The sequence below is a fragment of the Pseudophryne corroboree genome, chromosome 2, assembly GCF_028390025.1.
Source record: "Pseudophryne corroboree isolate aPseCor3 chromosome 2, aPseCor3.hap2, whole genome shotgun sequence".
Taxonomy (NCBI): Eukaryota; Metazoa; Chordata; class Amphibia; order Anura; family Myobatrachidae; genus Pseudophryne; species Pseudophryne corroboree.
Window position 1 is genome coordinate 330,160,682 of NC_086445.1, and position 72,089 is coordinate 330,232,770.

Sequence of the window (72,089 nt, forward strand, 5' to 3'; positions counted from 1 at the left end):
GATGGTGGTTTGCACGCTGTGTGTGCGTGATGGTGGTTTGCACGCTGTGTGTGTAATGGTGGTATGCACGCTGTGTGTGTAATGGTGGTATGCACGCTGTGTGTGTGATGGTGGTATGCACGCTGTGTGTGTGATGGTGGTATGCACGCTGTGTGTGTGTTGGTGGTATACACGCTTTTTGTGTGATGGTGATATGAACGCTGTGTGTGTGTGATGGTGGTATGCATGCTGTGTGTGTGTGATGGTGGTATGCACGTAGTGTATGTGTGATGGTGGTATGCACGCTGTGTGTGTGTGTGATGGTATGCACGCAGTGTGTGATGGTGGTATGCACGCAGTGTGTGTGTGATGGTGGTATGCACGCTGTGTGTGTGTGATGGTGGTATGCACGCTGTGTGTGTGTGTGATGGTGGTATGCACGCTGTGTGTGTGATGGTGGTATGCATGCTGTGTGTGTGATGGTGGTATGCACGCTGTGCGTGTGATGGTGGTATGCACGCTGTGTGTGTGATGGTGGTATGCACGCTGTGTGTGATGGTGGTATACACACTTTTTGTGTGATGGTGATATGAACGCTGTGTGTGTGTGATGGTGGTATGCATGCTGCATGTGTAATGGTGGTATGGATGCTGTGTGTGATGGTGGTATGCACGCTGTGTGTGTGTGATGGTGGTATGCACGCTGTGTGTGTGTGATGGTGGTATGCACGCAGTGTATGTGTGATGGTGGTATGCACGTAGTGTATGTGTGATGGTGGTATGCACGCTGTGTGTGTGTGATGGTATGCACGCAGTGTGTGATGGTGGTATGCACGCAGTGTGTGTGTGATGGTGGTATGCACGCAGTGTGTGTGTGATGGTGGTATGCACGCTGTGTGTGTGTGATGGTGGTATGCACGCAGTGTGTGTGATGGTGGTATGCACGCTGTGTGTGTGATGGTGGTATGCATGCTGTGTTTTTGATGGTGGTATGCATGCTGTGTGTGTGATGGTGGTATGCACGCTGTGTGTGCGTGATGGTGGTTTGCATGCTGTGTTTTTGATGGTGGTATGCATGCTGTGTGTGTGATGGTGGTAATGACGCTGTGTGTGTGATGGTGGTATGCACGCTGTGTGTGTGATGGTGGTATGCACGCTGTGTGTGTGTGTGTGTGTGTGTGTGTGTGTGTGTGATGGTGGTATTCACGCTGTGTGTGTGATGGTGGTATGCACGCTGTGTGTGTGATAGTGGTATGCACGCTGTGTGTGTGATAGTGGTATGCACACTGTGTGTGTGTGATGGTGGTATGCACGCTGTGTGTGTGTGATGGTGGTATGCACGCTGTGTGTGTGATGGTGGTATGCATGCTGTGTGTGTGATGGTGGTATGCATGCTGTGTGTGTGTGATGGTGGTATGCACGCTGTGTGTGCGTGATGGTGGTTTACACGCTGTGTGTGTGATGGTGGTATGCACGCTGTGTGTGTGATGGTGGTATGCACGCCGTGTGTGTGTGATGGTGGTATTCACGCTGTGTGTGTGATGGTGGTATGCACGCTGTGTGTGTGATAGTGGTATGCACGCTGTGTGTGTGTGATGGTGGTATGCACGCTGTGTGTGTGTGATGGTGGTATGCACGCTGTGTGTGTGTGTGTGATGGTGGTATGCACGCTGTGTGTGTGTGATGGTGGTATGCACGCTGTGTGTGATAGTGGTATGCACGCTGTGTGTGTGTGTGTGATGGTGGTATGCACGCTGTGTGTTTGATGTGGTATGCACGCTGTGTGTGTGAGATGGAGGTATGCACGCTGTGTGTGTGATGGTGGTATGCACGCTGTGTGTGTGATAGTGGTATGCACGCTGTGTGTGTGATAGTGGTATGCACACTGTGTGTGTGTGATGGTGGTATGCACGCTGTGTGTGTGTGATGGTGGTATGCACGCTGTGTGTGTGATGGTGGAATGCATGCTGTGTGTGTGATGGTGGTATGCATGCTGTGTGTGTGTGATGGTGGTATGCACGCTGTGTGTGCGTGATGGTGGTTTACACGCTGTGTGTGTGATGGTGGTATGCACGCTGTGTGTGTGATGGTGGTATGCACGCTGTGTGTGTGTGATGGTGGTATTCACGCTGTGTGTGTGATGGTGGTATGCACGCTGTGTGTGTGATAGTGGTATGCACGCTGTGTGTGTGTGATGGTGGTATGCACGCTGTGTGTGTGTGATGGTGGTATGCACGCTGTGTGTGTGTGATGGTGGTATGCACGCTGTGTGTGTGTGATGGTGGTATGCACGCTGTGTGTGATAGTGGTATGCACGCTGTGTGTGTGTGTGTGATGGTGGTATGCACGCTGTGTGTTTGATGTGGTATGCACGCTGTGTGTGTGAGATGGAGGTATGCACGCTGTGTGTGTGATGGTGGTATGCATGCTGCATGTGTAATGGTGGTATGGATGCTGTGTGTGTGTGTAATGGTGGTATGCACGCTGTGTGTGTGTGATGGTGGCATGCATGCTACGTGTGTGATGGTGCTATGCATGTTGTCTTTGTGTGTAATGGTGATATGTACGCTGTGTGTGACGGTGGTATGCATGCTGTGTTTATGTGTAATGGTGTTATGCATGCTGCATGTGTGTGATGGTGGTTTGCACGCTGTCTGTGTGTGATGGTGGTTTGCACGCTGTGTGTGTGACCCATTATAGAGATAGGGAATTTCAATTTGTTGCACCAGTTACAGTGTAGTGGCCGCCAGCAGGGGGTGTACAGAGGCTTTACTTGGAATTTAGCTGTTTGCTGTCTTTGCCCCCTCACGCTCTGCTTTTTGCCCTGCTCCCCTCGCTATGCTCTCTTTGCCCCCCCCCCCTCCCTCTCTCTGTCCCCCCATATTCTCTTACTCACTCTTTTATTTATATTTATTTATAATAATTTATATTATTAGCATTTAACCCATCGGCTTGCCGGGCTGTTATCCTCTTCCTTCCGAGCAGCAGCAGTTGCCACCTGATGCACTAGATGTCCAGCAGCGAGATGCAGTACATTGCGCACAGCATCACAAGGTACAGAACAGCTTGAGGGCTCAGTGTCTCACTGAGCAGCCAGGTGAGTACCCACACCTCCAACCCCTCCCTCCGCTCTATTCTCTGCCATCTTTATCTTCCCTTGCCCCTCGCTTTGCTCCTCTTTCCCCCCCTCCCCTTGCTCTGCTTTTTGCAACCCGACCCCCCCTCCCATTCACAAGCTCTTTTATTTTTATTTATTATAATGGCACGGTCGTGCCTTTATATTAAGGCTGCATCGAACAAACGGAATTCTCCCATAGGGAACTTCTGAGATGGGGGCATGGTGTTTGAGGGGCTACACCTCAAAAGTGATTGGACGTACTGAGCATGGACGCGTAGAATCGTCACCCGCTGCTGCATGCCAAATTTCAGGGCAAAATAATAAAAAAATGAGGAATTGGGAGTAACCTAAAGTTCCAACTGTCAGTTTTTTGCTGCGACTTCCTGTGTGGCTTTTGAGCATGGTTTTCCCATATAGTCAATGGAAAGATTTTTGGGAAGGCATAACTCAGGATAGAGGACGAATTAAGACTTGGGGTTTGTTTTATTAGATAGAGTATGTCCCAGTGTAGTGCCTTTTGGGGTTGTGGTTTTTCAGAAAGTTATAGGTTTTTTTTAATTAAGAGAAATATGCCCCATTATAGATAGGGCATTTCAATATGTTGCGCCTGCGCAGTGGGCGCCAGCAGGGGGTGTACAGAGAGTAGCTGTAGTAGCCTATACACTGGCAGTTGGGCACGAGGAGACAGCGAGGGAAGGAGTCACGTGGAGCTGCAGGAGGACAGCCAGCGGTTCCCGGGGTGTGGGGCTGTCACTGAGGTCCATGAAGCGGGAGGAGATAGCCGGAGCTGCGCAGCGCTGGGTGAGGTCTGTCAGGCAGCCCCCCACTGTGTACCCAGCTTCCACTTCCACTGTGTGCCCAGTTTCTTTTACCCCCCCCCCCAGCGTGTCCGGCCACCCTCCCCTCCCGCTGTGTGCCCGGCCACCCGCCGGACCGCCCCTGGCGGCTGCCTGCGTCTCCTCCTTGAGTCTGTGGTGCCGTGGGCTGCCCGCTGCTTTCGTTCCTGATGGGGTGCGATTGGCAGTAGTAGGCATCTCGGACAGCCGCTGACCGCCGGGCTCCGTTCCTCTCCTCACGGCCCAACTGGGAGCTTCCGCAGTACTGTCTATGTCTCCTGCTGTGGACGCCGCCCGCCATCTTGGCCCCCCCCTGCTGTGTGTCCGGCCACTCCTCCCGCTGTGTCTGGCCACTCCTTCCGCTGTGTCCGGCCACCCCCGCTCCTCCTCCCGCTGTGTCCGGCCACCCCCCCTCCTCCTCCCGCTGTGTCCGGCCACCCCCCCTCCCTGCTGTGTGTCCGGCCACTACCCCCCTCCCTGCTGTGTGACCGGCCTCCCTCCCCTCCCCTGCTGTGTGTCTGGCCACCCCCGCCTCCTCCCGCTGTGTCCGGCCACCCCCCCTCCTCCGCTGTGTCCGCCCCCCCCCCTCCCTGCTGTGTGTCCGGCTTCCCTCCTCTCCACTACCATTGTGTGTCCGGCCACACACTCCTGCTGCTGTGTGTTCTGCCACCACTCCCTCATCTCGCTCCTGACGGGGTGCGGCTGGGAGTAGGAGGTGTCTCGGGCAGCCGCTGGCCGCCGGGCTCCGTTCCTCTCCTCACGGCCCGAGCGGGAGCTCCCGCAGTACCGTCTATGTCTCCTGCTGTGGACGCCGCCAGCCATCTTGGCCTTCCCCACTGTTTGTCCGGCCACTGCTCCCGCTGTGTGTACCCTGCCTGTCGCCCCCGTACAGTCCCCTGCATGTCGCTTTCACCCAGTCCTGTGCCCTGCGTGTCCCTTTTCCCTGGTACAGTCCATTGCGCCCTATGTGTGTCACTTCCACCGTACAGTCCCCTGCGCCCTTCATGTTGTCCACCCCTGTACAGTCAGCACCCTGCGTGTCAACCCCTTCAGTACAGTCCCTTGCGCTCTGTGTCACCCCCTTCAGTACAGTCCCCTTCACACTGCGTGTTCCTTTCCTCCTGTACAGTACTCTGAGCCATGCGTGTCACCTCCCATACAGTCCCCTGTGCTCTGCGTGTCACCTCCCCCGTATAGTCCCCATGTGCCCTGCATTTCCCCCCTCCCTGTAAAATCCCCTGCGTCCTCCGTGTTGCCCCATGTACAGTCCCATGCACCCTGCGTGTCAGCCCCCGCACAGTCCCCTGCGCCCTGCATGCCACTCCCCCGTACAATCCCCCCTTCAGTACAGTCCCGTGCACCCTGAGTGTCGCTTTTCCCCGGTACTGTCCCCTGCACCCTGCATTTCGCCCCCCCTTCAGTACGGTCCCCTGCGTGTTGCTTTACCCGGTACTGTCCCCTGCGCCCTTCAAGTCACACATACCTGGCACACACGCGTACGTACACACGCGACACCTGGCATACACACACGTACGTACACACGCGACACCTGGCACACACGCACGCGTACGTACACGCGCGACACCTGGCACACACGCACGCGTACGTACACGTTCGACACCTGGCACAAACACACGCGCGACACCTGGCACACACACGCGTACGTACACACGCGACACCTGGCACACACACGCGTATGTACACGCGCGACACCTGAAAGTGCGTCTGTGTCAGGTGTTGCACGTGTACGTACGCGTGTAAGGTGTCACGTGTGTACGTACGCGTGTAAGGTGTCACGCGTGTACGTACGTGTGTGTCAGGTGTCGCGCGCCAGGTGTCGTGCGTGTCTGTACACATGTGTATCAGGTGCCGCGCGCATAACTACACGTGTGTTTCAGGTGCCGCACGCGTACCTACACGTGTGACACCTGGCGCACACATACACGCGTACGTACACGCACAACACCTGGAAAACACACGCGCGACCCTGACACACACACACACACGCGCGAGAGACACCTGACACACACACACACACACACACACACACACGCACACGTACACACACGCGCGCACGAGAGACACCTGACACACGGACACGCGCGCGCGAGAGACACCTGACACACGCGCGCGTGACACCTGACACACGTGTAGGTACGTGCGCGACACCTGACACACACGTGTTGGTACACACTCGACACACACGTGTTGGTACATGCGCGACACCTGACACACGTGTTGGTACATGCGCGACACCGTGTGTGTCAGGTACGTACACGCGTGACAACTAACACGCGTACGTACACGTGCAACATCTGACAAACACACACTTGTGTACGTACACGTGCGACACCTGACACGCGTACGTACACGTGCGACATCTGACACACACTTGTGTACGTACACGCACAACACCTTACACACACACACACACGTGTACGTACACGCGTGACACTAGACACACACACCCGCGTGTACGTACACGTGTGTCCCTAGACACACACACACACGTGTACGCGCGACACCTGACACACACGTGTACGTTCACGCGCGACACCTTACACACGCACACACACAAGTGTGTGTGTCAGGTGTCACGCGGGTACGTACACGTGTGTGTCAGGTGTCGTGCTCGTACGTACACGTGTGTGTCAGGTGTCGTGCACGTACGTACACGTGTGTCAGGTGCCTGAAACACACACATATAAACGCGCGGCACCTGAAACACACACATATAAACGCGCGGCACCTGACAAACACACGTGTATAATATATATATATATTATACACAAGCACGGCACCTGACACACACACGTACACACACAGCACCTCACACGTACACGCAATGCATTTCACACATGCCTCCAGCCTCAGTCACGGGCTGCTGCCGCCTACCCCCTCCCTGTATCATCCACAAAGGCAGTAAAGTATTTTGACCAAAGTTAAAAGTATATCAATTCTGTTTGGTAAATAAAATTATTTTTGCATTTTGCACAGAACAGTAATGTTATACGAACATTTTCATTAAACATTTAAAAAATTAAATGTTTATTCTTACAGTGAAATTTTTACATTTCTGAATTTAAAAAAATAAATTTAAAAAAAGCTATGAAATTCCATAGACAAAAAACCTTACGGTTTCACATGTCCCATTAAGGCTTCTAAGACATGATCGTAATTTCAGAAATCTGTTGTAACTCTTCCACTCAAACTCCAAAAAGCAATGAAATTCCGATCATTAAGGCTGTCACCTTAATGGACGTGTTCCTTTCACAATACAGATATGGTATGCCATCACAGCCTGTTGGTAAGTGCAGATTCATCACTCTCACAGAGTGAGATTGCTGTCACTCACACAATGGTGGAGCTGCTAATTCACAGATTTGTGTGCTCATTGGAATGCACACATGCAGTCTATGCAACTGAAGGTCTGAGCGGAAGACAAAGCTGCTCGGATGAGGTAAGAGTGTTGTTGATTGGAGGGAGAAGACAGAGCATTGTGGATGGGGGTGTGTGGATAGAGGGAAAACTAAGCTGCATTGATGGGGGGGTGACAAAGAAACACGGGATAATTCAGACTGCAGCAATCGCAGTCTGAATTAGTTTGTGGGGTGCGAATGCGCAATGGCCGCACTGTGCGTGCGTACCCGGGAGCCCAGTGGGGGAAGGGGGAGGGCCTGACATGCGGTGCGGACTATCCCTGTGCTGGACACCCCCCCGCATGTCAGAGTAAATGATTGTAGATGTGCTAAATTTGGCACATCTACAATCAACTCTGAATTACCCCCACAGATGGGGGGGAGGTAAGACAGATGGGGGAAAGACAGTGGCACAGATGGTGGGGAGACAGCTGCGTGGATGGGTGGACAGTGCCGTGTGGATGAGGGGGAAAAAGCAGCACAGATGTGGGAGGGGTAAGTGCAGTACAGATGGAAAGAAACGGCACGGATGAGGAAGGCAGAGCAGCATGGATGAGGGGAATACAGTCCCAACATCGGAGGGGATAAGTATTTTTACCTCCCCTTGGGGGGTGGCAGCTAGGCCTAATCCTTGGGTTGGTTGGATAGGGCAACCCCCCTCCCCCCCCAATAGTGACCCACGAAACTTACCTTCAGGATGACAGCTATATGAATAGGGTAAGAGTGGTGTGGTTAGGGGGTAGATTAAGCAGCAAGTATGGGAAGGGAGACATCGGTGCAGATGGGTTGAAAACACCGGCACGGGTGGGTAGAAAACTGGTTCAGATGGGAGAGAAGACAGTGTGCTATGTATTGGAGGAGGCAAAGTGACGTTGAAGAGGAAATACTGAGCAGCACAGAGAGAAGGAAATGGTGGTACAGACAAGGCACAGGTGGGGAAAGGCAGATGGTACAGATAAGTTAGTACAGACTAGCACAGATGGGAGAATACAGCAGTAGGGATTGGGGAAGACAGAGCAGCATGGGGGTGTATAGGGGAAGTAAGTGTAGATGCATAGACCGTAGATGGGGCATTATAGTTTTAGCAATTAACCAAGATGTTTGAGGGAGCTAAATGTGTATACTAAGTGAGATGAATGTATGAAGTGAGAAGGATGTTGTAACAAGGTGGGATTGTTGTGGTGACCGAATGGGATGGTTGTGGACACTGTGTGGGATGGGAGCTCCACAAAACTGCTCAGACCTTCAGTTGCATAGACTGCATGTGTGTATTCCAATGAGCACACAAATCTGTGAATTAGCAGCTCCACCATTGTGTGAGTGACAGCAATCTCACTCTGTGAGAGTGCTGAATCTGCACTTACCCACAGGCTGTGATGGCATACCATATCTGTATTGTGCAAGGAACACGTCCATTAAGGCGTCAGCCTTAATGATCGTAATTTCATTGCTTTTTGGAGTTTGAGTGGAAGAGTTACAACAGATTTTTGAAATTACGATCATGTCTAAGAAGCCTTAATGGGACATGTGAAACCGTAAGGTTTTTTGTCTATGGAATATATATATATAGATATATATATATAGTACTGTATATATATTTTTCCACATCTGTCTAAAACTTTTTTAGATTGATAAAACTGGCGCCAGAGTTTTACTTCCTCAATGTGGTACTAAATTATAAAGTGTTTATATTAGGCACTCCTCAATTCTCTGGGTGGCAGCCAGGTGACCGTAAAATGCAGTGGTAAATTACACAGGAAAAAATAGATAAAAACAATAAAGTGACCAGCGCCTATAAAGTGATTATGGTGAAGTTTGTGTACTTAGTGTTTCAATAGTGAATAGAAGGACATAAAAAAAAGCTTATTTATGTTTTTCTCTTTGTACGTTTGATACCTACTATTTGCCTGCTAATCTTAACTACTTTTTTACTTGTATCTGTGCTTCTTGGTGTAAATGTGAAATTGGGGATAGTATCTCCTAATTATAACACCAAAACATGTATATATATATATATATATATATATACATATATATATATATACGGGGATAGCCGGCACTCTCTCCTATATATATATATACTGATGCCTAGGTGCCTCCCCAGCTGGTTAAACAACCAAATACAAAGTGGGAAGTGGTGGCACTCACAGGACTTATTCCAATAGTAAATGACACAGCGGTCAAGAATCAAGAGTCAACGTTTCGTTAATTTAATAACGTCATCAGGATACAGACAGAACACAAAGACAAACAATTTATAGCCACTTACCCCACCTCGTGTGTCCCTGCCATCACCGTCGGCGCCGGGTCATGTGACAACACCCTCCGGCGCTGCGCACTTCCTGTGCGCCCGGCCGCGTCTGGCGGTTGCTAGGGAACAGAAAAACAATAACAGTGACAGCATGAATGAAAACAACGCATCCGGGCTCGTACCTATTCATCTCCCTTTCTCCAGGACAATAAAACATTCTACATATAGTACATTACACAAACAAGGGGAAACAATGTCCCCGAGGAATGAGACACACTATATCAGCCAGGATATAGCACAGTGTCATGACTATAATGATATGATACATAGGGGCATAGCGGGTAAACTGAGCTCCATATAGATGGTTTGGAACAATAAACACAACTCAAACGAATTTTGTAAAAAGGGCAAAAACATTCAGCCTTATAAAAAGCAATTCAGGGGAAGGTGCTCGTTGAGACCTTTTGGAGTGATGGTACTGAGACGGTGTATCCACTGAGCCTCTTTCTGCAGCAAGGCCTTACCCCTATAGCCCCCACGGAGATTTTTCGGGACAGTATCTATAATCTTGTACCTCAGAGTGGCGAGACCATGATTGAGTGCCTTAAAGTGTCTCGCAACAGGCTGATTCATACCACTCTTACCACCCTCTAATGCTTGGCGTATGGCAGATCGATGTAACGCCATTCGTTCTTTAAATTGTCTCGTGGTTTTCCCTACATAGAGAAAACCACACGGACAACGAATGATGTATATGACATGTGTACTACTGCATGTCAGAATATGGCGTATGGCGATCCGTTCCCCTGAGTGTGGGTGGGCGAACGAATCCCCATATTCCATAAAACTGCAGGTGGTACAGCCCGTGCAGCGGTAACACCCTGGTTTTCTAGACAAAAAGGTGTGTGGACCACCCACTGGTACAGAGGAGACATCATTTTTTACTAGCCAGTCTTTGAGATTTCTGTTTCTGGTGTAACTCGGCAACAGTCTAGTTTTATTCAGCATCTTTAACTCCGGGTCCGAAGTCACGACAGGCCACAAGTTCTTCGCCACCTTCGAAATCATCGAGCTGGCATTGTTGTATTGTTGGACAAAGGGAATGATGTCCGTATTGTTGACGTTCTTCTTGGACTTTGTGGATATTAGAGTATTAGATCGTGGTATCTCTAAAACCTTCCTCTTTGCCTCCATTAGGTCATCCATGTTATATCCTCTAATCAGGAATTGCCGTATCATCATATCTATCTCCTTAACGGTATTGATTGGATCATCCGAGATCCTATGTATCCGCAAGAACTGAGAGAATGGAAGTCCCTTCTTAGTGGAGGCCGGATGTTGGCTACTCGCGTGCAATATGGTATTGCGGTCTGTGTTCTTCTTAAATAATGAGGTATGAATATGACCCTCCTTTAGGGAAATCTGTACATCAAGGTAGTTGACATGTTGGGTACTTGTGCAGTAGGTGAATTTAATGGTATTGTCCATTGAATTAACCCTAGTCATCAGGTCAATGAACTCAGCTTCTGTCCCTAACCAGATCAGGAACAGGTCGTCGATGTAGCGGACAAAGAATAGTATCTTGTCTGCAACCTCTGTGTCATCAAAGAAAGCCTATAAATTGTTTGTCTTTGTGTTCTGTCTGTATCCTGATGACGTTATTAAATTAACAAAACGTTGACTCTTGATTATTGACCGCTGTGTCATTTACTATTGGAATAAGTCCTGTGAGTGCCACCACTTCCCACTTTGTATTTGGTTGTTTAACCAGCTGGGGAGGCACCTAGGCATCAGTATATATATAGGAGAGAGTGCCGGCTATCCCCGTATAGATACTTGGTATGGGATTTTCACAAGACGTTTCCTGGAACTGACAGTGGCTTCCCCACACCTGCTTGGCAAGGCATCATCCACCATTATTTGAAGTGTACATCATCAGCTGCTTTTACCTAAGGACCTGATCCCTGGTTTGTTTTTAACCTTTATGTTTGGAGCATGCAAGAGAATTCAGGCATCAGGAATATTGCTCTGCCCGTGGGGGAAACATGGAGCTTCTCAGATGTAGATGCGGACACCATTCGCTTTAAAGAACACTTTGAGCAATCGGAGGGGGGTGAATCTGCAGAACAACTCTACGTGCAATTATTGAGACTGTCTAAAAAGGAGGTGGTTTTTTTCTTGCACGGGGTAACACTCTCGGACTATCATCGCAGTGGTCAGATTCCCAGGGGATTTCGAGTTAGAAATTCCCCCACCATAGAGAAATATAATGCAGAGTTCTGCCGCAAGTGGGCTGCAATTTTAAATAAATGCAGTTTAGACCGGATCTTACTAGTAATTGCAGAGTCAGCAAGAGAACTTAAAGAAATCAAGAGGAAAAAGGAAGAATTTGAGATTAAACATCTTCCTACCATTCAATTAGACCAGAGCACGGATTGGCTGGGTAAACTAGCCACACAAGTGGAGAATTACCGCAGAGACCTGGTGAAGTTCAAACGCAACAAGTTGAGTTTGGTACAAAAGGATTACGCTGAAGGGAGAGTTTACCCCTGGGCATTAAATCCTAGTTACAAAAGGGCGTACAATCCGCGACAGAGGAAGTTTAGGAGATTTGCGGGTGACACTGAAACATCTAGTGGCGGTCAGTCTTCTCAAAGCGAAACTGAGATAAGCAGCAGATCCACCACAGGTAAACCCCCTTTAGGGGTCAGTACTCGCGCTCAGCGAGAAACAAGAGGAGACCTTTTACCCGAAGAGGAGGACAGTGGCAAAGGATCCTCAAAGCGCAAGAACAAGGCTGCAAAGAAGAAATAGTGTTTAATCTCTCCAGCAGAATTCTATCTCCTGAGGAGAGAAAACTATTAAATAAAGGACTTTCCTTTGTACCGTCGTGTCAGTTCAATGACTTCCAATGGAAGCTAGATGCATATAGGTTTAATAGAAAATTGAGATTGCGTGAACATTTTGGGGAAGCTGAATCATCTGACTTAGACACTGCTAACCCATTAAAGAAGATCAAAGGGACATCGAGCTTTGATCCAGTTAGTATGAATACTTCCCTGAGATGTTTTAATCGGTCCTTGGATAAACAGGTTATGGGTTCAGTCCGGTCTCTGAAGTCGAGTAGTCCCAACATGTCCAAATCAGAATGGGACACCTTAAAAACCCTCAGTCAGGACACCAGTATTGTCATACGCCCCGCCGATAAGGGGGGTGGTATTGTCATACAGGACCTCTCTCAATACAAACAAGAGATTTACCGACAACTAGAAGACCCACAAGTTTACCTGCAACTACCGACCGATCCCACCTCTAGGTTTGAAACCGAACTAAAATCAGTATTGGAGGATGCTTCAGTTAATGGCATCATTACAGTGGCAACAATGAAGTCCTTAATTCAACAGCACCCAGTGGCTCCTGTGCTGTATACGCTGCCAAAAATCCACAAACATCCAACTGCTCCTCCTGGCCGCCCGATCATAGCAGCCAGGGAATCTATATATTACAAAATTTCCCAATATTTAGATTTTTTCCTCCAACCCGTGGTTCAATCTCAAAAAACCTACCTGAAGGACACCACCTCACTGATAATACGGTTACAAAGCTTACCTGCTCTTCCACCCAATGCACTTCTCTGTACTTTAGATATAGTGAGTTTATACACAAATATACCACACTCAGGTGGTTTATCAGCTGTTGCGGCTCTACTGTCATCTAGTCCACTATATACCGGACCAGAACTGTCATTTTTCATTAAACTACTGGAACTCACCCTGAAAAGGAATTATTTTCTTTTTGATTCACACTGGTATGTCCAGCAACAAGGTTGTGCGATGGGGTCCTGTGTGGCCCCGGCATTCGCAAACAGTTATATGTTTGAAGTGGAGCAACAGGCTTTCTTTGATGACACAGAGGTTGCAGACAAGATACTATTCTTTGTCCGCTACATCGACGACCTGTTCCTGATCTGGTTAGGGACAGAAGCTGAGTTCATTGACCTGATGACTAGGGTTAATTCAATGGACAATACCATTAAATTCACCTACTGCACAAGTACCCAACATGTCAACTACCTTGATGTACAGATTTCCCTAAAGGAGGGTCATATTCATACCTCATTATTTAAGAAGAACACAGACCGCAATACCATATTGCACGCGAGTAGCCAACATCCGGCCTCCACTAAGAAGGGACTTCCATTCTCTCAGTTCTTGCGGATACATAGGATCTCGGATGATCCAATCAATACCGTTAAGGAGATAGATATGATGATACGGCAATTCCTGATTAGAGGATATAACATGGATGACCTAATGGAGGCAAAGAGGAAGGTTTTAGAGATACCACGATCTAATACTCTAATATCCACAAAGTCCAAGAAGAACGTCAACAATACGGACATCATTCCCTTTGTCCAACAATACAACAATGCCAGCTCGATGATTTCGAAGGTGGCGAAGAACTTGTGGCCTGTCGTGACTTCGGACCCGGAGTTAAAGATGCTGAATAAAACTAGACTGTTGCCGAGTTACACCAGAAACAGAAATCTCAAAGACTGGCTAGTAAAAAATGATGTCTCCTCTGTACCAGTGGGTGGTCCACACACCTTTTTGTCTAGAAAACCAGGGTGTTACCGCTGCATGGGCTGTACCACCTGCAGTTTTATGGAATATGGGGATTCGTTCGCCCACCCACACTCAGGGGAACGGATCGCCATACGCCATATTCTGACATGCAGTAGTACACATGTCATATACATTATTCGTTGTCCGTGTGGTTTTCTCTATGTAGGGAAAACCACGAGACAATTTAAAGAACGAATGGCGTTACATCGATCTGCCATACGCCAAGCATTAGAGGGTGGTAAGAGTGGTATGAATCAGCCTGTTGCGAGACACTTTAAGTCACTCAATCATGGTCTCGCCACTCTGAGGTACAAGATTATAGATACTGTCCCGAAAAATCTCCGTGGGGGCGATAGGGGTAAGGCCTTGCTGCAGAAAGAGGCTCGGTGGATACACCGTCTCAGTACCATCACTCCAAAAGGTCTCAACGAGCACCTTCCCCTGAATTGCTGAATGTTTTTGCCCTTTTTACAAAATTCGTTTGAGTTGTGTTTATTGTTCCAAACCATCTATATGGAGCTCAGTTTACCCGCTATGCCCCTATGTATCATATCATTATAGTCATGACACTGTGCTATATCCTGGCTGATATAGTGTGTCTCATTCCTCGGGGACATTGTTTCCCCTTGTTTGTGTAATGTACTATATGTAGAATGTTTTATTGTCCTGGAGAAGGGGAGATGAGTAGGTACGAGCCCGGATGCGTTGTTTTCATTCATGCTGTCACTGTTATTGTTTTTCTGTTCCCTAGCAACCGCCAGACGCGGCCGGGCGCACAGGAAGTGCGCAGCGCCGGAGGGTGTTGTCACATGACCCGGCGCCGACGGTGATGGCAGGGACACACGAGGTGGGGTAAGTGGCTATAAATTGTTTGTCTTTGTGTTCTGTCTGTATCCTGATGACGTTATTAAATTAACGAAACGTTGACTCTTGATTCTTGACCGCTGTGTCATTTACTGTTGGAATAAGTCCTGTGAGTGCCACCACTTCCCACTTTATATATATATATATATATATATATATATACAGCCCAAAATGACCCGGCACTCCTCACGCTCCCCAGCGTTGTTAGAAACTGCTCCCGTGCCTTTCCTCCTGGAACTGCATCCCACATACAACTGCTGGCAATGAGGACGGCACTTGAAGACTTGTTAAGAATGGTGAAAAAATGTGCTATTTATTAAGACTCTTAATAAATAGCACGTTTTTTCACCATTCTTAACAAGTCTTCAAGTGCCGTCCTCATTGCCAGCAGTTTTATATATATATATATATATATATATATATATATAGCAAGGTACCAGTTTTATAAGAAATACGCACAACGATCTATTGTCTAGTTTTGTTTTCTCTTATGTCCTTGGGGATACTGGGAATTCATTTAGTACCATGGGGTATAGACGGGTCCACTAGGAGCCTTCGGCACTTTAAGAATTTGATAGTGTGCACTGGCTCCTCCCTCTATGCCCCTCCTACCAGACTCAGTTTAAAAAATGTGCCCGGAGGAGCCGGTCACGTCTCTGGAAGCTCCTGAAGAGTTTTCTGCAATTATTTTATGTTTGTTATTTTCAGGCAGGACTGGATGGCACCAGCCTGCCTGCTTCGTGGGAATTAGGGGGAGGAACAGCCCAACCTCTTGAAGAGTTAATGGTCTTGTTCCCCGCTAACAGGACACTAGCTCCTGAGGGAACAATTTGGAAACCCCTTCGCGGCGAGAGAACATTCCCACAGCACGCCGCCACCCCTAACAGAGCCATAAGATAGAAGAGTGGTGAATACTAAGCCGGAGTCCTGGTTAGTGGGTCGTCGGCCATTATGGCGGCATAAGGGTATGGAGACGCACGGCTTCTACATGGGGTGGCTGGGTCTTCAGACTCAGTACACAGTGCAGACGCACGGCTTCTGAGGCAGCGAACTGAGTCTCAGTACACTATATGTGTACACAATACCCAGACTGGCATTACAGACTTAAAAGGGGGCTGACTCCATTTTAGGCACAAAATTACCTCAGCCAGTATAAAAAAGTGTGTGAAGACTACGCGCCATTGAAGGGGCGGGGCTTCACTATGAGCAGATCCAGCAACTCCCCAGTGCCATTTTTCCTCTGCAGTGGACACATAGACACTGACTGACAGGGATGCACAGCTCCTCCGGAGAGACTCAAGATTACCTCAGCGGTACCAGGGGGTCAAAGCAGTGGGAACACTTACTAGTGTACTAAGTCCCCAATCTGGGAACTTAGTCTGCGACCCGACTAAGCTTGGCATTAGCAGTAAGGGCGCTGTGTGCTGGCTCCATACAATTTCTGTGTCTCCCTGGAAGGGCTCTTTGTGGGTTAATTCTGAATTTAACCTGTTCCTGTGTGTGTGTGTGTGTGTGTGTGTGTGTGTGTGTGTGTGTGTGTGTGTGTGTGTGTGCTTTCACAGTATGTCAGACACAGAGTGTTTCATATTTAAGTCACAGTGTTCCTCTTCTCCAGGGGGTTAACTACAGTGTACTCTGGGCAGTGTACCTTCCCAGGCTAACGGGGCAGAGCCAACATGGCTGGACTCCATTAGGGGAATGATTTCCAATATTTCTACTAAATTGTCCCGCAATGAGGAAGAGACGCAACACTTAAGACAATCAATGACTGAGTTTATGAAAAGAGACTCAGTACCCCAACCAGCATCTCATTCTCTTGTCATTTGTCCGCAATAACGTCATTTGGTCCATATCCTGCAGTCTGACTCTGATGATGAAGGGTCAGACATGGAGGATGGGGAGGTGGACTCAGAGGTAGGGAAGGCTACTCTGTCACAGGGAATAGAGGCTCTGATAGAAGCTATCAGAGAAGTTCTGCATATTACTGATAAGGTGACAGAGGAGACTGAGGAATCTTATTTTAATATAAATAAGAAATCCTCAGCCACTTTTCCTGTGTCAAAGGAACTAAATACCCGGTTTGAAGAACCGTGGTTTAATCCTGATAGGAAATTTCAAATCCCTAAAAGGTTGATATCATCTTTTCCTTTTCTTCCTGAGGATAGGGAAAAATAGAAAAATCCAGCGATAGTGAATGCATCAGTATCCAGGCTGTCACGGAAAATTGTATTGCCTCTCCTGGGTGCAGCCTCCCTAAAAGACATAGCTGATCGTAGAATTGAGACTACTCTCAAATCTTAGTATACAGCTTCTGGGGTGGCCCAGAGACCCACTATGGCATGTCAGTGGATTACTAAGGCCATCGCCAAATGGTCGAGTAACCTACTTGAGGGGTTAAATTCCTTGCCTCAGGGGGGAGATTATTTTACTTCTGCAACATATACAGGACTCTGCAAATTTTATGGTGGAATCCATAAAAGAAATAGGCTTGCTTAATGCACACACCACTGCTATGGCAGTGTCAGCATGCAGAGGCTTATGGCTATGCCAGTGGACTGCTGATGCGGACTCCAGGAAAGGCGTGGAAGGCCTACCCTTCACAGGAGAGGCCTTATTTGGAGACAAATGGATCTCCAAATCTACTGCGGGTAAGTCCAGATATCTTCCTTCTGCAGCTCCCCCAGCCAGGAAGGCCTACTCAGGTCCTAATCTACAGTCCTTGCGGACTGCCAAGTTTAAGTGCAAAACCAGAGGTTCTCCTACAGCCATCAGAGGAGCTAGAGGTAAACCATGCAAACCAGCAACTGCCGGTTCACAGGAACAGAGTTCAAGCTCTGCTTCCTCAAAGCCTTCAGCATGACGGTGGACCGCGATGCCTGGAGGACTGGTGGGTGGGAGCCCGACTAATATTTTTCAGTCACATCTGGACAGGTTCGTGCCAGGATCCCTGGGTCATATATCTTATTTCCCAGTGCTACAGACTGGAGTTTCAGGAGCTCCCACCTCACAGATTCTTCAAATCAGGCTTACCAGTTTCACAAGAGGCAAGTATAACCTTACAGGATGCCATTCAAAAACTGGTACAGACTCAGGTCATTGTTCCAGTTCCACCTCATCTGCAAAACAAGGGATATTATGCCAACTTGTTTGTAGTACCGAAACCGGAGGGTTCGTTAAGACCAATTTTGAACCTCAAGTCATTGAATCCATACTTACGAATGTTCAAATTCAAGATGGAGTCTCTGAGAGCGGTGATCTCAGGACTGGAGGAGGGGAAATTCCTAGTGTCTCTGGATATTTAGGATGCATACCTTCACATTCCGCTCTGACATCCTCATCAGGTTTATCAACAGTTTGCACTGCAGGACTGCCACTACCAGTTCCAGGCCCAGCCATTTGGTCTCTCCACGGCACCGAGAGTGTTCACCAAAGTGATGGCAGATATGATGTTTCTACTCCGCAAACATGGAGTGAACATAATTCCATACTTGGATGATCTTCTGATAAAGGCACCGTTCAGGGAGCGGTTGTTGGACAGCATTGGCCTATCAACCAGAGTACTCCTGGATCACGGGTGGATTCTGATCTTACCAAAATCTCACCTGGAACCGATGCAGAGCCTTCCATTCCTGGGAATGATACTGGACACAGAGTCTCAGAGAGTGTTCCTTCCCTTGGAGAAGGCTATGGTAATCCAGTCGATGGTTCGGGCTGTCCTGAAGCCAACCTGGATCTCTGTGCATCTGTGCATTCGCCTTCTGGGGAAAATGGTGGCCTCTTATGAGGCGCTTCAGTATAGAAGGTTTCATGTGAGGCCCTTCCAGCTGGATCTGTTGGACAAATGGTCCAGATCGCATCTTCACATGCACCAGAGGATCTGTCTGTCACCAAGACCCAGAATCTCCCTTCTGTGGTGGCTGCAGATGTCTCACCTTATCGAGGGTCAGAGGTTCGGGATTCAGAATTGGATTCTGCTAACCACAGATGCAAGCCTCAGAGGTTGGGGAGCAGTCACCCAGATGGTGCAGTTTCAAGGAAGATGGTCAAGTTGGGAAGTCGTCCTTCCAATAAACATCCTGGAACTCAGGGCAATCTACAACGCCCTTCTGCAGGCCTCATCTCTACTTCGGATTCAGGTCAAGTCGGAAAATGTAACAGCAGTAACGTACATAAACCGACAGGGTGGAACTAAAAGCAGAGCAACAATGTCATAGGTGTCAAGAACTCTCCTCTCGGCGGAAAAAAAGGCCGTGGCGTTGTCGGCAGTTTTCATTCCGGGAGTAGACAACTGGGAAGCAGACTTCCTCAGCAGACATGACCTGCACCCAGGGTAGTGGGGCCTCCACCTGGAGGTGTTCCGGTGGTTGACACATCGGTGGGGTTATCCACAGATCGAAAAATGGAAATTACCCTAGGGTAATTACCTCCTGGCGCTTGATGCGGAGATTCAACACAGCAGCTAAACAAATAGAGGTTGGTCAGACCTCAAAAATAGAGATACACAAAAAACAGAACATAATGCGCTTAATGGTCACGTATGAAATGAGTAGGTCTAAGCAATCCACATATTAAAGGATTAAGAATTTAATACAACAAAAAAATGTTTAAAAGACAAAATATTCCACATTTAAAATGTAAATGAAAATACAGTAAAATTGCTGCTTAAAGTCCTGCTCCCAAGTGGAAATATTATTCTGAATCAGATAGACTTCAAGTGACCTGTTCCTTTTGAATAGTCCCCTTTTGATCCCATATGGACCTAGATAGTAGTATGCAACCGTGAATAATTACCACTGATGTATTCAAGGTGTTTTAAGCGGTTCAGCGTCCCGCAGAGTGGCAGTCAAGTCCCCACATTTCATCACCCTTGGACCGTGCTGGAGGGATCTCCACGAAGCCGTGGTAACTTTTTCCACATTTTACATCAAGGGACTGCCACTCTGCGGGAAATTTTTGTTGTTGTATTCAATTCTTAATCCTTTAATATGTGGATTGCTTAGACCTACTCATTTCATACGTGACCATTAAGCGCTTTATGTTCTGTTTTTTGGTTATCCACAGATCGACATGATGGCCTCTCGACTCAACAGGAAGCTCAAGCAGTACTGTTCCAGGTCAAGGGACCCACAAGTTGTGGTGGTAGACGCTCTGACAACTCCATGGGTCTACCAGCTGGTGTACGTGTTTCCTCCACTTCCCCTGATCCTAAGAATTCTAAAGAGAATAAAAAGGGAAAAGGTTCAAGCAATCCTCATTGCACTGGACTGGCCTCGAAGGGCCTGGTAGGCGGATCTTCTCGAGATGCTGATTGAAGATCCGTGGCCTCTACCTCTTCGCGAGGATCTTCTGCAACAGGGCCCGTTCGTCTATCAATATTTACAGTGGCTACATTTAACAGCATGGAAGTTGAACGGCTGATTCTAGCCAGGAGAGGGATTCCTAACAAGGTCATCCTGACTATGATCCAAGCCAGGAAGGGAGTAACGTCTAAACATTACCACCATAAATGGAAGAAGTATGTCTCGGTGTGAGAGCAGACAATATTCTGTGGTGGAATTTCATCTGGGACATCTCCTGCTTTTTCTGCAGTTGGGAGTGGACGTGGGCCTACTCCTAGGCTCCATTAAAGTCCAGATTTTGACCTTGTCTATTTACTTTCAGAAACAATTGACTTCTCTCCCTAAGGTCCATACATTCTTGTAAGGTGTTCTGCACATCCAGCCTCCCTTTGTGCCTCCATGGCACCTTGGGATCTAAATTTGGTACTGCAGTTCCTCCAATCCAACTGGTTTGAACTGTTACAGGAGGTTGACGTAAAGTACCTTACGTGGAAGACCGTCACACTGTTGGCCTTGGCTTCAGCAAGGCGTGTGTCGGAACTAGGGGCATAGCCTCACTAGAGTCCCTTCTTAATTTTCCAGGAGGACAGAGCTGAACTCAGAACTCATCAGCAATTTCTTCCTAAGGTGGTGTCCACTTTTCATATCAACCAAGCTATTGTGGTTCCGGCTGTTACGGCCACCTCTGCTACTTCAAAGTCTTTGGCTGTTGTGAGGGCTTTGTAGGTGTATGTAAAGAGAACAGCTTGGCACAGGAAATCCAACTTACTATTCGTTCTCTATGATCCCAATAAAGTTGGGTGTCCTGCTTCAAAGCAGTCTATTGCACGCTGGATCAGGCTCACTATCCAGCATGCTTATTCCATGGCAGGTTTGCCGGTTCCAAAATCTGTACAGGCCTCGTCTACTAGGTCGGTGGGTTCTTCTTGGGTGGCTGCCCAGGGTGTCTCGGATTTACAGCTCTGCCGAGCAGCTACTTGGTCAGGTTCGAGTACGTTTGCAAAGTTTTACAAGTTCATATCTTTGGCCTCTGAGGACCTTCAGTTTGGTCAGTCAGTACTGCAGGAACCTCAGAACTCTCCCACCCAGTTTGGGAGCTTTGGTACTTCCCCATGTTACTAAATGGATTTCCAGTATCCCCAAGGACGTAAGAGAAAATAGGATTTTAATTACCTACCGGTAAATCCTTTTCTTGTAGTCCATAGGGGATACTGGGCACCCGCCCGTTGCTTCGTTCTTCCTGCACTGATACTTGGTTAACTATTCTGGTTGTTTCAGCTGTTGCTGTTCATGTTTCAAGTTTTGTTAGCATGGTTTCCATGTTGTTCTGTTTGTGCTGGTTCGTAATCTCACCACTTTCCTTATCTACACTTCTCTCACAGTATGTCCGTCTCCTCGGGCACAGTTTCCTAGACTGAGTCTGGTAGGAGGGGCATAGAGGGAGGAGCCAGCACACACTATCAAATTCTTAAAGTGCCCAAGGCTCCTAGTGGACCTGTCTATACCCCATGCTACTAAATGGATTCACAGTTTTCCCTATGGACTACGAGAAAAGGAATTTCCGGTAGGTAATTCAAATCCTATTTTTTTAATCCTTCTTTCTGCTATATCACATGATTTTGGGCCCAAAGAATGGTCTGAAGATGGAGTTTTAAAAGATAAGCTTTTTTTTATGTGCTTCTATTCACTATTTTAGCACTAAGTGCACAAACTTCACCATAAGCACTTTATAGGCGCTGGTCACTTTATTGTATATAAATATATATATATATATATATATATATATATATATATAATATATATTAGAGATGAGCAGGCTTGGTTCCCTAAGAACTGAACCCCTGCTAACTTCACGCTCCAAGTCCAGATTCTAATCTGGCTTGGGTTTTCACACCAGACTCGGAAACCAGAATGAGGAAAAACATCATCATCCCGCTGTCAGATTTTCACGGGTCTTGGATTCTATATATGGAGCCGCGCATCGCCGCCATTTTTACTCCAGTCATAGAGATTGTAGTGAGAGGATGTGGTGATGTCTTGTGCTGCATCAGTCCAGACACAGTGGTGGTGTCCTTTACTGCCATACGTCCAGTGCTGCTGTGTAAGTCCAGTCCAGTGGTGTTGTCTTGTGCTGCATCAGTCCAGTGGTGGTGTCTTGTGCTGCCATAAGTTTAGTGGTGGTATCCTGTGCTGCCATAAGTCCAGTGCTGCTGTATAAATCCAGTCCAGTGGTGCTGTCTTGTGCTGCATAAGTCCAGTGGTGGTGTCCTGTGCTGCCATAAGTCTAGTGGTGTGCCGTATAAGTCCAGTCCAGTGGTGCTGCCATATAAATCCAGTCCAATGGCGCTACCGTATAAGTCCAGTCCAGGGGTGCTGCCGTATAAGTCCATATGTACTGCCGTATATGTCCATGGGTACTGCCGTATAAGTGCAGGGGTATTGCCATATAAATCCAGGAGTACTGCAGTATGAGCGCAGGGGTACTGCCGTATAAGTCCAGGGGTACTGCCATATAATTCCAGTCCAGTAGTACTGCCATATAAGTCCAGTCCAGTGGTGCTGCCATATAAGTCCAGTCCAGTGGTGCTACCATATAAGTCCAGGGGTACTGCCGTATAAGTACAGAGGTACTGCTGTATAAGTCCAGTCCATGGGTACTGCCATATAAGTCCAGCAGTACTGCCGTATAAGTCCAGTCCAGTGGTGCTGCAATATAAGTCCAGGGGTGCTGTATTTGTCCAGTCCAGTGGTGCTGTCTTGTGCTGCATCAGTCCAGTCACTCCAGTGGTGGTGTCCTGTGCTGCCATAAGTCCAGTGGTGCTGCCGTATAAGTGCAGTCCAGTCGTGCTGCCATATAAGTCCTGGGGTACTGCCGTATAAGTCCAGTCCAGTGGTGCTGCCATATAAGTCCAGGGGTTCTACCATATAAGTCCAGTCCAGATGTGCTGCAGTATAAGTTCAATGATGCTGTCTTTTGCTGTATATTATTTACTCCAAATAAAGGGATTTATTGTTTATTTAATCCAAATCATTTTTACAAGGTCTGCCCTGTGTGGTGTAGGGGTATGCTCTCCTGTGCCACATATTGTTATATAACTCCAGAAAAATAATGGAGAACAAAAAATTTGGAGGATAAAATAGTGAAAGATCAAGAACCACTTCCTCCTAGTGCTGAAGCTCCTGCCACTAGTCATGATGCTATAGACAATGAAATGCCAACAACGTTGTCTGCCAAGGCCAATGCCCAATGTCATAGTAAAGGGCATGTAAAATCAAAAATCTAAAGTTCAGTAAAATGACCCCCAAAAATTAATTTAAATGGTCTGAGGAGAAATGTAAACTTGCCAATATGCCATTTACGACACAGAGTGGCAAGGAACGGCTAAGGCCCAGGGCTATGTTCATGACTAGTGGTTCAGCTTCACATGACGATGGAAGCCCTCATCCTCCCACAAAACAAATTAAAAGAGTTAAGCTGTCGAAAGCACAGCAAAACTCTGTGCATTCTAAGATGGTATCACAAATCCCTAAGAAGAGCCCAAGTGTGTCAGCGGTTGTGATGCCTTCCCAACACTGGACGGGAAGAGGTGCTCCGTCCACCATTTGCACACCCTCTGCAAGTGCTGGAAGGAGCACCCACAGTCCAGTTTCTGATATTCAAACTGAAGATGTCTCTCTTGAAGTACACCAGGATGAGGCTATGGGTGTAGCTGGCACTGCGGAAGAAGTTGGTGATGAGGATTCTGATGGTTCTGTGGTTTGTTTGAATAAGGCACCAGTGGAGACAGTTGTTGGCCATGGGATGAAAAAGTCCATTGTCATGCCTGGGCAAAATACCAAAAAAGCCACCTCTTCGGTGTGGAATTTCTCCATAAATCCGGACAACAGGTGTTAAGCCATCTGTTTCCTTTATCAATCCATAATAAGTATGGCTAAGGATGTTAGCCACCTTGGAACATCCTCCCTTATATGTCACCTGCAGCGCATTCATCAGAATTCATTGTCAAGTGTCAATTAAATTAAATTGATGTACATTGGTGGTCATTCCGAGTTGTTCGCTAGTTGCCGATTTTCGCTATGCTGCGATTTGTTGCTAAATGCGCATGCGCATGGTACGCAGAGCGCATACGCTAAGTTATTTTACACAAAACTTAGTAGATTTGCTGGTGTTCGTGCAGCGTTTTTCAGTCGCACCGCTGATCGGTGAGTGATTGACAGGAAAGGGACGTTTCTGGGTGGTAACTGAGCGTTTTCCGGGAGTGTGCTAAAAAATGCAGGCGTGTCAGGGAAAAACGCAGGAGTGTCTGGAGAAACGGGGGAGTGGCTGGCTGAACGCAGGGCGTGTTTGTGACATCAAACCAGGAACTAAACTGACCCAGCTGATCGCAATCTAGGAGTAGGTCTGGAGCTACTCAGAAACTGAAAGAAAATATTTATTAGCAGTTCTGCTAATCTTTCGTTCGCTATTCTGCTAAGCTAAGATACACTCCCAGAGGGCGGCGGCCTAGCGGTTGCAATGCTGCTAAAAGCAGCTAGCGAGCGAACAACTCGGAATGAGGGCCATTGTCAAGTATGTGCTGTTTGGGACCTAGTTTTTAAAACTGCCATTCTGTCTGCCACTGCAGTGCCACTCCTAGATGGGCCAGGTGTTTGTGCTGCACACTTGTGTTGCTTAGCTTAGTCACCCAGCGATCTCTGTGCACCACTCTTTTTTATTTGCATTATGTGCGCTTTGGGTCCTATTTTTTAAAACTGCCATCCTGTCTGACACTGCAGTGCCACTCCTAGATGGGCCAGATGTTTGTGCCGCCCACTTGTGTCGCTTAGCTTAGTCATCAAGTGACCTTGGTGCAACCTTTTGGCCTAAAAACAATATTGTGAGGTGTTCAGAATAGTCTTGAAATGAGTGGAAATTAATGTTATTGAGGTTATTTATACTGTAGGATCAAAATGACCCCCAAATTCTGTGATTTTAGCAGTTTTTATGTTTTTTTCAAAAATCATCCAGATCCAAAACCCAAAAGGGTGGTTTTGGCAAAACCAATACAGATACAAAACACAAGCGGGGATCTAGATCCAAAACACAAAACACGAAAAGTGCCCGCCGCACATCTCTAATATATATTGATTATGAAATGATAATGTATTATGCATGTGTGTGTAGATGTGTGAGGGAGAGTGATGGGGAGATATACAGTGATCTATAGCTAGTGGGGGGATGTCAGGGGTGGCACAGTTGTGTTCAGACCACATGGCCTCCTTTAAACCACTTTGAAATGTAGAAAACATTACCCCGTCCTGTTGGCATTCAAAAAGTCAAGATCTTGCGGACGGTCATGTGACTGCCAGCTTCCTGACCATCGGGATTTACTATCACACCCGATTCTACTATTCCCTTTTCATTTCACTTTTACATTTCTTACATCAAATATGTTTACAATTAAACACCAATACCTACATCACCACTTTTGCCATAACCACAAAACAATTACAACAAACAGCACATATTCTCTCATGTGCTTATCCTTTGTCTTACTTTAATAATCTTCAACTGTACCACATCCAGCAGTCTTCTGCCACCTGATACTTATTCCAGTGTTATCTGCTGATGTAACTATGTTTTTTTATCCTGTACTTGTCCTATATTGCCATCAACTGTAAGTTGCTGTTTTCCTGTTTGATTATTTATGTACTCTGTAATTGGGCGCTGCGGAACCCTTGTGGTACCATATAAATAAAGGATAATAAATAATAATAATATTGCTTGTTGTCTATATAACACAAAACTACCACAGTATTAGAATATATAATTATACTACGTGCTTACCAAATCTACAATACCTGTTTCTCACATTAAACTACATGAAGATAATCCAAGGTCCTCCATCTAGCCATAAGTGTGTATACTTAACCTTCGCAGAGAGAAGATACAGTGTGATCCATGTGTATCCACTTCCATTGTATGTGATCTGTGTGTGGGAGAATTATGAGTAAGCCATGTCTAGCTGCGTCTTCTGTATGTACAGTAGCAGAGTGACCTGCGCGCTTTTTGTGAATTTATCCAAGTGACCTATCCATGTGTGTGTGACTAAGCACAGGAATAGTCAGAAACTATTGTGCTATATAAGGTACAGGTTGAGTATCCCTTATCCAAAATGCTTGGGACCAGAGGTATTTTGGATATCGGATTTTTCCGTATTTTGGAATAATTGCAGACCATAAAGAGATATCATGGAGATGGGACCTAAATATAAGCACAGAATGCATTTATGTTACATATACACCTTATACACACAGCCTAAAGGTAATTTTAGCCAATATTTTTTATAACTTTGTGCATTAAACAAAGTGTGTCTACATTCACACAATTAATTTATGTTTCATATACACCTTATACACACAGCCTAAAGGTCATTTGATACAATATTTTTAATAACTTTGTGTATTAAACAAAGTTTGTGTACATTGAGCCATCAAAAAACAAAGGTTTCACTATTTCAATCTCACTCAAAAAAGTCCGCATTTCGGAATATTCCGTATTTCGGAATATTTGGATATGGGATACTCAACCTGTATTGTGTGTGAGCTGGTCATCTCTTTACATATGCAGGCCAGCTGCTTTTTCTACTGACAAAAGGCCATAATACAGTATCTGTGAGAGCTCTTACTCTGTTTCAGTAATAACGATAGTTACATTTATACATATAAGAGACAATAAATATATATACAAGCTGTTAGAGATCACTGTGGTGGCCAGTTCCGCCCACAGGGCTTATGCACCACCCTAGTTATGGCTCTGGTAGGTACTTTATCTCTCTCCACTTTATCTCTCTGAGGTTTTATACATCTACCCCTTAGCCTTTAATTTTGTTTTTTTTTATTAATACCATCAAGTCTGTGAGCAATGCTGTTATTTCCTGGAGTGTCTTTTAGTATTGTCATTTAGGGCTTTTGTAGTTAGGAAGTCACAGGCTGTTGTTATGAAGGGATTGCAAGTTTGACGTCATTCTTTCATGTCTGCATCAGTTACTGATGTGCATCACCTGGTGATATCATCTAGGATACTATAAGCTGATTTTGTTGAAACATGATGAGAGAAGCAAATAGAGTGCTGAAACATTGGATAATAATTTTGTCCTCTTTTTTTCTGCCACCATTATTCCTGAGGAATAAGGGAATAAAATGTGAACTACATCAGTCTATAAATGGTGCATGAATATGTACATAATGGTGAAAATATGATTGCATGTCCTTAAGTTGCAGATTTGGGTTCCTCTTGATCACGTGTTTCAAAACATAGCTGCATCAATATCTATTTTTGGGTGGTTGGGATCCCGACGGTCAGCATATCAATGCCGGGATCTCGACCATCAGGATGCCGGCAGGGGTGCAATCACAACAATGCCCCTTGCGGGCTCGCTGCGCTCGCCACAGGTTCTATTCCCCCTGTATGGGTTTCCTGGACACCTATCAGTGGGAATTTCCCTGGGTCTCCTGCAGGCGTCCTGGTGGCCTTAGATGCCGGCATCGGTATGCTGACCGCCAGGATCCTGACCACCGGTCTCCTGACTACATAGCTTTTGGGGATTGGATATGATCTATTTCCTTTCACTAGGAAACAATTTGGTTACAATTTGGTAAACTGCATAAATATGCTCATTGTCATGAAAGCTGACATATTTCCTTTCCTGCTGTATGAACTACTTTGTTAGTGAAAATATTTCCCATTTTGCACTTGTAGTATGGATACAGAAGGGTTACAATTAGTCGTCTTCTTTTTTTGATCAATTGAATGCAGATCTGCTTGTCAGTTTGAATACATATCAGCATACTGTGCACCATGACTGCTAATTTTTCTCCACTAACGTCATCTTTCTGTGCTCTATCCTAATGACTTATCAATTACTGACTCATATCATCAATTCATATCTGACCAGAACCATTTTCATCACAATCATCTTTTGTCTGTTCAGTGCTGCTTGAAGATATTGTGATTGCGGGTTTGGAGAGGAAAGCAGTTTGTCACTCATCATCCTGCTGTAAAAACGTAATAAATGCTCTAGGATGAAAAAAAATTATAATGCCGCAATCATCCCTACTAACAGACTTGCTGACTTTATCAGAGAAGCATAGCATTTAGCAATCATCCTTCAACACTCACCATTGGTCTGGTGAAAAGAATAAAAAATACAAAAATTTGTTGCTGTCTCATAATGAAGTTAGGCACATAAACAAAACAAAAATGGAATAACTTGATTATTCAGAAGCAGTTTTACCTATATTATATATACTATAGTAAAAGCTGCACAGCAACAATGCAATACATAAATATCAAACAGAACAAGCAAACAGATGTACAGATAGAGGCTAATTTTTATTATCTATTTATTTTTTTTAGAGTCCACTACAAAATACTGTTCGGAACAATAAATGTATGTTTCCTTTTTAATACCGATACATCAGTTGACTTTTTAGAGGGTAGCATACTATTGCAAGCATATTTCATTTTAAATACTTTCCCACAAGAAGTAATTCTCAACTGTGGAGTACAATTTGTTTAAAAATTTTAGAATGGCAAAACCTAACAGTGCCAGGACCTGGAGACATTTCATAGAATCCACATTTCAGCATTTCACATTTCAGCATCCTAAGGCACTGTTCACCTGTTCTAGCTGACAATAATGTGGCTCTGAATTTTTGCAGCATCCGGAGTTATGTGGACAACAGAAGAATTTGAATTGAAACAAATCCTGAACTCTGGAATCTCTAGAGGATTTTTTTTATAGTTCGCAGTTGACTGAAAAAGGATTTGGTTGCTTAAGAAAGATACTACATTATGTGAGGGCCTCTGATGTTCACACTCCTTAACTCCTAGGTCTGTTTCATAATAATTTCCCTTACAAGCCGTATAAGGAGTGTTCTGTGTCTGCACATAAAAGGGGATAGCGATATCATACAGAACTTGGGGGAACATTTGCTAAGCAGTGATAAGAGCGGAGAAGTGAGCCAGTGGAGAAGTTGCAGATGGCAACCAATCAGCACTGAAGTAACATCTATAATTTGCATACTATAAACTAATACAGAGCTGCTGATTGGTTGATGGGGCAACTTCTCCACTGGCTCACTTCTCCACTCTTATCAATTGATAATGCTGATTATCTTTACAGGAGTAAAAGCTATACCTTAAACACACCGTAAAATACACTTTAAACCTTTAGCCGCTGCGGCCGCTATACTTAATTCACACTCTACGCACCTTTTACGCTATTAGCGTACAGAGTCCCATACAGTGTACGGACTTTGCGTACACACGCCGCGTTGACGGTACAAAGTACTCACAGCGCGTACACACCCAGAGAAACACTTTAAACCTTCTACAGCAATGCAATGCAATAATAATAATACACTTTAAACCTTAGCAGGGCAATGAGCACACAACACCAATTGTGATTTTACTGCTGGGTTCCGACACCACAGTGGATTATTTCTTAAAGGGGGTTTACAATACAAATTATACACTACAATACAAGACAATATATAACAGAATAATGGCTACAGTCAATGTACATACGTGAGAATATTCGCTTGCGCTTCCTGGTCCAGTCCTCCGTAATCAAATAGATAACGTTGTGAGTCTTGTGTCTGGCCGGCCTGCAGCAGGCTTTATTTATACAAGTCTTCCAAAAGCAATACAATGGAAACTGTAATCCCTTTGTCCATTGGACACAGGGATGCACTTTTACAGTACAAGAGAGGTCATAGGTTGATTTGAATAGGTAGGCGATGTCTTTCTCAACTGCTCTTGTGGGTGGTCTCCTCTGGATTCCCGCCGCATACATAATATACAGTAAATACAGTTTATATCTATATTCTGCTTCTGCACATAACTATCCGCAGGAACATGCGATCTTCCGCAGACCAACACCGGAATGTTACCCTTAAAATACCCTACAGCTGGATACCAAATACCACCTTATAACCTTAGTCTGTCCCCTCTTATCCTGTAAAGGTGAATCCCTTTGTTCTGCAACCATTTAAACAGCTATAACTTTCTGATGTGGTGCAAGGAGACTATGTGTACATTGTGCACTATTTGGATTAAATATGTAATGTGTTCTGATGGCCTTCCATGCGTATACAAACTCTGCCGTAAATACCCATACCGCGCGCCGATGCGCAGGACCGCGGGAGCGACCATACGCAAAGTGCATACATGTGCACGCACTGCAGAACAAGTGCACGCGCAGTGGGCATGTGTTTGCAGTTTGTACGTGATGTGTGTTCTGTAATATTTTTCGACTTTGGCAGTCACCAATAACTGCCACTATCTAATCACTAAACAGAAAAATATCAATACAATATCTACAGACGATTGGATGGTCGGAGGGAGAGTTGTAGGTGGGAAATGTATGACCTAGTGGGATAGTAAAAAGCATGTATGTATGAATCCATGTCTGAGGGGCACGTATCATCGTGCCGTATATGTTTTAGATAAGCTTTGAGGTATTGCGAAGTATACATTAAATCCTTCTTATCCCGTATTAAGGGTCTGTAAGTGGGCCAACAAACACTACCGAGCTCTTTTCGGCTTCTTGTTCCAACATATGGGGTGCACATTTAGTTGATGATACATGGAGGGGGAACAAATGTGAGTGCTAGTATATGTGGATATCACCTGTCGACTATGTGTGTCATTAACTGAAGGTTGTAGAGATGAAGATAAGACACATATCTAAAATACATTCACATAACATTTACATAAACATTCTTGGGTAGGGCTGATGTCTTTTCCGGATGGGTGTATCTGGGCAGAGGGGGAGACAAAGGAAAAACGGGTGAAAGAAACAGGCCATGGAATTCATTTGCAATCCTTATCATAACACTGTCTCTATGGATGGGTCGTAAATTAAATCTGCTGCTATAACAATGCCCTCACTCCTTAAACTCATCAAATTTGTGCCGTGCTTGCGCCGCATCAGAATTCGAACACACCTAAATATCAAGCCAATAATTATGACGACTCCCAGGATACAAAGGAGAAACTTTCCTAGACTCATAATAACATTTTGAGCCCATTCTCCTAATCCTGAGAACCAATTTCGTGGGTTCAACCATGAGACCCAGCCGGTCAGCTCATTACCCACAGCGGTTAGGGTAAGGTTGTGTCTCCTCCGGAACTCCCACTTCAACTGCAAGATATCGTCTATCTTTTGATCGATGATCTCCGTGGGGTCGTCAGTGCTGTTTGTAATATACGTACCGCACTTCACACCATACTGAGTTGCCAAAGTGACACAGTACCCACCCGTCACGGCTGTGATATAATTAAGGACCATCCTGTACTGGATCAGTTCCGTCTTGTAAGGTTGTAACTACCTTCCCGTATACCTGAAGGTGTCGTCATACATCTCAGTGATATTATCTATCAAGTTCGCTAGCGCATGGATATACCTATAATTTATAATTCCTCTGGCAGTAAGGGTGATGTCTAATGCGAGGAGGCATTGAATCCCACTGGATTCGTGGATCAAATCAGAGGCTACGTGCTCTGTCCTCTCTATGAGGTGTCTCTTGACGATGTGTTCATAGTGAGTATGAGTATAAGGAGCCTGAGCACTGCGGTGAACATCTTTCATCTTATCATGGGTTATGGTCATGACCTCTAGCAACACTCTTCCAACATAACACAATCCCTCTGAGTTCTGGTCAAGCCACTTATACTCCTTCCTCCCACATATGAAAGAGGCATCATCAGGGAGAACATAGGGGACAGAATATGACATTTCCATATTACAAACTTTCCAAGTGAAAAACCCAATCCCTAGTTCTCCCATCTGCTCAGTACAAGTATCAGGCTGGATTATATGAGCACAGTACCCTGGTGAGACTTCTCCAACCCACATGATCTTTCTTCCTCGAGTATACTTATACCGAAAATACCTTCCACTGTTGGCTATTTGGCGTACAAGTTCAGAGTCTATGGGTATCCTATCAGCTCAGTGCGAAAAGGTCATTGTCTGGTTATTCCACGTCACTTCCCAATTTCCCGGTTTTCGGTAATTGGAAATATTGAAACATAATAAGGATCTATCTACATGATACTGGTGGAGCTTCAAACTAGGGGGCCTAGAAATATTAAATTTCTTGTCCACCGGTCTCCCACCCCGTAATTCGAGTACCTCATCTATTGCTAAAGGGTACGGTACTAATCCTGACTTGCTCTGACCTTGAGGTACTTGTGAGCACACCCAGCATTCTGTCTGGTTTAAGACTTTACCCACTAGTGAGTGGTAGTCACTCAATGGATGACTGTCCATGTTGATATTAAGACTGGACTGACATCTCTGGATGCACCCATCCTCGACTATGTTCTCACAATTCCTACAAAGGCAATTTTCCTCAGCCAATAACCCTTCACAGTGCCTCCGAGCTCCCTGACTACCAGAGCGCTTTCTGAAACTCGCCTTTGCTCGAGTAATGTGTTGCTCTTGAGATTCTACAAATCCATCCTTGCCATCAGAACCCATTCCAGATCCTTTCTCGACCTCTCTGGGACCCTCACCGAAACAGACTGTCCTGGTCAACAACAGGATTAACAGGAAAACCCGGAACGCAGTCTCTTGGGGTAAGTCCATCTTGTTAAGGGAAGAGAAGGAAAACAAGAAGGGGGAGAAAGAGAAGGAGAGGAGGGTAGTGGGGGATGGAGAAAATAAAAAACTGGTGGGACAACCGCCTCTGGTCTTGTTGTTCTCCGCGCTCAGGTGCCGTCTCAACAGTACTGCCTCTCAACCTTCCCGGAACAGACACTCCAGTGATACGATGTTCTCTATACTCTGCGCTTTGTCACGGGTTCTCTCTGGGTCAGCGACCATTCTGTGGGGAACATAAATCTTGCATTTCAATGTGTTTAACTGTTGTGTATTATCAGTTGTGTGAAGTAAACCATCTGTGGAAAGTGAAAAGAGAGGGGAAATAATAAAAAGAAAATTTGTCAGATTTGCGTTCACCATCAGGCTGTCACACCATCATGTATATCGGTATCTATGCACAGTCTCCCTTCTCCAGTATTCCCATTCTCCACCCTTTGTGCATGACCAGGCACACTGATACTGGTGTCCCTATGCTGGTGAGATGTACTGGGTTTGGGCAGAGCTCTGAAAGACCGAGTAGGGATGTGGCGTTTGAACTATAATCCTGTCAGTGAACGTAAGAAATGAAGGGGAGCTTTGAAGACAAATCACATAGAGTTTAGTAACAGATAAGTTTGTAAAGGCAAAGAAGATTTTACAAAGTTTGACATCTGGATTGGGCACTAAGGGGAATGATTCCCTAATCGGTCTGTTCCCCTAAAAAAAAATTCTATGTGTGTTATATCTCTACTGGGACTATCCCAGCCATCAATCCAGTGTGTTGTCCATAGGAAACCCGGTATCTTTGAGATAATTTCCTCTACCTGTGATGGACATGCATCTAAAACAGTGAAATGCAACATTAGTCTTCGTGGGTATCTAACATATTTTGTGCTTCCTGGGTGGGAGCACTCTATATGTATACCATCTCTAACAAAACTCCTGTTAAGTTACTTAGAGGTCACTTCTGCTAGAGAGAGAAGCAGAAGTTTAGAGGCCTCCTCCTAACCCCAATAAGTTCTGTCAAAAGGGTAAAGTTGCATTTATTCTGTTCTTCCCATTAACCGAATCTGTGTTTTTCTATACTGTATCGTGATTCCTTGATCCCGTCTATGTGTTTAATAATGTGGCTTGTTTTCTCTGTCTAGTGGTCTATATTGGCAATGTGTTCTACTATACCTATAATCTCTGGCAAAATGCCCTTCCTTTCTACAAATGTAGCATGTTCTCGGTCTTTTCCAAACAGCTGGGGTCTGGGGTTTAGGCTGATGAGACTTTGGTGTAAGAGCCTGTATACTTTCAATCCTCAGCCTCTCCTCCTGTTGTTTTCTACGCCTAACAATATTCTTGTGGCGTACAATTGCGCACTCTCTAAGGCAAGCTACTGTGACTCCTCTCCAATTAGGCAAAGATATTTGTACTCTGTCCCTTACTGTCTTATCGAGTCCATCCATTAGCACAGAGACAGCCACCTCCCTGTAATTCGTATCGTTCCCTGTATCCGATACCCCTATGTATCTATCCATTATTTGCAGGGCCCAATGGAAATATTCAGATGTCATTTAATTTTCCCTCTGCTTTATGGAGAAAATTCTTCTCTACTTAACAGTTGTGGGGAAATACAACTCTAGTTGCCTGTTAATTTGCTCTAAGTTCTCCTGATTGTGTTTGTCAGTCATAAGACTATCCAACTCTAATCTACAATCAGTGATACATTTTTGGGTGTCAATATTAAGGGATAGGCACGCTTTCAAAAGTATCCGGCAGTGTTTGTTTGTCGGTTCATACGCATTACCCAGATCTCTGATAAATTTCTGACATCTAGCTAAATCCTTCCGAGGGTCGGGGAATTCTGAAATGATTGATCGCAGCTCATCTCTGGGCCACGGGTAATACATTGCATTATTCCTAGTGAGGACTACTCCCTGACTATCGGTTTACCCCATTGGGAGTTACTGTTCCAAAGACAGGGTGTAATTCTACCATTCCGTTCCTGATTTGGTTTCTGTGAGGTGTTGTTGTCTCTGTGCAATGAGCTGTCTCACACTTACCAGTAGCTGTGACCTCACCAGTTCTTTCATTGGGGATTATTGTTACTGCACTTCCTCGTTGGACAGACCCCTCCTGATTGTCCTGCAAAGTGACTGCTTGGAGGAGAGCTGCGATTTGGCTGGATCCTTCATTTTCCTGTGACCTATAACCTGGAAAAGACTTCAAAACAGGATACATCTTGCAAAAATTAGGGTTAATACATTGTTTTTGCATACTACTATCGTTTACGGATATATCATTGACTGTAGCCATCTCTTCCCCTTCGACCTGTGTCGACACTGGTGTGTTTGTGTTCTCATTCCCGCTAGGTTTTGAACCTGTTTTGCGAATTTGTTCTCTTTGCATATCCCCCTCCTGTTGCCATAATTTTAAACAATCATTATGTCTAATTCTTTGTTTTCTGGATTTTTGAAGACATATTTTACTGCTTACATTCTGCAGTACCTCTGGTTCAAAGCTGCCCACCTTAGGGAATGGTTCCCTATCTTTGTCAGTCACACGTTCCCATTCAGACAAAAAGTCTTCAATACTTTTTCCTTTAAACTCCGCTGACCCCATGGGCCGCGGCTCTACAACCTGAACCCTGGTTAAACGTCCCTTACTTGAGCAACTGTCTCCCATAATTGTGGGCCTTTTCCCACAAACACTAAAATACTCAATATAAGGTAACGGTGAAAGCTCTCTGAGCGCTCTTCACCCGCTCACCGCCCACATTGGCCAGTACTACCATACACTGTCGATAGCGAAAGCAATGTACCCAACTTAGGGCCCTATGTGACCTATATTTTCTGGAAGTTTTTAGGAATAACTTACCCTTTCCAGTAAAGTATCGTCTGTTGGAGACTTTCCTGAGAGAGACCAGCGAAAACTCCCTATGCACTTTATTATACACAAATCACGCTTGCGTATGTTCTATACAGCGCTGATGATACCGCGATTTTACGCAAAAGCTCGTAAAAAGGATATCACGTTGCGCTACATATCGCACCCACAAACGAGCAGTCCAATCGCACAACGTATAGGTACTTGTTACTTATCTGCCGTACGACCACTGGAATCGATTTTCAGGCTGCGAAACCTCAGTCGGAGCGTATAAAAAAAAAACTATATGGGTCACAACACTTCACAATTCCCTACCACGCTCCTGTGTAAGTCTCCTCACGACTTACGTATTAAACCTTATATTAACATGAGTCAGCCGCCTCACGCCACCAAGTCTCCACTCACTTGATGTACCACACAACGAGATTCCAAATTCCGGGGTTCAAATTTCCACTCGCTCCTGCGTTCGCTCACTCAATTACACTTTGTTTTTTCTGTACAGAAAATTATCATTCATTCAGACAAGCAGCTTTACTCCCAGAGGCAATACAGTACATAAGGGTTTTATACTAAACTTTGGAAACTGGGCAATTTTGTGTTATTGTAGCGTGGCTACTGTCTCACCTTTAAACTAAACAAACTATTGTGTAATTTGTACTTAGCGACCGTATTCTTACGCAATTTGCGTAAACACGCGACCGTGCTTACGCTGCATGTGCAGTTCCGTACTTTGTCCGAGACACGTGTACAAAACCGTACGTCCGCAATAGCACAAATCATACAATTTCTATAAATGTGAGCAATATTAACTATAATTGCTCACTTAACACGCCACACAGTTTCTTTTCTGTATAAACCTTTATAACTAGGCCAGACTGCGTTTGTGTTTTACACTTACTTACTTAATATTTATATTATGAATCTAGTAATCTGAGTGTTATGGCAACAATGAGGGAGAGTATGCACAGAGTATGGGTGTACGCTTTGGTTGTGTACTCATTTGGCGCCAAAAATAAATTCACAGATTTTAAATAGCTTTTTTTCTGCTTACGTTACGAGTTCTTACTAGCATCCCTACAAACCATACAGAGCAGACACCATCTAATCAGCAATTAAGTAGGGTTTTCAGTGTATCCACCGACCAAGAAAAGGATACGTAGGATACCTTCTGTCCACCCTTATGCTGATAGATTATGTCTGCTTGTGACCTGTTAAGCAGTAAATATGTGGAAAATCGGACGATGCCCCCAATTGATAATGCTGATTATCTTTACAGGAATAAAAGCTATACCTTAAACACACCGTAAATACACTTTAAACCTTTAGCTGCTGCTGCTGCTGCTATACTTAATTCACACTCTACGCACCTTTTACGCTATTAGCGTAGAGTCCCGTACAGTGTACGGACTTTGCCGTGCTGACGGTACAAAGTACTCACAGCGCGTACACACCCAGAGAAACACTTTAAACCTTCTACAGCAATGCAATGCAATAATAATAATACACTTTAAACCTTAGCAGGGCAATGAGCACACGACACCAATTGTGATTTTACCGCTGGGTTCCGACACCACAGTGGATTATTTCTTAAAGGGGGTTTACAATACAAATTATACACTACAACACAAGACAATATATAACAGAATAATGGCTACAGTCAATGTACATACGTGAGAATATTCTCTTGCGCTTCCTGGTCCAGTCCTCCATAATCAAATAGATAACGTTGTGAGTCTTGTGTCTTGCCGGCCTGCAGCAGGCTTTATTTATACAAATCTTCCAAAAGCAATACAATGGATACTGTAATGCCTTTGTCCATTGGACACAGGGATGCACTTTTACAGTACAGGAGAGGTCATAGGTTGATTTGAAAAGGGAGGCAATGTCTTTCTCAACTGCTCTTGTGGGTGGTCTCCTCTGGATTCCCGCCGCATACATAATATACAGTAAATACAGTTTATATCTATATTCTGCTTCTGCACATAACTATCCGCAGGAACATGCGATCTTCCTCAGACCAATACCGGAATGTTACCCTTAAAGTACCCTACAGCTGGATACCAAATACTACCTTATAACCTTAGTCTGTCCCCTCTTATCCTGTAAAGGTGAATCCCTTTGTTCTGCAACCATTTAAACAGCTATAACTTTCTGATGTGGTGCAAGGAGACTATGTGTACATTGTGCACTATTTGGATTAAATATGTAATGTGTTCTGATGGCCCTCCATGCGTACACAAACTCTGCCGTAAATACCCATACCACGCGCCGATGCGCAGGACCGCGGGAGCGACCATACACAAAGTGCATACATGTGCACGCACTGCAGAACAAGTGCACGCGCAGTGGGCATGTGTGTGCAGTTTGCACGTGTTGTGTGTTCTGTAATATTTTTTGACTTTGACAATACTTAGTAAATGTCCCTCTTGGAGTATGTTTCCCAGTCTAATGCTGTTGCTTCATGCATTTCTGATGCCTTCCCAGTCTGCTCTGTCCACTTACTACATGTGTGGATGTTGACCAGGGTCCTATGTACTTCTATAGGATCTGGCATGTACAAGGTCAGTGGAAGGTTTCTAGACACCCTAGGTAAAGCTACACAATGTTGCCTCTGCTCCCCCCAATACCCTCTGCTGATAAATATAAAAATAATAACACTATAAAAATAATAATTGCATTAACACAATCTGCATAACCACCATGTAATACTAAGGGAATTTTTGTGACCGCCTGACAATTCGTAAAGCATTTAAGTGACTACCAGACAATACGGAGAGCATTTTAGTTAGTGCCAGACATTACAAAGAGCATTTTAGTGACCACCAGACAATATGGAGAGCATTTTAGTAACTGTCAGACAATACAGAGAGCATTTTAGTTTTCGCCAGACAATATAGAGGGCATAATGGTGACTGCCAGACAACACAGAGAGATTTAATTGAATACCAGATAAAGCGGAGATCACTACTGTGACCGCCATACAATATTGACAACATTTTAGTGATTGCCTAAAAATACTAAAAGCATTTATTTGACCACTAGGCAAAGTGGAGAGCATTTAAATGAATACCAGACACCATTACTGCCCTCTTATCACCCCTCACCATTACCCCCTTCTCATCACCCCTTAGTCTCCTATAGATAATTGTATAGTGCAGTCTGGTTTGACCATTTTCAAAAGTCCCAGTGCACTTACTGTACAATCAGTGTACCTTTGTGCTTAGTCTCTCTCTCAGTCTCCCAGTGTTCCTTCCAAAGCTGCCACTTAGTGAGGGGTCTATAGAAGTGTCAGCTGGGGTAAGGTGCTCTACTGTCAGCCTGGATGTGCCGCTGTTATGTAAGTTGTGAATGAGTAATCTGTTTGCCTGGTGTTATGGTGCTCCTATAGATGTTGTGCTGCAGCCGGAAGAGCTATTACTGTCTGTGGCACTGTGAGTTAGAGGTGCCTGGGTCTCCACATGTTGTGACACCGGGCACTGCTGCTGGAATGCGGGGGGGGGGGGTTGTGACTGAATAAGTGATATCATGGCTGGATTTCAGGAGGCCACAGGCCCCCTGAGATCCATTTGGCCATCCGGCCCTGCCTCAGCCGCCAATGTCCTGTAAGGGGAGGATGTGTCTTTCAGAGACATCTTTTATTTTTGTGTTAGGAGGACCAAGTGGAGACCCCCTTGAGCCAGCACCCTTTGGCAGCTGCCTAAAGCTGCCTAATGGTAGCTTCTGCCATGGGCATGCAGCTTCTGCAAGACTTTGTTTGCAATCATGTGACCTCTGGTATCACTATAATGCCAAATCAAAATCAGCCTAGCCTATTTAAACCTCAGTCCCACGCTAGACAGGTTATACATTTTTATGTTTCAAAGCCATTCCTAGATCATTTACAGTACCTGGAGAACCCCTGTTTACTGTTGCAGCTTGCCTCCTGAGTTGCTTTCTGTCTGACTCTTGGTCACATACTGTCTCTCCTTGTTTGGCCCAGCTAGTGACCTGATGCCTCTATTTTTCTTTTGGCAATAGAAACCAGTACAGGGGGCCTCAACCTCTGTGATGGATGCATATAAGCACATATCCTCTTGAATTGGCTTTAGCAAAAAACACCATACCATATAATATTGCAAAGGATAAGAGCACTGGGAGTGATGGTGAGACCAAAAGGTTGACACTGAACGCCCTATTTTTAAATATAGTAAGAGGTGCTAACATGCTAAAGCTTCTAATAGTCAGGAAAAAAAAATGCAGGTGCCAACTCTAAGCACTAGGAATACTGATAGTCAACATTTTTTTGCTAAACTCTTACAATTGACATGGAGTATACGTGAAGTTATTAGCACAAATTTGTCTAAACATGTGGGCCAATCCATCGTGTCCAGGTGAGCTTGGCATGTAATCTCAAACATGAGGATTTTTACCTAGATGTTCATCTTTTCACTCCGTTCCTTTCAATAGACTTTATAGTACTTCATCTAATTCATCTGTTGTTTTTTTTTCACTCCATAAAGAATCACCACTCAAGATCAGCCTTACCCTAATGTGTCTGCAATATATTAATTGCTATTTTGAACTGTATATATTGAAAAAGATGCATATACTGTGTTAAAGTGTGCACTATCCATATATGTAAAACATGATTTTTTAAAAACAATGTTAATTAATTAAAAAAATATATAAAATGCTATGGTAAAATGTTAAACTTACATAAAACTGCATTACAAAATAAGGCAGTAAGTCAATGGATGGAAGTAAATAATAATATGCATATCTAAGTATATGCTGTATATATATATATATATAGTCAAAATGAATGCTAATAAATTGAGTATATATTGCAAATAATTATGCCCAAGCAAAAAATACATATCATTGTTAATATTTGGACAACTGGGATCTAGTCTTTCAAACTGATTGATCCACAGCTTCATTACCAGACTTTAACTACATTTGTTGATTTCAATGCCATGGAATTATAACAGGGATGGATCATTATTATTATTATTATTACTACTACCTTATATTTATGAGGTGATTAAGTGACTACAGGTCATCAATTTGAATAATAAGGTACACTATGAGAACACATAGGGAGAGATTGCCAGTGGTACGGAATGCCAACCGGTCTCAGACTTTTTTTTATAGGGGAAATCACTTACAAGGCAAAATCATGAGATCGGCTGGCATTCCCCACCACTGGCAATCTACGACCCTATAACACCTCGTCCATGGTATATTATTGTTGTATATCATTGTATCTAGACTTTTTCATTTCCTTCTAATGCAACCTTTCACTTGTGGTTTACACAGGATGACTTACAGTTGTTGGATCACACCCACATAAATATTGGATATGTTGTGACATATTTATATATGACACATTTCGCACACCAAAAACAAAATCTTCGCTGGAAAGAATACTATTTTATCTTTAAAGGCCTGACCTTTTATTTTTATTAATAAACAATACGTCCTCATTATGAATGCATGCTTCATAAGATTTCTAGTTGTGCCATTTGTCGAAATGGATTGTGTACATAATTGATTATACCTGTACAAATCTTTGCAATGTCATATATCATGTTCAGTGTATTATTTTCAGTATTACTGTAGGTTAAATCAGGTTTTGGTTTTTAATACTCTTTAATACTCTCCTTAGTAAAAATAACACTATGTATAGACTGACTGTCTGCGCTATTGCTTTGTGTAGTGTATTTGCGGCTACTCATATATAAGAACAGCCAGCCATCAAAATATATTTTCCTTTCACAAGATGTCCACCTTTAAACCACAGTTGTTCAAAGAAAATGTTTTCCCATATGCTCACATGTAATCCCCCCAAATAATGCTAATATAAAGCAAATGCAATACAGTTCAGTAACAATGACATCTATTGCAATGGACGATCAATATCAAGTACAAGTGAAATTTTAACTGGATATAATCCTTGGTTATGTTCAATAATGGTATTGAGAGAAATAATAACACCAGTATATATATTATATTTTTCCCCAAAACACTAGTATATTCATTATATTTTGCCCAAAAATGAAAATACTGGATGTTGCCAGAATACTTTGATATAAAAAATTTAATTCCTAGGTTCAAATGGTTGTACAAAAATATTAATATACTATAACAAGAAAAATGGCCACTGGTTGAGTATATTTCAGTAACACAAGACATATCAGTTGGTATAATATCAATTGGTCCTTAAGAAAGACAATACATTTCTGGTATACATGGATTTAAAATATTTTTTTTGTAAGTTCCTTTCTATTTAAGTTACTATTCCTTTTTAAAAGGTGCTTTCAATTTGTTTGAAATTGTGAAGGATTTTTTGTTAACTGTAGATGGGAATCTGCACCAGAAGCTAGCCTAGAGAGCTTATTTAAATAAATTCCTGTATTAAGGAGAGCTAAACCCCCAACCTTCTAACATTTTTTTCCCAATCAACATTGCCAGTCGGACAGAGCTGTGCTGACTGTACATTCTGCATTGGATAACTTCTGTCCACTAACCAGTGGCTACAGCCCGCACTCAGTAAAAACTGCCATACCCAGTGAGAGAGTAAGTCTTTGCTGGCAGTGGCTTCCTATTAGATGCTTATATGCTTATCAAATGCCAGACCAGCAGTCCCACAGGGAGTGTTTTCTCCTACTGGGACTGCCAGTCCGAACAATCATTAGCAAAGAGAGTGCTTCCAATGTGAAACTACTCTCTGCCTTTCTGTCAGCACAACCCAGCTACTAGGGGCTGTAGGTGATGCAGTCCCTTGAAGCTGGTGTTTTTGTGTATGCACCGGTCATGGGTCCTGCCAGATGCATTGCAGTTACACAATACAACTGGCAGATACAGATGAGAACAAGAACAGTTAGGAGCTGGTTGGTTGGTACTTATCCCCGTGCAATGTATCACTCTCCAAGACTTGATAAATCTGGGCCTAGTTATGATAAATCAGTGAGCTGTGCCATGATGATATCTGTTTTCATTCCCGCATGGTCTATGTTTTGAGTGATTTTTAGAAACAGCCTTTCATAAATAATTTCTGAAGGCTTTATTTACATTACAATTTTGTCTTCTTGTTAAAATTATATTAATGGAATTATTTACACTCTCATTTTAAAATTATTCTAAAGTTTTGACCATTACCTGCTATTGTGATATGGTTGCAGCGTGCACAGTGGTGCTGATGTGGGAATTATGTGGCTGGATAGGTCATTATCTGTCTGTGGATAGCATGATGTGGAGGGAATGATGTGGATGAGGAGGGCAGTATGTATCAGAGAACATGATGTGGCTAGAGAAAGCATTATATGGCTGTGGAAATCACAATGTGGCTGTAGATAGTGATGTGATGTGTTTGGGAAGGCATAATGTGGTTGGGGGAATGATGTGGCAGGGATGAATTCATATGACCAAGGGTTAGAATTATATGGCTATTGGTCAAAATCTCTGTATTGTGTAATATAACAAGTATTGTGTTGTCAAAAGGATGCTCTTTGTAGTGTGTGTTGTCAAAAGGATGCTCTTTGTAGTGTGTGTTGTCAAAAGGATGCTCTTTGTAGTGTGTGTCATTCATAAGGATGCTCTCTGTGTTGTGTTTCAGTTAAAAATGATGCTGAATACTAATCAGATGGGACTGGCTAGTGTTGTATTTGCTTTTAGCTCTATGGGGTAAATTTTCTAAGAAGGGAGTTCTATTTATGATAGGATGTTGCCCATAGAAACCAATCAGATTCTACTTCTCATTTATCTAGCACCTTCTAGAAGATAATACCTGGAATCTGATTGATTGCTATGGGCAACATCCCATCTTAAATAGAACTTGCATCTTAGTAAATTTACCCCTGTGACATACAGTTAAATTTTTTTACATATTTTATATTGGCTATATATAAAACCACACTGCACAATTTTCATCATATTGCTGTTGCTTGCACATTAGTAACTGGACTCTTTCTTGTGGCAAAAGTTCCCAGCCCTACATTGTAGTCAGTGTCGCTATCTTCTACACATTTGCCATGTTACCAAATATTACACAGGAGATGGTGCGCTGGCAGAAGGTAGAGGGGATGCTTCACTGGGCAGGTGGATCTGCACACAGCCCACCCCAAGTGCTACTATGCCTCGGTCTGAAGTATTAGTTTATTATGAAAATGCAGTATGTGCAAATGGTCATTAGATGTGTTAAACAAAAATAATTTTTGAGTCTAGATTTTGAAATCCATTTTCGGTTCATTCCTTAAAGAAGCACTATTGGACAACATTTATTCAAATTCAGTTGCCACCTCAACCTTTTGTGAACCAATTTTCATAGAAGTTTCAAAAGGCTTGGGTACAAAATTTGGTAGTCAGGATCCTGACTGTCAGTAGACTGAAAGTGGAAGCCCGATGGACAGAAACCCAATGGATCCAGTTAAGTATATTCGCCCTACCCCAAATCCTAACCCACCTCTCTTGCAGCCTAATGCTAACCACCCCCTTCCGCAGAATTACCCTAACTGTCCACTCCCGCAACCTAACCTTAACTTTCCCCTCCCACAGCATAACCCTAACTTTCCCCTCCCGGAGCCTAACCCTAACTTCCTCTACCCCAGCAGCCTAAACCTAACCTCCCCCACACCCGCAGCCTAACCCTAACCTTCCCCCTATTGCCTAACCCTAACCCCAACACTTTCCTCCGGGATCCAGCAGGATTCTGACCATTGGGATCACCTGTCAGATTCTGACTATTGGGATCTCATGACAGTTGGGATCCTGAATGTCGAGATTTTGACTGCATCCCCTTCTAAAGAGGCCACAGAACATGCTAGTTAGATACTGTAGTTCATCACTTAACAAATAGCTAAGATAGACAAAAAACAAATATCCTTATTTCTAGAAATTGTTTTAATATATGGTATGAAAAAATCAAATGAAACACTGATGAAACCAAGTTAATTTTTCAATACTGGAAAAATGTCAAGGAATAAAAAAAAAGAAAAAATGTGTGATGCTTGATTATATTATACACTATTATTACATTTTAGAAACATAAATCAACGCACAGCATGTTTTTAGATAGTGAAAAATACCTTGAGGAAACTCACATACCTGTAAACATTCAAGCCTATGACCTCAGTGCTGTGATGCAGCAGTGCTAATCACTTTGCCACTACGCTGTTTATATGATCTTGCTATAGTCTAAATATTGTTTTTATTCCAATATCTTTGCACATCCACATGTGTATGTTCTTAACTAATTTATTGCAATGTGGTCCTAATCATAACCTACAGGGTAAAATGTACGTACACATAATAGACACAATATTTTTGGACTTTAAAATAATCTAAAATGTTCATGCTAGGGAGCTATCTGAATACAACAGGACATTGCCAAACTGCTCTCAGAATTGTGTAACTTACTCTTTTTTAATAATATTCCTCTGGTCAATTGTTGCACTGGGGTTGTACCTATATACCATATTTCAGTAGTACAGTTTCAATATAGTTTTTCTGTCTATACATATAGTTCCAGCTCTTAGATTTTGCAAATTCCAGCCAATGATTTTCTGAACCTAAGTCTTTCAATTTATATTTTTCTCCTAAAAGTCTTTTTACATTTTCTATGTGACTTTCTTGACCAGTTGGTTCACCATTAAGGTATGCCAAGTATATAAATTTTGTGCTGCTTGTGCTTCTCTAATCTGAGTATTGTCTGCAGAATGGATACGTTTACATTGTATCTACTCAGATGATTGTACTGAGGGCCTAATTCAGACCTGATCGCTGTGCTGCAAATGACACTGTCCTGCGATCAGATAGTCGCCGCCCAGGGGGAGTTAAAATTCTCCTCGGTTAAGTGTGCAAATGCATGTGTACGCTGTGCAAAAATTACCCTCAGTTAGCAGAGAGCTGCAAAACCGTTCGCATCACACTCACCATTGAATGTTTTCCCCATTCTGTTCAGTGTTTGCAGTGTGTGTGTAGCTCAATATCTACTCCTCCAGTGCGAAGAAATCCAGCAGATCAGGGTCGGAGCTGATGTCACACACCCTCCCTGAAAACGCTCTCAAGCCTGCATTTTTCCAGACACTCCCAGAAAACGACCAGTTATCACACACAAATGTCCTCTTCCTGTCAATCACCTTGCAAACAGCCGTGCAAATTACATTTTCGCACAGAATCCTCACTGCTGTCTGAAGCACATTGCGGTGCATGTGCAGTAATCACCCACTGTGCGAAAATGCACAGCAGCAATCAGGTCTGAATCGGGCCCTAAATTGTGTAAGTAGCTTTTCAAACTCAAGGAGTATAACTAATTTACTCCACAATATTCCTACCCTGCCTTTTGAAAAAGTCGCCCTGTTGTGTGGCGATACGTGTGAAGGTCACAGGTGTACTACTCTCTTCCTGGGGGATGTTTAACACTTGTTCTATTGCCACACAAGCCACATTGGTGCCACATTCACTGGTAATAGTATCTACAGCCAGACAACACTGCCTCACAGAGCACAACCTGTTACCATCAACCAAGCCTCCGGTGGTTACAAACGAGAGGCAGAAGCACTCGGACCTGGCAGTGTGTTCACTGCCTGTCATGTCCCTGACTGCCTGGCAACAACATCCGGTCATAGCACTGGCTACAGTCCACACAGGACCAATTTGGAGGCTACTAAAACATACGGGCTCAGCGGTGAGATAATATATCTTTCTCTTACGTCCTAGAGGATGCCGGGGTCCACATTAGTACCATGGGGTATAGACGGTTCCACCAGGAGCCATTGGCACTTTAAGAGTTTTAGAGTGTGGGCTGGCTCCTCCCTCTATGCCCCTCCTACCAGACTCAGTTTAGAAAATGTGCCCGGAGGAGCAGGTCACAGCTAGGAGAGCTCTCCTGAGCTTTACTAAAAAAAGTTTAGTTAGAGTTTATTATTTTACAGGGAGGCTGCTGGCAACAGCCTCCCTGCAGCGTGGGACTAAGGGGGGGAGCAGTGTCCGCCCTGCAGGGTCTGAGCCACTGACTCCGCTGACTGGTCACTGAGCTCCAGAAGGGTCTGATCGATCTCCGCCACAGGGGAACCGCTCGCCCCAGCAGCATGCCGCCGACCCCTTACAGAGCTGAAGCAAGTGGTGAGTTAGTCACCAACCCCCCTAGCAAGCGGGGGGCTGGTGTGAAGATGGCGGCAACAGGGGATGGAGCACGGTATTAACTGCCCTCCTGGACGATACCAGAGGCACACCGTGCGGCGCTTTGAGGGGTGCTCTGGGCCAGCGCTTACCCCTCACACTGGTCAGCAAGCCTGTCGGGGTCCAGGGATCTCAGCCAGCACAACTCCTCAGGCCAGTTTAAATGTCAGATGAGCGGGAAGACAGCGCCATGAAGGGGGCGGAGCTTCTCCTTAGAGCGGACCTTGCAGCGTTCCAGCACCATTTTCCTGCATGCAGTAGCTGAAGGAAGATTCTGGTCCCTCCACAGCAGCTCCAGCTTACTGTACACGGTACCAGGGGGTTGTAGAAGGGAGGGGAGGCTGATATTTTGACTGTGGATCCTATTAAGGAGCACAAGTCAGCGCAGATAAGGGGTTTCTCCTTGTGATAAAGCGCTGGTGTGGGTTGGCTCCAATCTCTGTCCCTCTCTTACCATTCTTCGGGGGGGGGGGACTCTATCTGCCCCCACCTGTGTGTGTGTGGAGTGTTTGGTGGTCTCCTTTAGCAATGTCCAGGGACACCGTGTCATGTGCTGCAGAGGATTTATCCTCCCAGGATGATCCCATTCCATGTAATCAGGGTAGCACTGGTTTAGCATAATCCTGCAAGGGAACCAGAGTGGTTTTCCTCTATCAAAACTTGGATTTCCCAGATTTCTGACAGGGTTGCTAGTAATGAATTTGCAACCCAGGTATTGCAAACCTCTATGGCTGTATGGCCCTAGTCTGGTACCTCAGGACACCCCGCTATATACCCCCACAAATGTGTGCTTGTGCAGGTAACACAAGACAACACGGATACGGATACTGACACTACAGATGGTGATGAGGATGTGTTACGGGGATCTGCATCTCTTGCAAAGGGGGTGCAACTGTTGATAGAGGCTATTAGAGATGTGTTAAATATTAATGATACCACACTGATCAGGTTGAGGAGGCTTTTTTCACAGAAAATAAAAAAGCCTCGCTGACCTTCCCTGCGTCAAAGGAATTGAACGCTATTTTTGAAAAAGCATGGGTAAAAGCTGAAAAGAAATTTCAGATCCCAAAAAGGGTTCTGGTAGCTTTTCCTTTCCCTGACGAGGACAAGAAAAAATGGGAAAACCCCCCTATTGTTGACGCATCTGTGTTCAGACTCTCAAAAAAGGTGGTTTTGCCTGTTCCATGTTCTACCGCCTTAAAGGAGTAAGCAGATAGAAAGATTGATAACACGCTTAAATCAATGTACACTGCTTCTGGGGTCATATTACATCCCACTATTGCTAATGCATGGATTGCAAAAGCAATAATGAAGTGGTCAGCTACCTTGCTTGAGGATTTGGATACAATGGATAGGGATGACGTTGCTTTCTTTTGATGCAACATACATGATTCTGCAGGTTTTATGGTTGACTCCATGAAAGACCTGGGTTCCATGGCTGCCGGAATTTCTTCCATGTCTGTTTCAGCTCATTGGGGACTTTGGCTGCGCCAGTGGTCGGCCGACGCGGAATCCAGAAGAAGTGTGGAGTCGCTGCCCTATACAGGTCAGGCTCTCTTTGGGGAAGCTCTAGATGCGTGGATTTCTACCGCCACAGCGGGTAAGTCTCCGTTTCTTCCCTTAGCAGCACCTGCTCCGAAGAAATCATTCTCAGCTGCGCAGCAGTCCTTTCGCCTAACAAGCCTAGAAAGGCCAGGACTTCCAATACCTTCTTTAGGTTCCCAGGAACAAAAGTCTGCGTCAAGTACCCCTAAGTCCTCCGCATGATGGTGGACTGCTAGCCCCGGTGGTGGGGCCAGTGGGAGCGACACCCAGACATTTCAGTCATGTCTGGGTGTCGTCCAGCCTGGATCCCTGGGTACTAGATATTGTGTCTCAGGGATACAGACTGGAATTTCAAAGTCTCCCTCCGCACCGCTTTTTCAAGTCAGGTTTAGACAGCACAGTTCTTCAGGACGCTGTCCAAAAGCTGGTGGAGGCACAGGTCATTGTGCCAGTACCACCTCACACTATTCGAACCTATTTGTGGTACCGAACCCGGATGGTTCGGTCAGGCCCATTCTGAACCTAAAATCATTGAACCCCTTTCTAAAGGAGTTCAAGTTCAAGATGGAGTCTCTCAGGGCGGTGATGGGTTTGGAAGAGGGGGAATTCCTGGTATCACTGGATATCAAGGATGCATACCTGCACATTCCGATCTGGCTGCCGCATCAGGCTTATCTCCGTTTCGCATTGCTGGACTGTCATTATTAGTTCCAGGCCCTGCCATTCGGACTCTCCGGAGCACCAAGGGTATTTACCAAGGTGATGGCGGAAATTATGATATTGCTCTGCAAACTGGGTGTGAACATCATTCCATACCTGGACGATCTCCTGGTAAAGGCGTCGTCCAAGGAGAAGCTACTGCAGTCCATTGTTCTCACAACACGACTGCTCCAGAGTCACAGTTGGATTCTGAACCTTCCAAAGTCACATTTGGAACCAACCCAGAGATTGTCTTTCTGGGAATGATCCTGGACACGGAAGTGCAGCGTGTTTTTCTTCCGCAGGAAAAGGCGTTGGTTATACAAGCTATGGTCTGGGATGTCCTGAAGCAACCCCGGGTGTCTGTTCATCAATGCATCCGCCTATCGGGAAAGATGGTTGCCTCTTACGAGGCTCTCCAGTATGTGAGGTTCCATGCTCGGCCCTTCCAACTGGATCTCCTGGACAAGTGGTCGGGATCTCACCTCCACATGCACCAGCGAATACGTCTGTCACCAAAGGCAAGAATTTCACTCCTCTGGTGGCTTCAGCTGCCTCACCTCCTGCAAGGCTGCCAGTTTGGGATTCAGGACTGGGTCCTGCTAACAACAGATGCGGTCACTCCAGGTGCAACTTTCCAGGGGACAAGCCTGAAAGCCGGACTGCCCATCAACATTCTGGAACTAAGAGCCCTCTTCTAAGAAATCGGGCCATTCAGGTGCAGTCGGACAACGTAACAACAGTGGCTTACATAAACCGACAGGGCGGAATGAAGAGCAGAGCGGCAATGTCAGAGGTGTCAAGAATACTCCTCTGGAGGGAAAAGCATGCGTTGGCGCTGTCAGCCATCTTCATTCCGGGAGTAGACAACTGGGAAGCAGGCTTCCTCAGCAGACACGATCTCCATCCAAGAGAGTGGGGACTCCATCCAGAAGTGTTCAAGGACATAACAGATCTTTGGGGCTTGCCCCAAATAGACATGATGGCCTCTCGTCTCAACAAGAAGCTTCAGCGTTATTGTTCCAGGTTGAGGGACCCACAGGCAGTGGCGGTGGACACCCTGATGTCTCCGTGGGTGTTCCAGTCAGTGTACGTGTTTCCTCCACTTCCAATCATTCCAAGAATCCTAAAGCTCATAAGGAGAGCAAGAATTCAAACGATCCTCATTGCCCTGGACTGGCCAAGAAGGGTTTGGTACGTGGACCTTCTTAATCTACTGCAAGAAGATCCGAGGCCTCTTCCTCTTTGGGAGGACCTGCTAGAGCATTGGCCGTTCGCCTATCAAGACTTACCGTGGCTACGTTTGATGGCAAGGAAGTTGAGCATCTGATTCTGGCTCAGAAGGGAATTCCGAAGATGGTTATTCCTACCCTCATACAGGCTAGGAAAAGGGGTAACGTCTAAACATTACCATCGTATTTGGAAGAAATATGTCTCTTGGTGTGAGTCCAAGAGCTTTCCTGTGGTGGAGTTTCAACTAGGACGTTTCCTCCTCTTCCTGAAAGCAGGAGTGGATATGGGCCTGCGATTGGGGTTTGTGAAGGTCCAGATTTCGGCCCTATCCATTTTCTTTCAGAAACAATTGGCTGCCCTCCCCGAGGTTCAGACCTTTTTGAAGGGTGTTCTGCATTTCCAACCTCCCTTTGTACCGCCTACGGGGCCCTTGGACCTTAACGTGGTGTTGCAGTTCCTCCAGTCGGATTGGTTTGAGCCTCTACAGGAGGTGGAGGTCAAATTTTTCTCACGTGGAAGGCGGTTACTTTGTTGGCCTTAGCTTCTGCTAGGTGGGTGTCCAGGCTGGGGGCTTTATCCTGTAAAAGCCCTTACTTGATCTTCCACAAAGATACAGCTGAGCTCCGAACACACCAGCAGTTTCTTCCAAAAGTTGTGTCTGCAATTCATATCAACCAACCTATTGTGGTGCCAGTGGCTACTGACTCCTCTATTACAACAAAGTCCTTAGATGTCGTAAGGGCTCTGAAGATTTATGTGAGGAGAATATCTCATCACAGGAAGTCGGACTCTCTGTTTGTCCTGTATGATTGTAGTTACAAAGAAAAAGAGAGACTCTGTGTTGGGGCACGCTTGAAAAATAAAATTTAACACAGATAAACACACATAAATATATTTATGACACTATAGGAGAAGGCCATAAAATTGTTATAGCCTTACTCCACTTGTGTTCTTTGTTAAGAGAAATAATTCTCACACACGAGATAATTAGGACTAAGACTTTTTTTTTTAGTCAAATTTTACTATATCTAATGCCTATGTACCACAGGCTAACGAATTTACTACCCTGTTATGCTGTAATTTAATTTCTAATATTTTCACCCTGGGTGTCACTGTCACCTCTAATAGTTTTAACAACTGAGATTGTTTACTTCTAATTATCTCGTGTGTGAGAATTATTTCTCTTAACAAAGAACACAAGTGGAGTAAGGCTATAACAATTTTATGGCCTTCTCCTATAGTGTCATAAATATATTTATGTGTGTTTATCTGTGTACCATGATTTTACTTAGATTCTAATTAAAAGTTAAATTTTATTTTTCAAGCGTGCCCCAACACAGAGTCTCTCTTTTTCTTTGAAACTACGATATGTACTATTGACTCTGGGTACACCACCAACAACAGTAACTCCTTGATTACCTATACAGGCATTTCTTATGCTTATGCACTGTTGGTTCACAAGGGACAAATTTTACAAGAGCCCATTGTTATGAAATTTCCATAGTCCTGTGCGGCACCAAATTAACCTTCTTTCTGTCCTGTATGATCCCAAGATGATTGGGTGTCCTGCTTCTAAGCAGACGATATCTCGCTGGATCAGGTTCATTATCCAGCATGCTTATTCTACGGCTGGATTGCCGTGTCCAAAATCTGTCAAGGCCCACTCTACTCGTAGAGTGGGGTCTTCCTGGGCGGCTGCCCGGGGTGTCTCGACATTACAACTTTGCAGAGCTGCAACTTGGTCTGGGTTGAACACGTTTGCAAAGTTTTACAAGTTCAATACTTTGGCCTCTGATGATCTGAAGTTTAGTAAATCAGTTCTATAGGAGCCTCCATGCTCTCCCTCCCATTCTGGGAGCTTTGGTACATCCCCATGGTACTAATGAAGACCCTAGCATCCTCTAGGACATAAGAGAAAATAGGATTTTGGTTACCTACCAGTAAATCCTTTTCTCGTAGTCCGTAGAGGATGCTGCGCGCCTGCCCAGCGCTTCGTTTTCCTGAAAATGTTACTTGGTTCAGTACCACTTCATTTTAGTTGAGTACTGCTTTGTTACTTGATAAGTAATGTTTCAGTTGTTGCTGAGTAATTCAAGCTAGTTGCCTTGATGTGCCTTATATGTGTGAGCTGGTATGAACCTCACCACTATCTGTGTTAAGTCCTTCTCTCAAAGTATGTCGTCTCCTCGGGCACAGTTTCTAGACACCGTCTGGTAGGAGGGGCATAGAGGGAGGAGCCAGCCCACACTCTAAAATTCTTAAAGTGCCAATGGCTCCTGGTGGACCCGTCTATACCCCATGGTACTAATGTGGACCCCAGCATCCTCTACGGACTATGAGAAAAGGATTTACCAGTAGGTAACCAAAATCCTATTATATCCATTTATATTTGGCTAATATATCTACACCAGTGCCATTCCATACCCTCCAACAATTTACACATAAAAATCGGTACATATTTAAAAAGGGGGCGTGGCCACCTGTAAAGGGGTGTGGCCACACCCCTTTACATATACTTTCAATAGAAGTTTGGAGAGCCAAAAAACAGTACAGATCATAAAAAAGAGGTACTGTACCTGCCAAAAAGGTACAGTTGGAGGGAATGCCATTCCAGCGGATCAGGCAGACTGCTTCAAATCTGATTGTCGTCGCTGTTCTTTAATGGCCTACTGACCAAGTGGTAATACATCTAATATCACTGGATATTTAGTGCACTATAGAGCTCTACTCATTCAGCAAACAGGCTGTTTTATTTTATGTGATTTATTGTATTTTTTTTATTGTGTGAGAAATACCATGGTACAATGATATCTTTATATGCTCGATAGGTGCATTATTTATATCACTTTTATACCTATACCCCTGGGAGGTTTATACTTGTTCTTATTTTTATTAAACATCATTAATTTATACTTACTGTTGTGTATATGTATTATTAGGCACTACCTGGGTTTGTATACATTGTACACATCAAAATCTAGTTGGTACAATAATAAGTTGTGACACTTGGGGTAAGTATCACATGAAAAGTTACAATTTACAGGTAAGTATTAGGGAGTAAGTTTCCCTGGCAATTCACATTATAGTTCAAATTACAAGGCACAGACATTAATTACACAGTTGCTCCTCAGTAGTTTTTATTTAGCTGGAACGCTTCTGGGTAACCTTTTCTCTACTGTAAAGCTTAGAAGTAGTTATCACAATTTATAATAACACTTTGTGCATGCAATACACATTACTACAAAACATTACAGAATGTAATATTCACCACCAACAATCTTAAAATACTAATAAAAGCTATGTTATTACAAAAGTAATAACATAGATATTGCATTACTAGTGGGGCCCCGTGTACTAGTTTATGTCCATTTAATAGTTCATGTTGCAGAACTCAGTCATAATAGCTATAGCTCCTTATTCAGTGATCACAGTTTTCAAAGTTCACAGTCTTATATAAAATGTGTAACTCTTGCAGGACTAGACTGACTGAAATACAAAGAGCAAGGCCACAGTCAGACAGCCTTGCTACCCTGTAACTATATGTGTATAACGTCTGTGACAAAAGTATCTGTCCTTAGCCGACAGTTTCCCTGTATAGCTGTGTGACAGTGACGTCTATAAATTGCGAGTTGAGAGAGAGGAAGTACTGTATCACTATGCTCCCTGCAATGCTGATGCTTCTTTAACTGCAGATTAACAACTGTAGTCAATTAATAGTGTCCTTGGATAAAACTAGCTGCTGATTGGAATTGCATTTATAAAGTACTTATGCAGCTTTATGTTCCAAAACTATGCTTGCCTGTAGCATTTGAGCTAAGATACAATGTAAGCAGCTAAACTGTCTTTTGTCCCTGAGAAAGCTTGTGATGTGTGGCTAGTGCAGCAATGTTACCGACCTGTGTTACAAGGGTTTGGTTGGCCTCAATTAACCATCATAAGCTGACCTCTGTTTGCATCTGCAGCAAGAAACTGTCTTTTCTTCTCCCACCGTCTGTTACTCCAAAGCAGGGCTACCTCCAGGGCTGTCCTTCAAAAGGGAGGGTATGCTGCGTGGCCTAGTTTCCAGCTACACAGTCAGTAGAGCCCACCACTGTTCTTCTCTGTCAGATGCCTGTAAGCCAGCACCATTGGAAGCAGTGGGATCCCCACAGGAGGCTGGTATTACTGATTTGCTGCTAAAATGAAGATCTCCGGTCACCAAGAATAGAATCTGGCTTTTCATAAGCTGTACAGCACTCCTGTCACACACCAGCAGCTGCCTCTGCTCCAAGTTGCTGCTCTGAGTCCTTCTAAGATGGCTGCTGCCCAACTGCCAACTGTCTCTGAAGACGGCTGCAACTGCCACTGCACAAGCTGTCTCTCTCACTCTGGGATCAATACACCTGTTGCTTATTGGTCAGTGTCCCCATGCCAGACACAGCACTCAAGGCACAGGTAGCCCTATTCCTGCTGTAAGTTTTATAGTGTCCAGTCAGGAATGCATTCAGCAGGGGAAGGGGCACACAAGTCACACTACAGCTCATGGCAGCTATGATGGGGTGCCACATTCTCCACACGTGCTGGTTTCACTGGGTGCTTAGTCCCTTATTATACACTGACACCAATGCATGTTGTGGTCACAGGATGGCTGATGACATACCCCACTGTCACCAACGTATAAAGGGCATAACATACAGGGCATCTTACGCATTTATATCTATATATACTATCACAATAGACCAGGTGCATATATATATATACAGTATAAATATAAATAAGGCACTCCACAGTAAATGTACAAGGGGAGAACGTTCTTTTGGTGGGGTGCCACATAACCCCTACTAGAATGATGCGTGTCCCCACACATCTGACATTTCCCACATACAATAAAGAAAATGGCCTTTAACATTTCATTAACCGTTTTCATAGATCAAAAAGCGGTAATATAACGCAGTCTCTATTCGATACACCTACTGGATTCGCTCTATATCTATGGAACAATTCAGGCCTCTTCACTTGAATCGATCACTATAGTACATATACCGATCTGGCTGATTCAATCTCTGTACCTTAGAGGTAATGTGCCTCTAGTACTGCGTTCTGACCTTCTGATGACCGGGATAGATACCTCCCCCTTACACTGGGAATGCTCAATACAAAGCTAATCACCACGTGCCAAGGATATCTCTTCAATGGGTTCAGGGTCTGACCGTTGCATCAAGGGCAGTGGAACTGCACCACTAATGAATGTCAGAAGTTCTATGGGGCCATGCAGTGGAACACCGTCCAGGGTTTCCTGCACTTCTGTCACAGACTAGTCCTGTTCTTTCTCAAGAATTTGTGCAGTACAGCACTTGAGTTGATCAAGAGACACGGCACTGATCGGTCCCCCTGTGTCTTGGCAAACTTCATAAGTATAATGCTCACCTTCTGGTACACTGATCACAATGTAAGGGAAAGGTTCCCACATGGTATCCAGTTTGCTATATCGATGATTCCACTTCCTCCAGACAATATATCCCACTTTTAGAGGTGCAGGCCGGATATGTGCATTGTAGTCCCTATCATAATGCTGGGCAACAATTTCTACTCGGTTTTCTACAATGACTCGAGCTATTTTGATCCTCCATTGATGCTCACGGACCCAGTCAGTTTTTAGCTTTTCAGGATGGATCGCTGGGGAAGTCAACTCCAAGTCTTGGGGAAGTTTGCCTGTCGGCTGAACATGAGCTAATAAGGTGTAAATCCCATGGAACAGTGTTCAGTATTATTCTACAGGTAAGTGAGCTCAGGCAAGAGGGCTGTCCACCTGTCCCGATCTTCCCATGATAGACTTCTTAACATTCCAATAATAGATTGATTAGCTTGCTCACACAGCCGTTCCCTTGTGGATGGTAAGCCGTGGTTTTAGTTTTGCGGCAGCCATAGTAAGAGCAAAGCTCATAGAACAGTTGTGACTCGAATGAAAGCAGGGCCTTGGTTGGTGAGAATACAGTCTGGATACCCATATGGTCTGACAAAGTGTTTGAGATACAGTTCAGCAGTGGACTTCACAGTGAGATCTTTGGCTGGAACCACCATAGTCAGAGCATATTGATAACCGCTGGTACTGGGCTCAAGTTTGACATGGTCCGTAGCGATGATCTGGAATGGATATTGACACTTGATCAGGTGTAGAGGGTCCTTCTGATTAAGATAAGGATGTCTCTTAAAATTTCATGGCACACAGTCACGTCACCATTCCTCGATGTCATCCCTCACGCCGATCCAGAAATATCTTCTCCTTAATACTGCTTCCATCTTTTGGTTGCCAAAGTGCCCCGATTTATCATGATAGGCTTCAAGCAGGAGAGTGGACCTATCTCTTGGAACTATAACTTGAGTAATAGTATAATGAAATCCGGGGTCTATGCTATGTGCACTAGAAGGCTACGGTTCAGTTGAATGAGGTCACTATGCCTCAACAATTTCACTAGCTCTGGATCCGCTTTGGCTCATTGGCTTTTGTTCAACTAATGCTGCCATCATAGTAAGGCCATAAGTTCTTTCAACACTGGACTTTGCTGCTGGATTTCTGCCCAGTCAATAGTGGAGGCGTCACACGGAAGGCCCTCAGAATGCATATTGGTTGACACAGACAAGGGGTCTGAAGTGACAGTCCTCTTTATTCTCGAGGGTTTAAACATTGGAATCTCAACATCTTCGTTTATGTCCCTACTTTCCTCAGCCACATCTGTAGTGGGTTGCCGGGACAGGGCGTCAGCATTACTTGACTTGACATTCCACTTCTATAGGACACAGTGTAACTGAAGTTTGCCAGACGGGATACCAATCTCTGTTCAAGGGCTTCTAATTGAGCAGTATCTAAATGAGCCAAAGGATTATTATCTGTCATGATGATAAATGACATGGCAGCTAGATAGTCTTTATATTTTTCAGTGATGACCCAGACGAGAGCAAACAATTCCAGCTTAAAGGTGCTATAATTTTCACCATTCCGCTCAGTCCTGTGCAGGCCCCTACTGGTGTATTCAATAACTCTCTTATGCCTGTCCTGTCGCTGAGACAGCACAGCCCCCTTCCCCTGTGACTGGCGTCATTATAAACCTGAAAGGGTTGTCATAATCGGGGTAGGCAAGTAAAGGAGTTTCAGTCACTGAAGTCTTCAGCTTGTCAAAAGCCTGTTGTTGTTCTTTGTCCCAAATAACAAAAGATGACCCTTTCCTTTCAAGGCCAGATCTGTCCCTTAAGAGTTCATGTAATGGGGTGGGCACTTCTGCAAAGTGTTCTATGAAGCATTGGTAGTAGCCAACAAATCCCAGAAAGCTTCGAACATCTCGGACTGTTCTGGGTACCAACCAACCCTGAACAACTTGGCTTTTTCCGGGTCAGGCATTACTCTTTCGGTGCTGACAACATGACACTAAACCGTGCACCAGGTTTGAAACCCTGACACAGAGAGGAGCAGTCCTCCAACAGGCCCAAACACCAACTGGGTCGGATCCTGTAAGCCTTCTTGGAAGCAACAGAAAAGCTGGATCGGATGGATCAGAGGTTGGAAGAGCTCGGCCGAGGACAAGATCAAGGCCTACACCGGGAATGGCTCAAAGGGCGCAGTGAAAGGAGTTGCACTCGCTGGGATCTACTCCTCCAGTGCAAATAAATCAGGCTGATCAGGACCGTAGCTGATGTCACACACACACCCTGAAACCGCTCCCAAGCCTGCATTTTTCCAGACACTCCCAGAAAATGAACAATTGGAAAGAAGAAAAGAATATTTCTTGTAAAACACACAAATTGGCGCAAGGGAATTCTGCCTACAGAAAAAAACTGACCCAATTGGATCTAACCCCTTATCCAAAATAATCTATACAAGAAAACAAAGAAAGGTGGGATCAATTAACTCCTTTGGCGCATGGGAAAAAAGGGGGGGATTTTATCAAAATTTTATGTTACTTTCCTATAAATTTTTCAAATTTATAAAAAATAGTGAACAGATGGAATTCTGATATTCTGCATACCCCCACTCACGCTATTGGGGTGTAAGCTGTACACATAAAGGTATCTTTTCCCTTTCTGATTGAAAACAATGTCTGAATACTCAAAACCAAATGTCTGGAAATAAGCCTTGGTATCGTACCCCAACACACACAATGATGGAAATGCAGACTCCTATCAAGGTTTCTTTTTACTGATGTACATCCACATCACATGATGGTCTCATAAAAATGGAAATAAAGAAAGGCAACCAATGTGTAGTATTTTCTATGGCTTATTTCTCGCATAGAATTAATTGTAATATAACACATCCGTGCCTCACTTACACCAGGGTTAAGTCTGGTATGTGTATTGTGATTGTTTCTTATACAATATCTACATATGAACCCTTCACCAGTCTTTAATATTCATATGCGTACCCCTGACTCACACAGTGATCAATAGGGTGACTCCTATAATGGTTTCAAAAACATAAAAAAGTCCATATAAAATTCATAACAATTAAAAATTAAAAGCATTAAACATCAAATGTAAAAAGGTCCATAAGTTGTCTCTGTTAGGAAGAGTAAAGGCTTCTCACACAGCAGTCTGTCGATGCATTTTGGTCCTTGGATCTTTGTCAAGATGTGTGAGTAGCCTTTAATCTTCCTAACAGAGACTGATTTGCATAATTTTTGAGGAACAAATAAACTGTTAATCACTTAAAGATACCATTATAGGAGTCACCCTATTGATCACTGTGTGAGTCAGGGGTACGCATATGTATATTAAAGACTGGTGAAGGGTTCATATGTGGATATTGTATAAGAAATAATCACAATACACATACCAGACTTAACTCTGGTGTAAGTGAGGCACGGATGTGTTATATTTACAATTAATTCTATACGAGAAATAAGCCATAGAAAATACTACACATTGGTTGCCTTTCTTTATTTCCATTTTTATGAGACCATCATGTTATGTGGATGAACATCAGGAACCACATTGGACAACAGTAAAAAGAAACCCTGATAGGAGTCTACATTTCCATCATTGTGTGAGTTGGGGTACGATACTCAGGCTTATTTCCAGAAATTTGGTTTTGAGTATTCAGACATCGTTTTCAATCAGAAAGGGAAAAGATACCTTTATGTGTACAGCTTACTCCCCAATAGCGTGAGTGGGGGGTACGCAGAATATCAGAATTCCATCTGTTCACCATTTTTTATAAATTTGAAAAATTTATAGGAAAGTAACATAAAATTTTGATAAAATCCCCCCCCCCTTTTTCCCATGCGCCAAAGGAGTTAATTGATCCCACCTTTCCTTGTTTTCACTCCCAGAAAACGGCCAGTTATTACAAACAAATGTCCTCTTCCTGTCAAACACCTTGCAAACAGCTGTGCAAATAAAATTTCCGCCCGGAATCATCACTGCTGTCCGACGCACATGTGCATTACAGTGCATATGCATGTGCAGTAATCAGCCACTGTGCGAAAATGCACAGCAGCAATCAGGTCTGAATCGGGCCCTAAATTGTGTAAGTAGCTTTTCAAAATCAAGGAGTATAACTAATTTATGTAATTATCTGATTCAATTACACCTGTGGGGTGGGTATAACACATATTTACTCCAACTCCACAATATTCCTACCCTGCCTTTTGAAAAAGTCGCCCTGTTGTGTGGCGATACGTGTGAAGGTCACAGGTGCACTGCTCTCTTCCTGGGGGATGTTTAACACTTGTTCTATTGCCATACAAGCCACATTGGTGCCAGATTCACTAGTAATAATATCTACAGCCAGACATCACTGCCTCACAGAGCACGACCTGTTACCATCAACAAAGCCTCCGGTGGTTACCAGCGAGAGGCAGAATCGCTCGGAACTGGCAGTGTGTTCACTGCCTGTCATGTCCCTGACTGACTGGCAACAGCATCCAGCCATAGCACTGGCCACAATCCACACAGGACCAATTCAGAGGCTACTAAAACAAATATGGGCTCAGCGATGAGATAATATATCTATATCTATTTATATTTGGCTAATCTATCTACACCAGTGCCATTCCATACCCTCTGACAATTTACACATAAAAATCGGTACAAATTCAAAAAGGGGGCGTGTCCACCGGTAAAGGGACGCCACTTTTCATATACTTTCAATGGAAGTTTGGAGAGCCAAAAAACAGTACAGATCATAAAAAAAGGCACTGTACCTGCCAAAAAGGTACAGTTGGAGGGTATGCCATTCCAGCGAATCAGGCAGACTGCTTCAAATCTGAGCGTCGTCGCTGTTCTTTAATGGCCTACTGACCAAGCGGTAATACATCTAATATCACTAGATATTTAGTGCACTATAGAGCTCTACTCATTCAGCAAACAGGCTGTTTTATTTTCTGTGATTTATTGTATTTTTTTAATTTTGTTAGAAATACCATGGTACAATGATATCTTTATATGCTCAATAAGTGCCTTATTTATATCACTTTTTACCCCCAGGAGGTTTATACTATTTCTTATTTTTATTAAACATCATTAATTTATACTTACTGTTGTGTATATGTATTATTAGGCACTACCTGGGTTTTTATACATTGTACACATCAAGATCTAGTTGGTAGAATAATAAGTCATATAGTGCAGATATATTAATTATTAATCATAGGGTACAGTACTTTGCGTCAGGGGAGAACACATCACTGTAGTTAATTACTTACCTTTGAGTTAATGCATTTACAACCAGGTGAGCAGTGTAATAGGCAATCGATTTGACAGTATTTAGCTTTCTACAGAGAATCCATTTGCTTATGTTGGGCCTAATTCAGACCTAATCGCTGTGCTGCAAATTACACTGTCCTGCGATCAGATAGTCTCCACCCAGGGGGAGTGAAAGTTAATCCCGTGCAAGTGTGCGATTGCATGTCTACACTGTTCGAAAATTCCCCTCAGTCAGCGGACAGCTGCAAAACCATACACATCATACTCATCATCGAATGTTTTCCCCATTCTGTGCAATGTGTGCAGTCTGTGCATAGCTCAATAGTTACTCCTCCAGTGCAAAGAAATCATGCTGCTCCAGGCAGCTTTGCCTGGAGCAGCGAAACGCGTCAGAGGAGACTGCAAATGCCATACCTAAAGAGACATGTGAGACCTTTGCTCTATTTGGCAGGAGCGTGGAGAATCTCTATTGGACAACAAATCACCTGGCACATACTTACAAGCTACAGGAAGCCACATTGTGGACCAAGGATACCGTCATAATTGCGTGGAATCCTGCTACCGTTAGGAACCATCGCTACGGATCAGTCATTGAGGAACACAAGGCTGGTAATACTATATTATATGGACATCTGAACACTTACCTGCACTTTATTGTGAACTGTCAGCTCCAATATAAGGACACGGTCACAGGCACTTTACAAGCAGTCACTTATCCATCAATTGGACTTGTATATGCCCACGCCTGTTGCTCAGTAACAAAGAGTAATCACACATGTTTTTAAAGTATATTTAGTTTATTAAATTGTGTTTACTTACTTCAATTGTTAGCGCTGTTTTCCTCTTTTTTACAACCATTTTGCTGGGAGACTGATGATCTCCCATTATACAGCTGCTAAGAAGAGCACCCCATTTTAGCGCCCATCACTATATACTTGGTATATACATCCCTTTGCACCCTCCCCGAAAATGCTTGGGAATGTCTGCATTTTTCCAGACACTCCAAGAAAACGGCCAGTTACCACCCCCAAATGTCCACTTCCTGTCAATCACATTGCAAACAGCCATGCGTTCAAAATCTTTGCACCATCCTGTCACTGATTAGTGATGCGTGTGTGCATTGCGGTCCATATACATGCGCAGTAGTTCGATAATCACCCACTGTGCGAAAATGCACAGCAGCGTTCTGGTCTGAATCGGACCCATTATCCGGTGGGTCGGTGTGTTCACAAGAGTCCAAGCCCTCTTCTCATTTAAAGATGTAATTTCTTTACCTGCAGCATACTTTGGGGGTTTTCCTTTGTCATATCTTGTTGAAATCATTATTTGCTGTTGGCTTTCAAGATTCAAATTTTCTTGGATAGAAATGTTGGTACACTATTTACAGGTAGTTACACATTTCACATTTCTCGGGTACTACACATTTTGACTCAAGAAATAAATGATGACATATTGGGATTTAACAAGTTTGTTTGATAGCATTGTGCCAAAGTCTATGCGGGTCATTCAGACCCTGTCACAATAGCACATGTGCAGCGGCTGCACAGTGGCTGTGCAGCCATGCACATTGTGTTCGCTTCCCGGATGGATGCAACCACCATGGGATTGACAGGCCATGGTGTTGTGGGTGCAGGGTTACGGTGTTGCGAGGGCAGTGTTGGAAAAATGGGGGTGGGGCGGGACTATTTTCGGGGCAGCTGCGCGATGTCACATGCAGCCGCTACAAAAAAAGGCAGCTGACCACCTGACAGCGCAGCCAGGCTGTGCTGCTAGGGGTGAACCTTAGTTCTGATGCATCGGACTTACACATGTTGGGCAGCCTTGACTTATGCTGTGCGGCCCTCACCATGTGTAGAGATAAACACAGATCTGGTTGCAAATGCAACGATCTGCGTTCATCTTTGAATAACCCCCATTATCCCTTATTCAAGAAAAATACAGTCTTGTGATTTGTAGTCAAAATTGTGGTTTCTTTCTTTTGGAATATGTTCATATCCTTTGTAATCAAATATTCTTAAGTGACTTATGTCAGGTATCTTACCGGTCCACACTTCAAGTGGCTAAGCTGCCTCCTCCGGGAGGAGGCAGCCAAGTCGGAGCAGCAGGGGCGTGGCGATGATGGAGGATGACGTTTAGGGGTGAGATTGGGGCGTGGCTGCATGATCATGTCATCTTGGTCCCGCCCCTGTCTAGCAATGCTGATAATATTGGAATTGCCATGCAGGGGGCGGGGCCGGGATGACGCAAATCGCGTCATCTGACCCCCAGACTGCCCACTTTGAACTGCGCCGCCGGGGGTTTACTAGGGGATGCAGGTGGTGGGCGCTCAGCTGGGAGACTTGCCCAGTCTTCCAGGGGGCCGGGAACACCACCCAATTTTCGGGAGCCTCCCAGCCATTCCGGGAGAGTAGGCAAGTATGGTTTGAACTGCCTCAACCCAAAATTTCTATACAGTATTGTTCAGCATTACATGGGTTCTTGCCACTATAGTATGATTTGCATGCTAACTAACACCATTTTGTTCTGGTGTCTCTGCCATGGTTAGCTGATGCTTGATTCCAAATTTTCTCATGATGTCTGGAAATTTTTTGTTTTGTTACTCTTCTCCATTGTTGGATCTTAAATTCTTTAGATTGTAACCTATTTGAGTTTCAGCTAAATTCCTGTAGTCCGCAATTTAACGTATCACTTCAATTTTTGCTCTTGGGATGTACACATAGGTCATCCTTGTAAAATCTTCTATTAGTGCCTTGAAATGTCTGAATTTACTAAACGATTCATGTTCCATAGGACCACTACTTTGTGTTCATCAATGTAGTGGTGCCTCAGCTCTTGTATCTGATTTCTGGAAGGGGCATTGAGTTTGTTTACACTTCATGCATATGTCACACACCAGACAATTAGGCTTGCTTATAGTCATTCCTGTCATCATCCCTTCTTGAAGTTTTTGTGTGTTCTCATAACTTAAATTTTCCAATTACCTATTCCAGAGTTCCATAGCTTCACTAGAGTCAGTAACAAACATTGCATAACACTTCACTATCTAAGGCAGTGATTTTCAACCTTTTTTTACTCGCGGCACACCGAACAATATTTTAAAATTGCCAAGGCACACCATCAGTTCCCCACAGAAAAAAAACAAAAAGCACACATTGGCCCTCATAGTAAAAAAAAAATTCCACACATACATTGGCCTACACAGAAAAAACAATCACATTGCTCCCCCCCCCATAAATCCTTATTCTCCCCACATAAATCCTATTGTTCCCCACAGGAGAAGAAAAAACCCAAATATTAGCCCCTTCCTGTCAGCTGTCCTCCTCCCTGTCTCTCAGTGGCGGGGGGTTGTTCATAGTGGAGTGCTGCGAATACTGAGCAGCGGGCGTTTGGGCAGATGTGGATGTGGGTGGGTAAGGAAAGCTCTGGATGCAGGAGGGAACTGGAAGATGTGTATACAGGCGGGTGGGCTTGCTGGATGGTGAGACGTGGCAGCCGTGACCTATGATATCACACCGCCGCATCTTCAAGGCATACGTCACGGCCGGAGCACAACTGATCCTCTAAGAAGAGCCCGGGCCAACAGTTCACTCTGAAGGTGCAGGAAGCTGCTCTGGCTCCGCGGCACACCCTGCAACTGGTCGCGGCACACTAGTGTGCCACGGCACACTAGTTGAAAAAGCCTGATCTAAGGCATAGAGTTGGGGCAAGTTCCAGGGTCTGGTACAAATAACACTTCTTTAATATCTGTGACTACAGTTTTGCATTTGATTTTTAAGTTCACTGTAATTGTCCTGACTTTATATTATGTGAGTACTTTGGGGTCTATTCATATAGCAGATAAAAGCCCTGTTTTGCGTTAAACAGGGCTTTTCTCTGCTTACCGAAATTCATGGAGTGGGTTAACATGGAGAAGTCCCTGACTTTTCCAGTGGCACCCCTGCTCTGTGCCTGAATTGCATCACCATACTTTAGTAGATTTCTGCTTTTCCATGGCGTTCAGCTTCGTCATCTCAGGATGGCATAACCTTAACTGTGGTGCGGTAACTGCAGGGAAGCTCAATGCTTCCCTGCTGTCTGCCCAGCACACGGTGCTAGCTGCGCCACCTGACCTCCCAGCAACCACTGCGGCCTGCCGGGAGGTCACCAGACAGTGCATGCACAGAGGGACCAGTCGGCTGACTCTGGACATCGCAGTAGGGTACCACATCGCTTTGCCGGAAAGGTGAGTATACATGAATTGCTACTTATCCCAGCTATACATTGCATTAAACCGATGCAATGTATAGTGATAAGTAACAATTTGCTTTTTGTTTACTTTATGAATAGACCCCTTTGTCCTTGATTTCACTGATTGTGATAAGTTAACATTTACTTATTGAATTGAACCATGTTTCATTGCAACTAAAATGTCTACTGGCCCACCATACATATATATACAAGCAGTCTCTCCTATTTTCAAATCTGACTGACTTTTGTTATAATGCTTTCTCTGGCTAACACTTTGGTCTTTCAGTCTGCAGTCTGAAGCCCTGGACTCTATTTTGTGGCAAATAAAGCATTTGTACTTTGGTCTTTTAAACTTGGGCCCAGATTTATCATGCCTTGGATAGTGATAAATTGCACGGTGATAAAGTACCAGCCAATCAGCTTCTGCTTTACTTTACATTTTACAGGCTGTGTTTGAAAAATGACAGTTTGGAGCTGGTTGGCTGGTACTTTATCACCGTGCAATTTATCACTCTCCAAGACTTGATAAATCTAGTGCAGTGATGGCTAACCTTGACACTCCAGCTGTTGTTAAACTACACATCCCAGCATGCCCTGCTACAGTTTTGCTATTTGGCCTTGCTAAAACTGATGCAGGGCATGCTGGTATGTGTAGTTCAACAACAGCTGGAGTGTCAAGGTTAGCCATCACTGATCTAGGGGTTAGTATCCTCAGTATATAAGACCCTTATTTTTGTAATCTGTTGGCAAGGCTACCCACATATACTTTGCAGACGCCTTCTTATTGATGGAAGATACTTGCTGTTCTACAGATAATCTAATGGTTCGCATGGCCATAGCCACCTCTTTGGGATTTGGTTTGTCTTCTTGATCACTTGTCACCTTCCGCAGATTCTCACCCCTTACCTGCATTTCTATAGAGAATTTCCAAGTAGAGTAGTTCTCTGACCCTTTCAATTTTATGGAACTCATACTTGAACTTGGAGTATACATTTTCACCTTCGGTATAAAGTTGTAATCCTGTTGAACATGTCCTTCACAGCCACAGTCCTGGGCCCAGTGCCAGATTAAGGTCCACATGTGCCTGGAGCTGAAATTTATGAAGGGCCTATTGTATGCCGCTGCAGGGGGTGGGACAACTGCTGTGGCGGAATGACTGATATGGGGGTGTAGCCAGTACTGTGGGTATGGCTATCCCCGTGGAGGGCATAACTGGTGCACACCTTCAACCACTTTATAGTGGAATTATAACAAGAAAAAAATGTTTTACTGTGAAAGGGTGAGAACTGTATTATCTGCCTTTTCTTGAGTCCTAGAATAGTTTAAATTTATAGAAAATAAAATTAAAATAAATCAGGTTTAGCTTACAGCATTGCAGATGTGCATGTGTGAGCTGGTTTGGGTTCACAGTTATACTTTTTAATTAAAAAAATGTAATTTTAAATAAAAATAGATAGTAAAGATGATTTAAAAAATCAAAAAAGTATTCACATAAAAATATATCTATTTAAAAAAAAAATTAAGCTGTCATTGACATCCTGAGATAGCGCTAATAAAACAGTTCAGTTCTCAGTGGTTTCTTTATGGGGACTTTTGTGTATAGTATTATTATTATTATTATTATTATTATTAGAGATAGCTAAAACTTTTTCTTTTGTATTACCTTTTATGTCTATGGCAAAAAACATAAAAATCTACTCCTTGTACCTTGAAATCACACTCTCTGAAAATGTTCTTAATTTTCAACCTTTGTATGATTAAATATTTAGTACAGGTTGAGTATCCCTTATCCAAAATGCTTGGGACCAGAGGTATTTTGGATATCGGATTTTTCCGTATTTTGGAATAATTGCATACCATAATGAGATATCATGGTGATGGGACCTAAGTCTAAGCACAGAATGCATTTATGTTACATTTACACCTTATACACACAGCCTGAAGGTCATTTTAGTCAATATTTTTTGTAACTTTGTGCATTAAACAGAGTGTGTCTACATTCACACAATTCATTTATGTTTCACATACATCTTATACACACAGCCTGAAGGTCATTTAATACAATATCTTTAATAACTTTGTGTATCAAACAAAGTTTGCGTACATTGAGCCATCAAAAAACAAAGTTTTCACTATCTCACTCTCAGTCAAAAAAGTCTGTATTTCGGAATATTCCGTATTTCGGAATATTTGGATATGGGATACTCAACCTGTATAATACAGACAGCATCTTAGTGACCACAATATAATACAGAGCATTACAGTGACTGTCATATAATATGGAGAGCATCAGTGACCACAATATAACACAGGCAACGCACTGACTGCCATATAATACAGAGAGCATCACAATGACCACTATATAATACAGCGAGCATCAATGACCACGAGTGGTCGCTACAGCACATTGAGCAGGGGGGTGGGGTGGGGGGAGGTCAGCACATATAAACATACTGGCATGCTGGTTATACAGGGGTTTGGCACTGCATGTCTCACAGCTGTTGTGCGACACCTGGGACTCAGCATTAGGCTTTACTCTCTGTCTAACCTCCCCCCCTATCCCCAGACTCCTATGAAACCTGCACTGTCTGGTCGGCTACAAATTACAAAAAGCATCAGTGACCACCATATAATACAGAGGGCATCACAGTGAGTGCCATATAGTACAGAGAGCATATGATACAAAGAACTCCAACGACAATCACAAAATACACAGGTCATCACAGCAACACACTATGTGTGGCCTCTTGAATGGGATAAATCAGACAGCAATCTGCAGGCAGATCTTATATATGAAGGGAGATACCAAGTAGCAGTGTTACCTCTAACACATAGAGACCTCTAGATACTACCTGCATTGGTGTCATTTATGACCCATCAAAAATTGTGAACAAGCTATACATCACTTTTCCCAGATGTTATAGGCACATACTCCATTGCACTCCATAAGTGTGACCCATTAAAGATATACCTAACCTGTCCTGATGTTCTGCTCCCCTCTAACAGTGCCTTAACAGTATCCACTACTAGATGTTGACACCAGGTACCTCTCTCTAGAGACTAGGCCACTGGGTGGGAGAGAACGCAGGGTGGGAGAGGGACATATTGTGGATTTGGACACTCGGTGGGAGAGGACGCAAGGTGTGAGAGGGACATATTGGGGATTTGTACACTGGGTGGGAGGGGGGATGCAGGGTGGGAGAGGGACATATTGGGCTTTGGGACACTGGATAGGAGAGGACGCAGGGTGGAAGAGGGACATACTGGGGATTAGGACACTGCGTGGGAGAGGGCAGAGGCGTCACCGGGTGTGGTGACACCCGGTGCGCGCCCCTTATCTCCTGCCTCGATCGCGGCAAAAAGGGGCGGGGCCTTGTACTTAGGGGGCATGGCTTTGCGGGGATCCCGGGATCGTCACTCTGGGGGCGTGCCCAGCATCTCCGGAGATGCTGGGCTTCTCCCAGAGCCAGTCTCCGTCCGCTGTCGGCTCCTCTTCTGTGACAGGAGCCGGGTGATGTAGGAGACTTTCTCACTGCAGCACCTGGTTCCTGTCAGTGCGGAGGAGCTGACATTTGGTGTCAACCTCCTCCAAACGTCACACCCGGGTGCGGGCCGCACCCCCCGCACCCGCCTTGTGACGCCACTGGGAGAGGGACATATTGGGGACTGGGTGGGAGAGGGGACGCAGGGTGGGAGAGGGACATATTGGGGATCGGGACACTGTGTGGGAGAGAACGCAGGGTCGGAGAGGGACATATTGGGGATCGGGGCAGTGGGTGTGAGAGGACGCAGAGTGGGAGAGAGACATACTGGGGATTGGGACACTGGGTGGGAGGGGGGACGCAGGGTGTGAAAGGGACATACTGGGGATTGGGAAACTGGGTGTGAGAGGATGCAGGGTGTGAGAGGAACATATTGGAGATTGGGACACTGGGTGGGAGAGGACGCAGGGTGGGACAGGAACATATTGGGGATTGGGACACTGGGTGGGAGGGGGGACGCAGGGTGGGAGAGGGATATACTGGGGATTGGGACACTAGGTGGAAGAGGACGCAGAGTGGGAGAGGGTCATATTGGGGATTGGGACACTGAGTGGGAGAGAACGCAGGGTGGGATAGGGACATATTGGGCTTTCTGATTTAATATTAAATCCTACCAGTCCTTGATGGGCACCCTGTGTGGCTCCAGCAGCGGCAGGAACAGGAACCAGGTGCACCTCACGTGGGCGTCCGGCGGCAGGGATGAGAGCCGGGTGCACCCCATGTGGGCATCCAGCGGCAGCAGGGACGAAATCTGGGTGAACCCCACATGGGTGCCCTTCGAGACTTCGGCAGCGGCAGGGAGAGCCGGGTGCACACCATATTGGTGTCTGGCGGGGCTCTGGCAGAGACGGGAGCAGCATATTGTAAGTGCAGCAGGCTGGCCACTTCCCCCGCCTCCTGCTGCACTATTTTCTATTCAATAAGAAAAAAAACAACTTCTGGTGGAATATATATACACATTAAGCAAAAGGAACCCCCTTGTGTAAGTGCTCCAGGCCCACCTGGGGCCTTAATCCTGCTCTGCACACTGGTTGCCTATTTAAAGCTTTGGAAGAACGAACTGACAGCTGCTCGAGCTGAAGTGGCAGGACTTCAGGTGACCCGAGAGGACAAAGCTGCTGACTGTCCAGGGGGGCGGAGCTATCAAACGTGTGCAGAACTGCAGGCTTTCCAGGGGATGGCTCCAGGCTCAGTGTGGAAGGAGTGAAGGAGGGGGCGGAGCTTATCATCGGGGGACAGAGCCTCAGCCTTGGATGGCATGGGAACGGAGAATCAGACAATCTGAAGCACAGCTGCAGCCTGCATGGATGGGGTCGGGAGCAGAGCTTATCGCGGTGTGGGCGGAGCTTAGCACAACTCGGTGTCTGAGTTCAGGTAACATGGGGGTGATGAGGGCAGATGTGCACAGTGCGGGCAGCACGGAGGGGATAGGTGGAACCTTGGCAGGGAGGGAGGCGTATGCTGTTGAGTAGTGGTGACAGGAGAAAAGTATCTCTCCTGTCACCGCTGGCTGGTTGCACTGCATGGGATCCCATGGGCCTATTTTCAATGGGGGGCCTGGAGCTGCAGCTCCATCCGCCCCATTGTTAATCCGGCCCTGCCTGGGCCCACAATCAATTGGCAGATACCTACAACTTTGTATGTGCATAGCAAATGTGAGAAAGGAGGTTAACCAACATGTTCACTCCAAAGTAAGTTTTAATGAAGTTAACAGGATACAAGTGATAGAAGACAACAGTCAATATGATAAGATATCAATCTTTCCTGGGCAAAGTACTGTACAGTTGTGGGCATGTGCAGGCCCTTTTATAGAGTCAAGTAAACAACATGCTCCTGTAGTCTAATCAGTCTGACATTTAAGTCTCATGACTCAGACATGTGATGTTATTGTGGCTAATGAGTCATGCACAATAACACTCAGTTCAGAGACCGCTTGTAATGTTTGTGTTTTTGTGAGGGATAGTGGAAACCCATGTACAGATGAAACCACGCTAATCGTGGCTCCATCTGTGCCTGGGTGCGACCAGCTAGGCGCGCCCATCGCAGCGTCCACGATGCGCACGCATACCATTCCCTTTAATGGGAGTGTCTCTGTGCCGCCGGACCACCTAGTCCCGCCGGGAGTGCACGTCTGTGATGGAGTCCCACTAGATGAGTGTGGTTCCATCTGTATTGATGCATCCACTACCCATACACATTACATGGGAGATCCAGTGTTATGATTGAGTGGGGCATGCAGTGATGCATACACATCGCGGGTATGCTAAGAAGCGCTGCATGCTTCAGCAACAACACAAGGGGACATGACATCTCTGTAGATGCATCTGTAGAAAATATGTAGATATCATCATAATTATCAACTTGTACAATTGCATGTTGCTTTTGGATGACCAAAGCTATAATATCTAACAATTTATGTGTATCGAGAATAGGACCCGTCACAAAGGGGCATAGTTAAGTTGCATCTTCATGCCTTTATTATTGCACATGTATGCCCCTGACTTGTCTCTCTAGATAAAAGGGGGCAGTAAATTGATTAAAAACACGCTGGGGAAATCTACTTAAGTCTTAAAGTGGACCTCCTGCTTCTGGAAGTATTCTCACATGGCATAGCCAGAACAGAAACATTAGAAAATGCTATACTCTTGAAATAAAGCTCTGTTGTAATTTAGTACTGGTTACATTCTGATTTACTCAAAAAAGGAACTCACAGATATGCAGCTGTAGCTCACCAGCGCTGCATGGCTATCTCTTCTTGTACCAATGCCATGCTTATGTCAGCCAAGTAACATATAACAATATTTAAACACAGAAGCTCAGAGAAAACAGTGTCACGTAAGTGGTCAGCTACAGTGGTGTCCATGTAACTTAAAAGTAATAAGGTGAAAAAACTTTCATTTAAGCTTGAAAAACTAAATTTTAATTTATGCATTTTGTATGAACATGGAGGGAGAGGAGAAATCAATTAGCAGCCACATAGACAGGGATACACACAAATTCCAAAAGAGAGCAGAAGTACACATTGGTTGGGGCAGAGGTACACATGGGTAGGGACAGAGGCACACATGGGTAG